The 72,089-nt window shown below is 43.8% G+C and overlaps 1 protein-coding gene and 1 long non-coding RNA gene across 4 annotated transcripts; one reads left to right on the top strand and one right to left on the bottom strand.

Moving 5' to 3' along the window:
• Positions 1 to 42,369: 42,369 nt before the first annotated feature.
• On the bottom strand, positions 42,370 to 46,375 carry LOC311130725. Its single transcript, XR_014613383.1, has 3 exons — positions 46,294 to 46,375; positions 43,154 to 43,248; positions 42,370 to 42,432 (listed from the first exon to the last, which is right to left on the bottom strand). It is a non-coding gene; the product is annotated as an uncharacterized lncRNA (long non-coding RNA).
• Positions 46,376 to 48,044: 1,669 nt separating this feature from the next.
• LOC311131285 (arrestin domain-containing protein 2-like) lies at positions 48,045 to 55,927 on the top strand. 3 transcript variants are annotated; one of them, XM_084164178.1, is made up of 8 exons: positions 48,045 to 48,254; positions 48,383 to 48,684; positions 52,871 to 52,940; positions 53,102 to 53,352; positions 53,464 to 53,720; positions 53,908 to 54,070; positions 54,200 to 54,354; positions 54,470 to 55,927. In XM_084164178.1, exons 2-8 carry the CDS (start codon positions 48,426 to 48,428, stop codon positions 54,521 to 54,523), a joined length of 1,209 nt encoding a protein of 402 aa, XP_084020304.1. In that variant the 5' UTR covers positions 48,045 to 48,254; positions 48,383 to 48,425; the 3' UTR covers positions 54,524 to 55,927. The 3 variants fall into 3 exon arrangements, with proteins under 3 accessions (XP_084020304.1, XP_084020302.1, XP_084020303.1); XM_084164176.1 differs by having other exon boundaries at positions 48,045 to 48,684; XM_084164177.1 differs by lacking the exons at positions 48,045 to 48,254; positions 48,383 to 48,684 and adding an exon at positions 48,693 to 52,298.
• The last annotated feature ends 16,162 nt before the right edge of the window (positions 55,928 to 72,089 follow it).

Genomic DNA, 72,089 nt, shown 5'->3' with positions numbered 1-72,089 from the left:
CTGTGATGTCATTCTCACATTTGTGGATTAGTGAAATAGGTGAGGCTATCTACTCCTATTTTTGTCACAGTGTTGCAGATCAGGGGCAAACATTGGTTTTGGATGAACCTTTATGCAGGGTGTGTTCAGGGTCGGCCCCAGGCATAAGCGACATAAGTGGTCGCTTAGGGCCCCCGAGGTCTCAATTTACTATTGAGAGTAAGAATAGTAGAATACACCAGGTGCAGTTTCCAGTGGCTATTATAGCATCTCAATTTTGGTGGGAAAACTCAACCAATTTTTTTAGATGCATGCCAGCAAAGACACTACACAATGTTTTATTATTTTATTAGGCCTATGTGGTCTAAAAAGGAAGGAAAATACAATCACGAGGATCCACTTTTATAGACGACGCAAACAAAACAACGCTTGCAATATCAACTGGAATTACATGGGTCTCTTACTGAACTTTTTGTTGAAAACAATTATTTGAATGGGAAGAGACTGGCAAACATGGTTACAGACCCAACAACAATATATAGTATCCCCTCCTCGTGAAGAAAAGCACATGAGCTAATTATAATACACAAATTAAGCAAAACAATGAAATCATTCTAACATTGCCGAAAATGATGAATAAGATACTAATGAGATAGACTTACAGTGAGGGAAAAAAGTATTTGATCCCCTGCTGATTTTGTACGTTTGCCCACTGACAAAGACATGATCAGTCTATAATTTTAATGGTAGGTTTATTTGAACAGTGAGAGACAGAATAACAACAAAATAATCCAGAAAAACGCATGTCAAAAATGTTATAAATTGATTTGCATTTTAATGAGGGAAATAAGTATTTGACCCCCTCTCAATCAGAAGGATTTCTGACTCCCAGGTGTCTTTTATACAGGTAACGAGCTGAGATTAGGAGCACACTCTTAAAGGGAGTGCTCCTAATCTCAGTTTGTTACTTGTATAAAAGACACCTGTCCACAGAAGCAATCAATCAATCAGATTCCAAACTCTCCACCATGGCCAAGACCAAAGAGCTCTCCAAGGATGTCAGGGACAAGATTGTAGACCTACACAAGGCTGGAATGGGCTACAAGACCATCGGCAAGCAGCTTGGTGAGAAGGTGACAACAGTTGGTGCGATTATTCGCAAATGGAAGAAACACAAAATAACTGTCAATCTCCCTCGGCCTGGGGCTCCATGTAAGATCTCACCTCGTGTAGTTGCAATGATCATGAGAACGGTGAGGAATCAGCCCAGAACTACACGGGAGGATCTTGTCAATGATCTCAAGGCAGCTGGGACCATAGTCACCAAGAAAACAATTGGTAACACACTACGCCGTAAAGGACTGAAATCCTGCAGCGCCCGCAAGGTCTCCCTGCTCAGGAAAGCACATATACAGGCCCGTCTGAAGTTTGCCAATGAACATCTGAATGATTCAGAGGAGAACTGGGTGAAAGTGTTGTGGTCAGATGGGACCAAAATCGAGCTCTTTGGCATCAACTCAACTCGCCGTGTTTGGAGGAGGAGGAATGCTGCCTATGACCCCAAGAACACCATCCCCACCGTCAAACATGGAGGTGGAAACATTATGCTTTGGGGGTGTTTCTCTGCTAAGGGGACAGGACAACTTCACTGCATCAAAGCGACGATGGACGGAGCCATGTACCGTCAAATCTTGGGTGAGAACCTCCTTCCCTCAGCCAGGGCATTGAAAATGGGTCGTGGATGGGTATTCCAGCATGACAATGACCCAAAACACACGGCCAAGGTAACAAAGGAGTGGCTCAAGAAGAAGCACATTAACGTCCTGGAGTGGCCTAGCCAGTCTCCAGACCTTAATCCCATAGAAAATCTGTGGAGGGAGCTGAAGGTTCGAGTTGCCAAACGTCAGGCTCGAAACCTTAATGACTTGGAGAAGATCTGCAAAGAGGAGTGGGACAAAATCCCTCCTGAGATGTGTGCAAACCTGGTGGCCAACTACAAGAAACGTCTGACCTCTGTGATTGCCAACAAGGGTTTTGCCACCAAGTACTAAGTCATGTTTTGCAGAGGGGTCAAATACTTATTTCCCTCATTAAAATGCAAATCAATTTATAACATTTTTGACATGCGTTTTTCTGGATTTTGTTGTTGTTATTCTGTCTCTCACTGTTAAAATAAACCTACCATTAAAAATTATAGACTTGATCATGTCTTTGTCAGTGGGCAAACGTACAAAATCAGCAGGGGATCAAATACTTTTTTCCCTCACTGTATATAAGCAATATAACAACTGAGATATACAAACTATGGCATAAGGGAACGATGAGCGGATAAGAGGCAAGCTGTAATTTCAATTAAGACATTAATATATAACTATTTGTTCAGCACTTTTGAAATGTACAGCGACAGAATTCAGAACATGGGCCGTTCTTACAGTATTCTCCCTGTACACCGAGTCAGAACCGTAGGATAAATAACGGGGGCATATAAGCAGACAATGAAAACTCTTACAATATTCGACGATGACATTTCTCTAAAACAGGCTATAGGCTACATGTGCACCACCAAGTCAGAACAGTAGGCTAAATTATGAGGGGTAAAGGGACCAAATTATTATGGTGAGGCACATGGGTTACTAACAGCTTACTACACAACATACACTTAGTTTTACTTTCTTAGATACTGTATCTCCCTGGCATATTACATAATTTATGCAGCAGTATACAAGACATATTTTTGGACTCACTGTTGTTGTGCTGTGCTCACTTGAACGTGGTGGGTGGTCCTTCTTTTGGGCAAACTTTGTTATCAAACTTTGTCATCAAAGTCTGTCATTCTCTGGATTTATGGTGCTTTCAAGACAACTGGGAACTCGGAAAAAAAAACAAGGTAGAATCATGACGTCAGTGATCTTCAGGTCGCAGCTCTAGAAAGAGGCCCGAGTTCCCGACTTGGAATTCCGAGTTGGATGACCGTTCAAAGCGTATTTTCCCTGTCCGAGGTCGTTTTTTTCAGAGGTCCCTGTTGTCTTGAACGCACTGAAATCTGAGATTTCCCAGTTCCCGAGTCTCCAGTTGTTTTGAATGAGGCAGAATTGATGCTGGATTGACAGCATGGCCAATGTATTCAACCTTTTCTGGCCCTGTCATGAGCCTCTCACTCCACCGGGTTACCACCTTAATTTTCTTCCACTCTGCTCACCACTCTCTCTACTCAGCCTAACTAGCTCCACCTGTCCCTGCTCTGCTCTGCTCTAATTACTCTGCCAGCTGCGCTGCATTACCCACTACCTCTCCCAGTATTTAAGGCCCTGTCTTTCAGCTCTCCGGTGTCAGATCGTCTGCAAAGCTCACACCCGGAACCTGTTTGCTCGCGCTTCTGGCTCACCCTGGTTTTGTGACCCCGGACCTGCCTGATTTTTGGATACTCTTCTGCCCCAGGAGATCCAGACCTGCTTCTGCCATAACGACTCCTGACTACTCTTCAATCCCGGTAACTCTGACCAGCCTTCTGCCTTGCTACTACGTATTTTGGATTTCCCTTGAACTGTACTGCTGCCTTGTTTCATTCCGCCCTGTTGTGTCTGTGTCTCCCCCCCCCAGGACTTCTGGACCACCCACCACCGGCTTCATAGGACGCATCGCTGCCACTGGGGGGGGCACAGACCCAGCACATTGGACGGGATCCCTGTTACCCCTGGAGCCTTCATTCACTCCCTACTTCCCTTTTCCCTTAAGTTTTAATAAACTTTCTGGTGTGACGCAATTGTGGTCCTCTGGTCGTCTGTCTGAACCGTGACAGTACGATCTGACCATTATGGACTCAGCGCACACTTTCCCCGACATGGAAACCGATGAGCATGAGCAGCAGTTCCAGCAGCAGCAACAACAACTCGCCATGATCATTCAACTCCTCACCAACCTTACCCCAGCCAGTCTGCCCACCAGCCCTGCCCCCGAGTTACCTGCCCCGGTCATTGCAGCCGCTGCTCCGGAACCCAAGATTGGAAACCCCGAGCGGTTCAACGGCGATTCAACCCAGGTCCGGCCATTCCTGACTAGCTGCCGACTTCAGTTCTCCTTGCAGCCAAGGACCTTCGCCACGGAGGGGGCTAAAGTTGGGTATGCCATCACTCACCTGACGGGCCGAGCTCGACTCTGGGGAACAGCAGAGTTCGAACGTCAAACCCCCGCATGTGCAACCTTCGACCTGTTTGCTGAGGAGATGCTGAAGGTGTTTGACCTGGATTCACCAACCGCAGAGGCGTCTCGTGAACTGTTCAGTATTCGACAAGGCAGACGTACAGTCGCAGACCATTCCATCGACTTCCGAACCCTGGCTAGACGAAGTTCTTGGAACACACCATCGTTGGTGGACGCGTTCTTCCATAGTTTGGCTGACTATATCAAGGACGAGTTGGTCTCCCATGAACTGCCTTCCACTCTTGATGAAGCCATCGCACTGACTGTCAGGATCGACAGAAGGATACAGACCCGTCGTCGTGAGAGGGGGCGCCAAGGTCCACCTACTACCGGCATTCGGAGAGATCCGACTGGGCTCCTGTCATCTACTGCCACTCACCCAGGTCAGCTTGATCAGTCTGAGCCTATGGAGATTGGGCGAGCCTCTCTCACTCCTGCAGAGCGCCAGCGCCGCTTCACCTCAAACCTCTGCCTCTATTGTGGAGGTGATGGACATCGTGTGGTAACCTGCCCTTTAAAGGGCCGAAGCTCACCGGGCATAGGGGGAGTCCGGTTGAGTTCAATGACCATCCAGTCCTCCGACCGCAAACCCCTGCTGCAAGTTCACCTCCGCCTCTCTGACTCAACTCACACCCTGGCTGCTCTGGTGGATTCTGGCGCCGAAGCCAACATAATGGACATCAAGCTGGCACGCCAACTGGGACTGGAGAACCTCCGTTTGACACCTCCTATTCCTGCCCGGGCACTGGACGGACACTTACTCAGATCGGTCACTCATGTCACGGCCCCGGTCTCGATGGGTCTGTCCGGAAACCATCAAGAAACTATCCAGTTTCACCTGCTCCCCTCTCCAGGCCAACCCCTCATCCTGGGTTACCCATGGCTCCGCCGGCACAACCCTCAGCTCGACTGGGTGACCGGGGTGATCAGGGAGTGGGGAGAGGACTGCCACCGAACCTGCCTGCTTGCTGCCGCACTACCCCCTCGGCCAGTACCTACTAACTCCGCTCCTGACCTCTCCAATGTCCCAGAATGCTACCATGGTCTCAGAGAGGTGTTTAACAAAGCAAGAGCCACATCTCTGCCCCCTCACCGACCGTACGACTGTGCCATCGACCTCCTCCCTGGAACAGCCCCTCCAAAGGGTCGTCTTTATTCGTTGTCTGCTCCTGAAAGAAAGTCCATGGAGGACTACATCAATGGCTCTCTGTCCGCAGGATTAATCCGTTCATCTTCATCTCCTGCTGGTGCTGGCTTCTTCTTTGTGGGGAAGAAGGACGGATCTCTTCGCCCCTGCATCGACTACAGGGGACTCAACGACATCACAGTGAAAAACCGTTACCCTCTGCCTCTGCTCACCTCTGCTTTTGAGTTGCTCCAGGGAGCCACTGTTTTTACCAAGTTGGATCTCAGAAACGCTTACCACCTAGTGCGGATCCGGGAGGGAGATGAATGGAAAACCGCATTCAATACACCAACAGGCCACTACGAGTATCTGGTTATGCCTTTTGGCCTCACCAATGCTCCTGCTGTGTTCCAGGCTCTAGTGAATGATGTACTGCGGGACATGTTAAACAAGTTTGTCTTCGTTTACCTGGATGACATCTTAATCTACTCCAGAAACCTGTCTGAACACACCCGCCATGTCCAGCAAGTCCTTCATCGTCTTCTGGAGAATTCCCTCTACGCCAAGGCAGAGAAATGTGAGTTTCACGTCAAGACAGTGGCCTTCCTGGGGTACATAGTGGCAGAGGGAAGTATCCAAATGGATCCTGCCAAAGTATCAGCAGTCACTTCATGGCCAGTTCCGGAGAACAGAAAGAAGCTGCAACAGTTTCTGGGGTTTGCTAACTTCTATAGAAAGTTTATCCGGAACTACAGTACCGTTGCTGCCCCTCTCACTGCTCTAACCAGCACCAAGCAACCCTTCACCTGGACCCCAGCAGCCGACAAAGCCTTCAGTACCCTCAAGGTGAGGTTCACCTCCGCTCCCATCCTCCAGATGCCTGATGTGGACCGGCAATTCATTGTGGAGGTGGACGCCTCGGATGTGGGAGTTGGTGCTGTGATTTCTCAGTGGGCTGCGGAGGATAGGAAGCTCCATCCCTGTGCCTTTTTCTCACGTCGGTTGTCCCCCTCTGAGTGCAATTACGACATAGGGAACCGTGAGCTGCTGGCTGTGAAGCTTGCCTTGGAGGAGTGGCGTCACTGGCTGGAGGGGTCCACCATTCCATTTCTCGTTTGGACCGATCATAAGAACTTGGAGTACATCCGCACGGCCAAACGGTTGAACTCCAGGCAGTCCCGCTGGGCCCTGTTCTTCACCAGGTTTAATTTCACTCTGTCATACCGGCCTGGATCACGCAACACCAAGCCAGACGCCCTCTCCCGTCAATTCCAGAAGGATGACACCCCCTCCAAGGACCCTGTGTCGATTCTGCCAAGTCCCTGCATCGTTGCAGCTCTGACCTGGGCTGTTGAGGAACAGGTGCTGGAGGCTCTCCGTAACCAGCCAGGTCCCAGCACTTGCCCAGCTGACCGCCTTTTTGTCCCCGAAGACCTGAGGTCCCAGGTCGTTCAGTGGGGACATGACTCCCGCCTAGCTTGTCACCCTGGCTCCACCCGCACTTACAACCTGCTCGCCCAGAGGTTCTGGTGGCCCTCTCTGAGAAAGGATGTACGGGAATTCGTCCAAGCCTGCCCCATCTGCAACCAACACAAGTCGTCCTGCCAGCCCCCAGCCGGATTGCTGCAGCCCCTGCCTGTGCCCAGACGTCCCTGGTCTCACATCGCCCTTGACTTTGTCACGGGGCTGCCCCCTTCAAGTGGCATGACCGTCATTCTCACCATAGTTGACCGTTTCAGCAAGATGGCACACTTCATTCCCCTCCCCAAGCTCCCAACCGCCAAGGAGACCGCCCAGGTGGTCCTGGAACACGTCTTCCGGATCCACGGACTGCCAAAGGATGTAGTTTCTGACCGTGGTCCACAATTCTCCTCCGCTTTTTGGAAGGAGTTCTGTCACCTGCTGGGAGCCACAGTCAGTCTGACTTCCGGATTCCATCCCCAATCCAATGGGCAGTCAGAGCGGGCTAATCAGGAGCTCGAGAAGGCACTGCGATGCATGACTTCACGCAACCCCCACTCCTGGTCGCAGCAATTGACATGGGTGGAGTACGCACACAATTCTCTGACCTGCTCTGCCATCGGTATGTCCCCTTTCCAATGTGTTTATGGATACCAGCCTCCTCTATTTGCCAGCCAGGAAGAGGAGGTTACTTGCCCATCTGCACTTGCTTTTGCCCGTCGATGTCGCCGCACCTGGTCACAAGCCCGAGCCACACTCCTCAGATCCGTTGCCAGCTACACTACCGGGGCCAACCGTCGGAGAATTCCTGCTCCCACCTACCATGTTGGTCAAAGGGTGTGGTTGTCATCGAAGAACCTGCCACTCAGGGTGGAGTCGCAGAAGCTGGCACCTCGGTTCATTGGCCCATTCCCTATCATAAGAGTGATTAGCCCAACTGCTGTCCGGCTCCAACTGCCTAATTCCCTGAGGGTGCACCCCACTTTCCATGTGTCTAAGATTAAGCCCATCCATGAGAGTCCGCTGGTCCCTGCTGCGCCTTGTCCTCCTCCTCCACGGCTCGTCGATGGTGGTCTGGTTTACACCGTCCGCCGCCTGCTTCGGTCCAGACGGAGGGGTAGGGGTCTCCAGTACCTCATTGACTGGGAGGGCTATGGACCTGAGGAAAGGACCTGGGTGCCAGCTAGTCGGATTGTGGATAGGACTCTCATCACCGCTTTCCACCAACGGCATCCTGATCAACCTGCAATCCGTAGGGGCCGCCCCAGAGGGGTCCCTAACCGTCCTGCCCGCTCGGCTTCCTGTCCTGTGCCTGATCCTGTCTCGGGACCTGTCCCATCTCCCGACCACGGCCCTCCGGCTTCCTCCGAGGATGAGGACGTTCACTCGGACCGTTCGGAGGAGTTCTAGCCCTCCTCCGGCTCCCCTCCTCCCGCCCGGCGTGGTGTTGCTCTTGGGACTTCTGGGGCCGTCCCTTGGGGGGGGGGTTCTGTCATGAGCCTCTCACTCCACCGGGTTACCACCTTAATTTTCTTCCACTCTGCTCACCACTCTCTCTACTCAGCCTAACTAGCTCCACCTGTCCCTGCTCTGCTCTGCTCTAATTACTCTGCCAGCTGCGCTGCATTACCCACTACCTCTCCCAGTATTTAAGGCCCTGTCTTTCAGCTCTCCGGTGTCAGATCGTCTGCAAAGCTCACACCCGGAACCTGTTTGCTCGCGCTTCTGGCTCACCCTGGTTTTGTGACCCCGGACCTGCCTGATTTTTGGATACTCTTCTGCCCCAGGAGATCCAGACCTGCTTCTGCCATAACGACTCCTGACTACTCTTCAATCCCGGTAACTCTGACCAGCCTTCTGCCTTGCTACTACGTATTTTGGATTTCCCTTGAACTGTACTGCTGCCTTGTTTCATTCCGCCCTGTTGTGTCTGTGTCTCCCCCCCCCAGGACTTCTGGACCACCCACCACCGGCTTCATAGGACGCATCGCTGCCACTGGGGGGGGCACAGACCCAGCACATTGGACGGGATCCCTGTTACCCCTGGAGCCTTCATTCACTCCCTACTTCCCTTTTCCCTTAAGTTTTAATAAACTTTCTGGTGTGACGCAATTGTGGTCCTCTGGTCGTCTGTCTGAACCGTGACAGGCCCATGGTGTTGCGTGTGAATGTTTATATTTTTAAGCTTGGAAAAGAGACCCTTTCAGACAGATGTTTTAAATCATTAAAGCCAGACTTGGACCACACACCCTCTCCACCGAATAGCAGGCAGGGGAAGCAAAATAGTGACTGCTTTGCGGTGCTTGCAGTTCGCCATTGATTCCTTCCAAACCACTCATTGTTGAATTTGCGATTTCCAACTTGTTGTGTAATGTTTATGTCCAATGGCCGATGAGCACCAATACATTTTATCTATAATTTCTCTACATATGACAAGGATTGAAAAGGATTTGCCAGTAGATTGTCAACGTCATTCATGATGATGATTGCTTGTCTAGCTTGCTAGCTAAGATTGTGAAAGTATGATGTTGACATGATCAGTCCAATCAAAGCTACAGAAGATATAATGTGATTTGACATCATTTTATCTGTGGCCAATGACCTTGAGCCTTCTTGGACGGGTACTTCTAATGTGGTCCTCTGTAGCTCAATTGTTAGAGCATGGCGCCTGTAACGCCAGGGTAGTGGGTTCGATCCCTGGGACCACCCATATGTAAAAATGTATGCACACATGACTGTAAGTCGCTTTGGATAAAAGCGTCTGCTAAATGGCTTATTATTATTATTAAATCTATGGCAGCACCCAAGGGGGCTTGAACTGCCTAGTGACAGAATACTGAGCCAATCAAGGCGCAACTAGAGAAGATTACCAATGCCTACGCTCTGTATTTTTGCTGGCTGCCCCTCCACCATAGAAAGCACTGAGCTAGGCTGAAACACCTGCATTTTAACATACTGTATATATATTATTTTTTTTGCTAAAAAGGTTGGGCTCAAAACAGGTGGGGCAAAGGTCGTGGCAAAATGTGTAGAATTGCAGGAAATTTGCTTTAAAACAGCAAACAATTCTCTCAGCTCCATGGGGACATTTGTAGAATTGCAGGAAATAATGAGAATTCATGTAAATATAACAGCTTTGAAAACATAGCTTGTCCAAAGAAGAGGTCTCTTGGCACAACTTATGCCGGGTATGGGGTAGATTGAGCAGAATAGCGTAGAATTGCATGAAATTTGTTATAAAATTGCAAAATGTTCTCTCCCATGGCAAAATGTGTAGAATTGCAGGAAATGTTCTTAAAAGCATACATTTTTCTCTCTGCCGAAATTGACTTTAAAACAAAACAAAATCTCTCCGCCATCAAGAGAGGGGCCTCTAAAATGTTTTGCCGCGAGGTGGGGGGCCCATCAACCAAATCTGACTGTACATTTAAAACAGTAGCTGTTTTTTTATGTGTAGGGGGAAGTGGGGTGTGTTGAGCAATTTTTTACATTCAGCATCACTAGTCAAGGGATGTAACAAATATATCTACATATATTTCAGGATGTTGTGTATCCCTGGAAATAATCAGCTTGTCCAAAGAAGTGGTCTCTTGCCTGCCAAAATTCACATCACCTTCAAAATAATTACTGTTATTTTATTGTGTTACTATTTCCTTTTTTAACTTTGTGTTGTTGGGAAAGGGCTCGTAAGCATTTCACGGTAAAGTCTACACCTGTTGAATTCGGCGCATGTGACAAATAAAATGTGATTTTGATTTGATTTGACTCCATCATCTTGTAGTTAGAAAACGTGCCACGTTTTCCTGTTATAATAGCAAATGCGTGTCCAAAATAATAATAGTCAATGCTTTTAAGCATGTTTTGATATGTTTAATGTATCAACCTTCCATTGACCCAGTCCAGTCAATGTGAAGGAACATTTGAAGGCCAATGCTGGGGATTACTCTAAAAACAAATGGACATAATGGCTGATGCATTTCGTGAAGCCAAGTCAGGAGTGCATGCCAAGGTTATTCATTAATACTCCGTTGGTCAATCATATAACATACCGCACTGTTAACCCTATGGATTTGATTAATTATTATCTATTTTAACTTCTCTCTCTCAGACTGAATTGAGTACAGACAGCTATTGTTGAGATAATTTATTCATACAGTATATTCTATTGCAAAACAAATTGCAGGATTGGATATGTTTTCTTTTAGATTGCAATTTTGAGCAAATGTATGCAACAGATGTAGCCCACAGATAGAATGCTGTATTGTTTAGCTTCCGAATGTGCTTCAACGCTTCAGTGTCCTCATGCTCCTGCTTGGCTAACTCCGACAGAGGATGATGGCCCAACCAATGGCTTTTTCTTCTCTGAGGTGGAACCCAAATCCTCCCATTATTCATCCACAGGCCAGATTTGTATCAGTGGCTTCCTGGGCTTTTAGGCTTATTAAAGAGATTCTCTGTTACCTTTGTATAGTTTTTAGCCAGTAGTTCTGAAAGTAGCACTCACGGGCCAAAAGTGGTCCCTGAGAATTCCATACAATGTCACATATGTGCTGATATGCGCACCATGTCACTGTTATCCTTCTCGCTCTGCTGTGTGTGCATCTTGCTAGCTGACAATCAAATGGCGAGGGGCTGCAGCTCATTGGCTAGAACTCGAATTGCTAGGGGGCTTGCCCACTTGGGGAAAATGTAGGGAAAATGGCGCAGTGGAAGCAGGGAGAAGGCGTTTTATAATAATAATAATAATAATAATAATGTTTTGTAATAGTGTTGAATAACAACAGTGTTGACAGTGCTGAATAAAAACAGACATGAACTCAAACATAAAAACAGCATCTCTTTGCTGTATTCTTTGACAGTCTCTCGCTGGTCATGGTTTTAAAAGTTATGAAATCTCACGTAGGCTAGTATCAAACTTTGCTGTGGCCGGGGTCGTGGAAGCTGTAGGCACGGTGATTTGAGCTATCCGATTGGCCAGCACAGTAGGCACACTGGATTTAGCCACAGATCTCCCGGTCCGCCGGGTAAGCAGAGTTAGTTTTTTCAGATAAATTAAATGGTTAAAAAATGGTAACACTTTGTCTACCTGGTGCGCAGGGCTTCTGAATCAAGTGCACCTACTGCCAACAGATAAAAAATAAAAAAGTGCAAGCCTTCATCGTCGGCTTTTCTACAGAAATGTTTGAAGATCGACTAGGAATGCCTTGAAGATCGACCAGTCGTTCGTGATCGACCAGTTGGTGACCACTGTGTTAGACAGTTATTCTGCTCATCAATTATGTTGTGTTACAGCCTGAATACCTCATAATGTCAAAGTGTTGAAACATTTATAAAAATTGTAAAGCTGAAATGTCTTGAGTCAATAAGTATTCAACCCCTTTATTTAGGCAAGCCTAAATAGGTTCAGGAGTAAAAATTGGCTTAACAAGTTGCATAATAAGTTGCATGGACTCACTCTCTATGCAATAATAATGTTTTACATGATTTTTGAATGACTACCTCATCTCTGTACCCCACACATACAATTGTCTGTTATGTCCCTTAGTCGAGCAGTTAATTTCAAACACAGATTCAACCACAAAGACCATGGAGGTTTTCCAATGCCTCACAAAGCAGGGAACCTATTGGTAGATGGGTAAACATTTTAAAAAGTAGACATTGAATATCCCTTTGAGCATGGCAAAGTTTTTAATTACACTTTGTATGGTGTATCAATACACCCAGTCACTACAAAGATACAGGCGTCCTACCTAACATGATTTCACCATTAGGCCAATGGTGACTTTAAAACAGTTACAGAGTTTAATGGCTGTGATAGGAAAAACTGAGGATGGATCAACAACATTGTAGTTACTCCACAATACTAACCTAATTGACAGAGTGAAAAGAAGGAATGCTTTGTGTTTGCAACAAGGCACTAAAGTAATACTACAAAGAATGTGGCAAAGCAATTCACTTTTTGTCCTGAATATAAACTGTTATGTTTGGGGCAAATCCAATGCAACACATTACCTAGTACCGTTCCCCATATTTTCAAGCATAGTGGGGGCTGCATCATGTTATGGGTATGCTTGTAATCGTTAAGGACTGGTGAGTTTTTCAGGATAAAAAAGAAATGGAATGGAGCTAAGCACATGCAAAATCCTAGAGGAAAACCTGGTTCAGTCTGCTTTCCACCAGACACTGGGAGATGAATTCACCTTTCAGCAGGACAATAACCTAAAACACTGGAGTTGCTTACCAAGAAGACAGTGAATGTTCCTGAGTGGCCGAGTCACAGTTTAACTTAAATCTACTTAAAAATCTATGGCACGACCTGAAAATGGTTGTCTAGCAATGATCAACAACCAATTTGTCAGAGCTTGAAGAATAAAAAAATAAAAATAGGCAAATGTTGCACAATACAGGTGTGGAAAGCTCTTAGAGACTTACCCAGAAAGATAGCTGTAATCGCTGTCAAAGGTGCTTCTACAAAGTATTGATTCAGGGGTGTGAATACTTATGTAAATGAGATATTTCTGTATTACATTTTCAATACATTTAAAACAATTCTAAAAACATGTTTTCACCTAGCCATTATGGGGTATTGTTTGTATTTTAAATCTATTTTGAATTCAGGCTGTAACACAACAAAATAATAGAATAAGTCAAGGGGTATAAATACTTTCTGAAGGCACTGCTTTTTTTTTTTTACAGGATCAGCTATAAAACCATAGCTCTCGTATTATTTTCGCTTTCATACATACAGTTGTTTTGCAACATCTATTGTTTTGTTGCTTTTTTTGTGTGTGTTATAAATATCTCTATTTCATTTAGACCCCTTTCTGTGTTTGCAAACATTGCCGCACCGAGGGCGATGCGAGCAAGTTGGTGGCAGAACACGGGTGAGTTCTTATAGAACGCCAGCAAAAAAAGACTCTATTTACATGTTGCTTATGAGTGCATTTTTTTACATTGACATTTTAGTCATTTAGCAGACGCTTATCCAGAGCGACTTACAGTTAGTGAGTGCATACATTTTTCATACTACTTTGGGATTATAATTGGATTTTAAGGCTCATATGAATGTCCTGTTTAATACAATGTTTGTGTCATCATCACAAATCAACTGTATTATACTTTAAAAACACTTTAACCAATAAAATGTCTCTTTGGCTAACTTTTGCTACAGCCTATGTCAATGAGCATTAGCATTCTAGCTAACAACTGCTGCATCCAAAATAGTTATTTTGCAAAGATCACAACCAAATATAATCTTAGTGACTGTTTAAGCAAGAATGAAAACATAATTGTAAGCGTATGAGAACCCTAAAACCGTAAATCTAGGCTATGTTGAATGGGCGCAGATGGCGATGGCTTTCTTACTGCAGCAAAGTCGTGCGCATCTGTACGTGACGTCAGTGTGTCGTGTACTGGAAAGGCGTCTAATCAAAAGGCTTGAGATTTGTTATATATATATATATATATATAATATATATTTTGCTAGTGTTTGGGATCAAAAGAGGTGATCAACACCAATACAATACATCACATTTACATTTCATAATACAAAAAGGATTGAGAATTGATTTTAAAGAATTAAAAAAACAAGAATCTCCCATTGTTCACCCCTTCCACGTTTAATTTCAATGGTTCTTCTCCCTTTTAGTTCCATTTGAACTTGCCTCCCGGTCGTTTATTAAAGTATTATGATCACCAAATGACCGTACACCCTACGCATAAAAGTTCCACCACAGATGTTCCATTATACTCAAAGCCTACGTTTTATAGTACCATGACATGTGCAGGAATGATATGATGCGGAAGAGCACATGTTTTATGGGGGTGAAAACATAGGTTGATGCTAGGCGTAATCATACTGTAATTACATGTAGGTCCTTGTTGTCCTGCATTTACTTTTTTGCATTTCCCATGTCTTTTCCAAGGTACAGCCCATGCCTTTCTCCAATTTCCTACCTAGGATGTAAAATTGACTCTGGGGCATGTCCTTGCTGATGTCAACATTCTGAACAGAGTGCCCCATGGTGGTGGTGGGGTTATGGTATGGGCAGGCATAAGCTACAGACAACAAACACAACTACATTTTATCGATGGCAATTTGAATGCACAGAGATACCGTGACGAGATCCTGAGGCCCATTGTCGTGCCATTCATCCGCCGCCATCACCTCATGTTTCAGCATTATAATGCATGGCCCCATGTCGCAAGGATCTGTACACAATTCCTGGAAGCTGAAAATGTCCCAGTTCTTCCATGACCTGCATACTCACCAGCCATGTTACCTATTGAGCATGTTTGGGATGCTCTGGATCGACGTGTATGACAGCGTGTTCCAGTTCCCGCCAATATCCAGCAACTTCGCACAGCCATTGAAGAGGAGTGGGACAACATTCCACAGGCCACAATCAACAGCTTTTTTTAAAGGTTTCTGTGACCAACAGATGCATATCTGTATTCCCAGTCATGTGAAATCTGACTGATTTACTTACAGTGGGGAAAAAAAGTATTTAGTCAACCACCAATTGTGCAAGTTCTCCCACTTAAAAAGATGAGAGAGGCCTGTAATTTTCATCATAGGTACACGTCAACTATGACAGACAAATTGAGGAAAAAAAATCCAGAAAATCATATTGTAGGATTTTTTATGAATTTATTTGCAAATTATGGTGGAAAATAAGTATTTGGTCACCTACAAACAAGTAAGATTTCTGGCCCCCACAGACCTGGAACTTCTTCTTTAAGAGGCTCCTCTGTCCTCCACTCGTTACCTGTATTAATGGCACCTGTTTGAACTTGTTATCAGTATAAAAGACACTTGTCCACAACCTCAAACAGTCACACTCCAAACTCCACTATGGCCAAGACCAAAGAGCTGTCAAAGGACACCAGAAACAAAATTGTAGACCTGCACCAGGCTGGGAAGACTGAATCTGCAATAGGTAAGCAGCTTGGTTTGAAGAAATCAACTGTGGGAGCAATTATTAGGAAATGGAAGACATATAATCTCCCTCGATCTGGGGCTCCACGCAAGATCTCACCCCGTGGGGTCAAAATGATCACAAGAACGGTGAGCAAAAATCCCAGAACCACACGGGGGGACCTAGTGAATGACCTGCAGAGAGCTGGGACCAAAGTAACAAAGCCTACCATCAGTAACACACTACGCCGCCAGGGACTCAAATCCTGCAGTGCCAGACGTGTCCCCCTGCTTAAGCCAGAACATGTCCAGGCCCGTCTGAAGTTTGCTAGAGTGCATTTGGATGATCCAGAAGAGGATTGGGAGAATGTCATATGGTCAGATGAAACCAAAATATAACTTTTTGGTAAAAACTCAACTCGTCGTGTTTGGAGGACAAAGAATGCTGAGTTGCATCCAAAGAACACCATACCTACTGTGAAGCATGGGGGTGGAAACATCATGCTTTGGGGCTGTTTTTCTGCAAAGGGACCAGGACGACTGATCCGTGTAAAGGAAAGAATGAATGGGGCCATGTATCGTGAGATTTTGAGTGAAAACCTCCTTCCATCAGCAAGGGCATTGAAGATGAAACGTGGCTGGGTCTTTCAGCATGACAATGATCCCAAACACACCGCCCGGGCAACGAAGGAGTGGCTTCATAAGAAGCATTTCAAGGTCCTGGAGTGGCCTAGCCAGTCTCCAGATCTCAACCCCATAGAAAATCTTTGGAGGGAGTTGAAAGTCCGTGTTGCCCAGTGACAGCCCCAAAACATCACTGCTCTAGAGGAGATCTGCATGGAGGAATGGGCCAAAATACCAGCAACAGTGTGTGAAAACCTTGTGAAGACTTACAGAAAACGTTTGACCTGTGTCATTTCCAACAAAGGGTATATAACAAAGTATTGAGAAACTTTTGTTATTGACCAAATACTTATTTTCCACCATCATTTGCAAATAAATTCATAAAAAATCCTACAATGTGATTTTCTGGATTTTTTTCCCTCATTTTGTCTGTCATAGTTGACGTGTACCTATGATGAAAATTACAGGCCTCTCTCATCTTTTTAAGTGGGAGAACTTGCACAATTGGTGGCTGACTAAATACTTTTTTTCCCCACTGTATATGAACTGTAACTCAGTAAAATCTTTAAAATTGTTGCATGTTGTGTTTATATTTATATATTGCCAGCAGCATTCCACCCTGCATCCCAATGCTGGCTTGCCTCTGAAGCTAAGCAGGGTTGGTCCCTGGATGGGAGACCAGATGCTGCTGGAAGTGGTGTTGGAGGGCCAGTAGGAGGCAATATCTAAATGCCCCAGGGCAGTGTTTGGGGACATCGCACTGTGTAAGGTGCCGTCTTTCAGATGGGATGTTAACCGGGTGTTCTGACTCTCTGTGGTCACTAAAGATTCCATGGCACTTATCATAAGAGTAGGGGTGTTATCCCCGGTGTCCTGGCTAAATTCCCAATCTGTCCCTCATACCATCATGGCTACCTAATCATCCCCAGCTTCCAATTGGCTCATTCATGCCCCCTCCTCTCCCCTGTAACTATTCCCCAGGTCGTTGCTGTAAATGAGATTGTGTTCTCAGTCAATTTACCAGGTAAAATTAGGGAATAAATACATATTTTTGTTCAGTGTAAATGCACTTTAATACTCTACATTATCATTAATTGGTACAGAAGTTCCTGTGCCATTGGAATTGAAAACCAATACTGCTGAGAGCAACGACAGCAGTTTCTAGTCAATTATGGTTATGTAAACGAACACTAGAGGACAGTATTGTTAATGCAAATTTTTCCCTCATGCTTTGAGGGTCAAACTGATGTTTCTTCAGGCTTATTATGTGCACATTTCACTTTATGTTCCCTAGGCACACACACAGCATGATGTGTAATGTGTCATCTTTTTCAGATGCTGCACAGAAATGTGTTGCAGTTTTCAGTGCTTAAACAATTCAGATATCTGAGAATACCTCATCAGTGTTGGGGAGTAGTCAACTACATGTAGTTCAACTAGTAATTTAACTACACTTTGCAGTAGCTTGGTGGTAGTTGAACTAAATTCAAATCTTGGTAGTGTATATTAAGTTTTTGTCATGTAGTGGTGTAGCTAACTACTGAAACTACACAACTTTTTTTGGCAAAAATAAAATTCAATATGGGTGAAGTAGCATCAGACCTGCCTAATTCTCACTTGAAACACTTTTGTGTGTGCCTAATATTCACTTTTTGTGTTTAATAGGCTAAATTACACATTCTGTTAACATCTGATTCCAGAGTGATCTGTTCTTGCAATTTTTCGTCTGGCATTTTAGATTTACACTACCATTCAGAAGTTTGGGGTCACTTCAAAATGTCCTTGTTTTCGAAAGAAAAGCAATTTTTTTGTCCATTAAAATAACATCAAATTGATCAGAAATATAGTGTAGACATTGTAAATGGCTATTGTAGCTGGAAACGGCTGATTTCTAATAGAATATCTACATAGGCGTACAGAGGCCCATTATCAGCAACCATCAGTCCTGTGTTCCAATGGCACGTTGTGTTTATAATTTAAAAGGCTAATTGATCATTAGAAAACCGTTTTGCAATTATGTTAGCACAGCTGAAAACTGTTGTGCTGATTAAAGAAGCAAAAAAACTGGCCTTCTTGAGACTAGTTGAGTATCTGGAGCGTCAGCAATTGTGGGTTCGATTACAGGCTCAAGGTGGCCAGAAACAAATAACTTTCTTCTGAAACTCGTCAGTCTATTCTTGTTCTGGAATGAAGGCTATTCCATGCGAGGAATGTTGTACTACTCCCTTCACAGAACAGCGCAAACTGGACAACTGAGCAAGAGGACAATACATTACAGTGTCTAGTTTGAGAAACAAACACCTCACAGGTCCTCAACTGGCAGCTTCATTAAATAGTACCCACAAAACACCAGTCTCAACGTCAACAGTGAAGAGGCGACTCTGGGATGCTGACCTTCTAGGCAGAGTTTCAAAGAAAAAGCCATATCTCAGACTGGCCAATAAAAAGAAAAGATTAAGATGGGCAAAAGAACACAGACACTGGACAGAGGAAGATTGGAAAAAAGTGTTATGGACAGACAAATTGAAGTTTGAGGTGTTCGGATCAGAAAGAAGAACATTTGTGAGACACAGACCAAATGAAAAGATGCTGGAGGAGTGCTTGATGCCATCTGTCAAGCATGGTGGAGGCAATGTGATGGTCTGGGGGTGCTTTGGTGGTGGTAAAGTGGGAGATTTGTACAGGGTAAAAGGGATATTGAAGAAGGAAGGTTATCACTCCATTTTGCAACGCCATGCCATACCCTGTAGACGGCACTTGATTGGAACCAATTTCCTCCTACAACAGGACAATGACCCAAAGCACAGCTCCAAACTATGCAATAACTATTTAGGGAAGAAGCAGTCAGCTGGTATTCTGTCTATAATGGAGTGGCCAGCACAGTCACCGGATCTCAACCCTATTGAGCTGTTGTGGGAGCAGCTTGACCGTATGGTATGTAAGAAGTGCCCATCAAGCCAATCCAACTTGTGGGAGGTGCTTCAGGAAGCATGGGGTGAAATCTCTTCAGATTACCTCAACAAATTGACAACTAGAATGCCAAAGGTCTGCAAGGCTGTAATTGCTGCAAATGGAGGATTCTTTGACGAAAGCAAAGTTTGAAGGACACAATTATTATTTCAATTAGAAATCATTATTTCTAACCTTGTCAATGACTACATTTCTTATTCATTTTGCTATATTTCCTATTCAAACTCATTTCATGTATGTTTTCATGGAAAACAAGGACATTTCTAAGTGACCCCAAACTTTTGAACGGTATGTAGGTAACAACACATCTGCCACGCTGATCCTCAACACGGGGGCCCCTCAGGGGTGCGTGCTCAGTCCCCTCCTGTACTCCCTGTTCACCCATGACTGCATGGCCAGGCACGACTCCAACACCTTCATTAAGTTTGCCGACGACAACAGTGGTAGGCCTGATCACCGACAACAATGAGACAGCCTATAGGGAAGGAGGTCAGAGACCTGGCCTTGTGGTGCCAGGATAACAACCTCTCCCTCAACGTGATCAAGACAAAGGAGATGATTGTGGATTACAGGAAAAAAAAGAGGACTGAGCACGCCCCCATTCTCATCGACGGGGCTGTAGTGGAACAGGTTGAGAGCTTCAAGTTCCTTGCTGTCCACATCACCAACAAACTATCATGGTCCAAACACACCAAGACAGTCGTGAAGAGGGCACGACAAAGCCTATTCCCCCTCAGGAGACTGAAAAGATTTGACATGGGTCCTCAGATCCTCATAAAGTTATACAGCTGCACTATCGAGAGCATCCTGACTGGTTGTATCACCGCCTGGTATGGCAACTGCTCGGCATCCGACCGCAAGGCACTACAGAGGGTAGTGCGTATGGCTCAGTACATCACTGGGGCCAAGCTTCCTGCCATCCAGGACCTCTATACCAGGCGGTGTTAGAGGAAGGCCCTCAAAATGGTCAAAGACTCCAGCCACCCTAGTCATAGACTGTTCTCTCTGCTACCGCACGGCAAGCGGTACCGGAGCGCCAAGTCTAGGTCCAAAAGGCTTCTCAACAGCTTCTACCCCCAAGCCATAAGACTCCTGAACAGCTAATCATGGCTAACCGGACAATTTGCACTGCCCCCCCACCCCCACCCCGTCCCCCTTTTTTACTCTGCTGCTACTCTGTTTATTATTTATGCATAGTCACTTTAACTCTACCCACATGTACATATTACCTCAATTACCTCGACTAGCCGGTGCCCCCGCACATTGACTCTGCACCGGTACCCCCCTGTATATAGCCTCCCTACTGTTATTTTATTTTACTGCTGCTCTTTAGTTATTTGCTTTTATTTTTATTGTTTTTGCTTAACACTTTTTTTTATTTGTTTTACTTTGCATTGTTGGTTAAGGGCTTGTAAGTAAGCATTTCACTGTAATGTCTACACCTGTTTGTCAGTAGGTGCTGTAGGTGGGTGTGGTGTGGAATCAGGCGCAGGACGCAGAAGATAAGTCCAACAAAGACTTTTAGTAGAGCACACACAAAAACACAATCCAACAGCCCGGAGGCGAGAAAATGCGCACACAGGCGTAAACAAAAGGGCGCACTAAACATGTGCGAAAATCCTCTCCTAAAATACAAAGGAGGCAAGCTACAAATAGCGCACCGAAAAGGGTAGCGCACCAACACGACATAGGAAACAATCACACACAACACCTGACAAACACAACGAGAACTTATAGGACACTAATGACACTAAACGACAACAGGTGTACAATTCCAGACAAGACCAAACAAACATAGAAACATACAACGGTGGCAGCTAGTATTCCGGAGACGACGAAGCCTGCCCGAGCAAGGAAGAGAGGCAGCCTCGGCCGAAACCGTGACAGTACCCCCCCCCCCCTTGACGCGCGGCTCCAGACGTGCGCCGACTCCGGCCTCGGGGACGACCAGGAGGACGCGGAGCAGGGCGCGTCGGGTGACTACGATGGAATTCCGTCAGGAGAGACGGGTCCAAAATGTCTCCCCTCGGCACCCAGCACCGTTCCTCCGGGCCGTACCCCTCCCACTCCACCAGATATTGGAGACCCCCCATCCAACGTCTCGAATCCAAGATGGACCGCACGGAGTACGCCGGTGCCCCCTCGATGTCCAATGGGGGCGGAGGAGTCTCCCTGATCTCATTTTCTTGGAGTGGGCCAGCTACCACCGGCCTGAGAAGAGACACATGGAACGAGGGGTTAATACTTTTATACTCAACAGGTAGTTGTAATCTGTAACACACCTCGTTCAATCTTCTCAGGACTTTAAATGGCCCCACAAACCGCCGACCCAGTTTCCGACAGGGCAGGCGGAGGGGCAGGTTTCTGGTAGAGAGCCAGACTCGATCACCAGGTGCGTACACCGGTCCCTCACTGCGGTGGAGATCGGCACTCGCCTTTTGACGACGGAGGGCCCGCTGCAGGTGGACGTGTGCAGCGTTCCACGTCTCCTCCGAGCGCCGCACCCACTCATCCACCGCAGGAGCCTCGATCTGGCTCTGCTGCCAAGGTGCCAGAACCGGCTGGTAACCTAACACACATTGGAAAGGTGTTAGGTTAGTGGAGGAATGGCGTAGGGAATTCTGGGCCATTTCTGCCCAGGGAACGTACCGTGCCCACTCCTCCGGCCGGTCCTGGCAGTATGATCTAAGAAACCTACCTACATCCTGGTTCACACGTTCCACCTGCCCATTACTCTCCGGATGGTAACCCGAGGTGAGGCTCACCGAGACCCCCAACCGCTCCATAAAGGCTCTCCAGACTCTGGAGGTAAATTGGGGACCTCGATCAGACACAATATCCTCGGGTACCCCGTAGTGCCGGAAAACATGGGTGAATAGCGCTTCGGCGGTCTGTAGGGCCGTAGGAAGGCCCGGCATAGGGAGCAAACGACAGGCCTTAGAGAACCGGTCCACAACGACCAGTATAGTAGTATTCCCCTGTGAGGGAGGAAGGTCAGTGATGAAATCCACCGAGAGGTGAGACCATGGTCGTTGTGGAACGGGCAGGGGTAGTAACTTACCCCTAGGCAGATGTCTATGCGCCTTACACTGGGCGCACACCGAGCAGGAGGAGACATAAACCCTCACATCCCTCGCCAACGTGGGCCACCAGTACTTAGCACTAAGGCAGTGCACTGTCCGGCCGATACCAGGATGTCCAGAGGAGGGTGACGTGTGAGCCCAATAGATCAATCGATCCCGAACCTCGAGCGGAACGTACTTCCGACCCTCCGGGCATTGAGGTGGACTAGGGTCGGTGCGCAGCGCCCGCTCGAGTTCAGCATCGACCTCCCACACTACCGGTGCCACCAGACAAGACTCCGGCAGTATAGGAGTGGGCTCCACGGACCTCTCCTCCGTGTCATACCGCCGAGACAGCGCGTCTGCCTTACCGTTCTGTGACCCAGGGATGTATGTGATCTTAAATATGAACCGGGTCAAAAACATATTCCACCGCGCCTGGCGAGGGTTTAGTCTCCTAGCTGCCCGGATGTACTCCAGGTTACGGTGGTCCGTCAAAATGAGGAAAGGGTGTTGAGCCCCCTCAAGCCAGTGCCTCCACACCTTTAGGGCCTGTACCACGGCTAACAGCTCCCTGTCCCCTACGTCATAGTTTCGCTCCGCCGGACTGAGCTTCTTGGAATAAAAATTACAGGGGCGGAGTTTAGGTGGCGTGCCGGACCGTTGCGAAAGCACGGCTCCTATACCGGCCTCTGACGCGTCCACCTCTACCTGAAATGGTAAAGAGGGATCCGGATGCGCCAGCACCGGAGCCGAGGTAAACAGGTCCTTCAGCCTCCCAAACGCCCTGTCCGCCTCGGCTGACCACTGCAGACGCACCGGACCCCCCTTCAAAAGAGACGTTATGGGAGCTGCCACCTGTCCAAAACCCCGGATAAACCTCCGGTAGTAATTCGCAAACCCCAAAAACTGCTGCACCTCCTTCACAGTGGTTGGCGTTTGCCAATTACGCAAGGCTGACACCCGGTCTACCTCCATCTTCACCCCTGACGCAGACAACTGATACCCCAAAAAGGAGACCGACTCCTGGAAAAACAGACACTTCTCTGCCTTGACATACAGGTCGTGCTCCAACAGCCTCCGCAACACTCGGCGCACCAGTGCCACATGCTCAACTCGGGTAGACGAGTACACGAGAATGTCATCTATGTACACGACCACCCCCTGCCCCTGCATGTCCCTGAAGATCTCATCCACGAATGATTGGAAAACTGAAGGAGCGTTCATCAACCCGTATGGCATGACAAGATACTCGTAATGGCCCGAGGTGGTACTAAAGGCTGTCTTCCATTCATCGCCCCCCCTAATGCGCACCAAGTTGTACGCGCTCCTGAGATCTAATTTAGTGAAGAAATGCGCCCTGTGCAATGACTCCGTCATGGTCGCAATCAGCGGGAGTGGATAACTGTACTTCACCGTGATCTGATTGAGACCACGGTAATCAATGCACGGGCGTAACCCACCATCCTTTTTCTTCACAAAAAAGAAACTCGAGGACGCAGGGGGCCGTATGTATCCTTGTCTCAGAGATTCGTCTATGTAAGTCTCCATAGCTCTCTTCTCCTCCTGAGACAGAGGATACACATGGCTCCGTGGGAGCGCAGCTCCTGCCTGGAGGTCTATCGCACAATCTCCCTGCCTATGGGGAGGCAACTGCGTCGCCCTCGACTTACTGAACACAATAGCCAAATCCCCATACTCAGGGGGAACGTGCAATGTGGGCACCTGGTTTGGACTCTCCACCGAGGTAGCCCCTACGGAAACGCCTAAACATCGACCCACACACTGGGCAGACCACTCCATCAGAGCCCTCTCCTGCCACGAAATAGACGGGTTATGGGTACTCAACCAGGGCATGCCCAGCACCACCGGATACGCAGGCGAGTCGATCAGAAATAGCTGGATCATCTCCTGATGACCCCCCTGCGCACACATCCTAAGTGGCGCCGTGACCTCCCTGATCAAGCCCGATCCCAACGGACGGCTATCTAGGGCATGAACGGGGAAGGGGACGTCAACAGGGAGAAGGGGAATCCCTAAGGCTAAACAAAATTTCTTATCAACAAAACTCCCAGCCGCGCCTGAATCTACCAGCGCCTTATGCTGGGAATGAGGTGCTACCTGTGGAAAACGCACAGGTATACAGAAGTGCGCAACAGAGAGCTCTGGGTGAGTGGGGCGCCTACTCACCTGGAAGGACTCCCCAGTGCGGGGCCTGTCGTCTTCTCCCCTAGGAGGCCATCCCCAGCACCTAGCCGCGGTGTGTCCTCCCCGACCACAGTTGGTGCAGGAGATGGACCCCCTCGTACTCCGACCCCTCCTCTCTCTAGCGCCAGCGCCCCCGAGCTCCATGGGGCTCGGCTCGGAGACGCTGGAGGGTGAAATGGACGGACCTCCCTCGGGACGTCCGCGGGTAGCCAGCAGGGTGTCCAGCCTGATGGACATGTCGACTAACTGGTCGAAAGAGAGGCTGGTGTCCCGACAGGCCAGCTCCCGACGGACGTCCTCACGTAGACTACAGCGGTAGTGATCGATGAGGGCCCGCTCATTCCACCCTGCATCCGCCGCTAGAGTACGGAATTCCAACGCGAACTCCTGGGCACTCCTCTTCCCCTGCCGGAGGCAGAACAGACGCTCCCCCGCCGCTTTCCCCTCTGGTGGATGGTCAAACACCGCACTGAAGCGGCGGGAGAACTCAGCGTAAGTGATGGTGGTAGCGTCTATCCTCCTCCACTCGGCGTTGGCCCATTCTAACGCCTTGCCGGAAAGGCAGGAGATAAGGGCGGACACGCTCTCGTGTCCCGAGGGCGCCGGGTGCACGGTGGCCAGGTAAAGCTCCACCTGGAGAAGGAAGCCCTGACACCCGGCAGCGGTCCCATCGTAGGCCCTCGGGAGCGAGAGTCGAACTCCTCTGGGTTCCGGAGCGGGAATGGGCTGACTTGCTGATGGTGATGGTAGGGACGATGGCGTTGGGGGTGTTCCTCGGGTCTCCCAGCGTTGGAGCGTGTTGATCACATTCTGCAGGGCGGTCCCGATCCGCAGGATCTGGTCATTCTGCTCCCGAACCCGATCCTCCAACGTCTCCTGTGCTGCTGCGGCTCCTGCTGATTCCATTCAAAAGGTGTGTGATTCTGTCAGTAGGTGCTGTAGGTGGGTGTGGTGTGGAATCAGGCGCAGGACGCAGAAGATAAGTCCAACAAAGACTTTTAGTAGAGCACACACAAAAACACAATCCAACAGCCCGGAGGCGAGAAAATGCGCACACAGGCGTAAACAAAAGGGCGCACTAAACATGTGCGAAAATCCTCTCCTAAAATACAAAGGAGGCAAGCTACAAATAGCGCACCGAAAAGGGTAGCGCACCAACACGACATAGGAAACAATCACACACAACACCTGACAAACACAACGAGAACTTATAGGACACTAATGACACTAAATGACAACAGGTGTACAATTCCAGACAAGACCAAACGAACATAGAAACATACAACGGTGGCAGCTAGTATTCCGGAGACGACGAACGCCGAAGCCTGCCCGAGCAAGGAAGAGAGGCAGCCTCGGCCGAAACCGTGACACTGTTGTATTCGGCGCATGTGGCAAATAAAATTTGATTTGATTTGATTTAGTGTAGATATGAGAATTTTTCACAAAGTAGTTTGGATGTAGTGAACTACTTTTTTAAAAGTACATTTAGTTAAGTAAACTATATTTTTCTTTAGTGTAGCTTAACTTCCTCCAGTGTGAAGTAATTTGTAGTTTAGTAGACTATACTTTGAGCAGCTTCCCCAACACTGTACCACAGGAAGTTGGTGGCACCTTAATTGGGGAGGACGGGCTCGTGGTAATGGCTGGAGTGGAATCAGTAGAATGGTATCAAATACATCAAACACATGGTTTGATGCCAATCCATTAGCTCCATTCCAGCCATTATTATGAGCCGTTCTCCCCTCAGCAGCCTCCACTTCTACCTAATACGTTCTCAAAGAACCGGTTGACACCAAGACACTGGTTAATGTACACACATAAGCTCTTTGTCAATCAATCAATCAATCAGTGAAATGTATTTTATAAAGCCCCTTTTACATCAGCAGTTGTCACAAAGTGCTTTACATATACCCAGCCTAAAACCCCAAAGAGCAAGCAATGCAGAGGCAAAAGCACATTGATTGATTGATTGATTGACAAGCTCTTTGCCCCTTTTGTGTGCAAGCATCAACAAGTTGTTCTTATCTTGGTGTCTTTTAATCATCTCTCTCTCTCTCTCTCCCTCTGCCAGCAACCTGGTCTCAGAGCATTTCGTATTATTCTGTATTTAAAGCAGAGACACTATTTAGTATGATATGTTACATTTCGTATGGTATGTATTAATTGTGGATGTCCATCACCCATTTCATATGATATGTAAAAAATTACAATTCGTATTATATGTTATGATTTTGCAAAATGTACAATACGTTATGAATTTGTACAAAATGTACAACATGTTACGGATTGGCAAAACGTATATGTTACGAATTCTAGCTAGGTGGCTGTTAGCTAGCTCGCTAACGTTAGCTAGGCTAGGGGTTAGGGTTAAGTTTAGGAGTTAGGTTAAAGCAGGGTTCTTCAATTCCGGTCCTGGAGGGCCGAAACACTTCTGTTTTTTATTTCTACCTGGTAGTTAATTGCACTCACCTGGTGTCCCAGGTCTGAATTAGCCCCTGATTAGAAGGAGAGGATGAAAAACAGAGGTGTCTCGGCCCTCCAGGACAGGAATTGAAGAACTCTGGGTTAAAGGGTTAAGGTTATGGTTAGGTGAAGGGTTAGCTAAAAGGGATAAGGTTAGGGTTAGGGGAAGGGTTAGCTAACATGATAAGAGTAGCTAAAAAGTAGTAAGTAGTTGAAAAGTTTCTAATTAGCTAAAATGCCAAAGTTGTCTGTGATGACATTCGAACTTGGCTAGAAGTTTTTGTTATACGCCTACCCATCCACCCCAACCAACCAACCACCCTTCTTTTGTTTTTGCCTTAAGTAACCATCTGTCTTATGTAATCATACCAAACGTAACATATCATACTAAATGGAGTGTTTCAGATTTACATACAGAATAATACGAAATGCTCTGAGACCAGGTTGCCGTCTGTAGATTAAATTCAGCCACATCACCTCTCCCTACAATGAGCAACACTTCAGCATGACCCATAAGAAGGCTTTTGGGCCCAAGCCTCTCTCCAGGACCTGCCTGGACAAACCACATAGACCCACATTAGCCTAGTGCATTTACTCTACATTGAGTGTACAAAACATTAGAAAAACCTTCTCTTTCCATGACATAGACTGACCAGGCGAATCCAGGTGAAAGCTATGATCCCTTATTGACTTCACTTGTTAAATCCACTTCAATCAGTTTTGATGAAGGGGAGGACACAGGTTAAATAAGGGTTTTTAAGCCTTGAGACGAATTGGACATGGATTGTGCATGTGTCATTCAGATGGGGAATGTGCAAGACTAAATATTTAAGTGCCTTTGAACGGGGTATGGTAGTAGGTGCCAGGCGCACCGGTTTGAGTGTGTCAAGGACATCCAGCCAAATTGACACAATTGTGGGAAGCATTGGAGTCAACATGGGCCAGCATCCCTGTGGAACGCTTTCGAAACCTTGTAGAGTCCATGCCCCGACGAACTGAGGCTGTTCTGAGGACAAAAGGGGGTGCAACTCAATATTAGGAAAGTGTTCCTAATGTTTTGTACACTCAGTGTATATCATCTTGTGACATTTTGGGGATTTGCAAGGAAAAAGGTCCGGCACAAAACAATAACGTTTTTTTAAAAGCAAATAGGCCTACTCCTCTTGAAATGTATGCTTTATTCAATGCTTTGTTTGTTTATTGAGCAAATGCCCTGGTGATATGGAGCAACTGCTTGCCTCTTTTGGCAAAACTTGTACACTTGACTGTCTACACATGATCAAATAAATGTGGAAATAAAAGCCCATGAGGCACAATTTGGTAACCTTGTCCCAAATCGATCATACCATACACTTCTTATGCATAACAATGACCATAGGAGTTGGTTATACACTGTATTTAGGTCTGGAACCAGGTTAAGCTTTGGTGTGTTGGCTGTCACATCAACCCCAGTGACTTGCATGCCTAGAGAGGAAGAGTGCAAGAAGCCTGATAATCTCACTGACATGAGAAGATAAAAACCTTGACCCAGAAGTTTGCGGACCGTGCAGGTCGAGTGTGAAACATCGAAGCAGTATGTCAGACTAACCTTAGCAGTTAGGCAGTTTAAACACAAACCAGGGCCTCTGGATAATGTAGAGCAATGCTACACATTGCTGCACGCTTTTGCATTGGTAGGCCTACTCACCTTTCTACTTTGTTACATTGAAAACTTCGGCCGTTGGTAATGGTAACTGCATTTATAAAACATTGTAAGACTTGTCATGAGCATGTATGACACCCTTATACCTATATTATACCTGTGTTACCGAGGTTAGTTTCGGTTAGTGTCCGTTTGGCCAATGACAGGTTAAGTTCTAGGATTTACTCCCTTTTTTGTAACGAGTGATTAACTATGATCTGTGTAAAAACAAATAGGATAATGACGAAACAGCAACATAACCTTAAAACCAAGCTGCTGATTGCCATGTTTTGGGAGCTGCTTTGTTTAGCTAAACAGTGAGTTTGAGGGTAGACGTAAATATGTGAAACCTGATTTCACCCACATGAAAGGGCAATGACCCAGTTATTATGAGGAAACATAGCCCAAGGTCATTATTTCATCAACACATTTCAAATGTCTTTTTGAAGGTGGACATTCATTTAGAAACGTTTTGCACTAGTCAGACAAGTAACAGGTGGTGTTCTATAGGTATACACTATATTAGGTCATCCAGGGCCGGCCCTAGCCTTTTAGTGGCCCCCCTCTTGATGACGGAGAGAACATTTTTTGTTTTACAGCTAATTTCCTGCAATTCTACCCATTTAGCGATGGGTTGGAGAGCAATTCTACACATTTTACTAAGACTTATGGCATATTAATGATATCTGAGTGAGATTGACCAACAAAATCAATGGGGGCCCCCTGGAGGTCAGGGCCCTGGGCACATGTCCTGCGTGCCCGGTTGGTATTCGGCCATGATTACTACATGTTTAGATAGCTGGCTAGACTAATTTACCAATCTAAATATTGTCACCTGACATGGCTAATTGCGTGACTGTCAGTCACTGACATAACAAGAAAAAAACTGCTGATGCACAACCAAATTTCGAAATTGCACCTTGTGTATTCTAAAATGTCCAGAAACGATTTGTCCAGCCTTCCCAAAAGAGTGGAGGCTGTTATAGCAGCAAAGGGGGGACCAACTCCATATTAATGCCCATGGTTTTGGTCATGTAGCATATGTTTTCTATACCTTAGACCGCTGCACCACTCGGGAGGCCCCATTAATATGTATTAATTGTCAATAATCCATATACAGTGCCTTGCAAAAGTATTCATCCCCCTTGGCGTTTTTTCCTTTTTGTTGCATTACAACTTGTAATTTAAATAGATTTTTATTTGGATTTCATGTAATGGACATACACAAAATAGTCCAAATTGGTGAAGTGAAATGAAACAAATAACTTGGTTCAAAAAATTCAATAAGGGATCATAGCTTTCACCTGGTCAGTCTATGTCATGGAAAAAGCAGGTATTCTTAATGTTTTGTACAGTCAGTGTATACCTATGACAATCTGAACTCCACTGGAATATCTCATCAACTGCATTAGCTATTTGCACCCACACACTTTATATTGTATACTTTTTAACTTAAATGATTTACTATTCTTGTGTATTATGTGTATGTACTACAATTAGACGATGTGTAAGTTGTTCTGTCCAAATTCTGACTGTATATTTTGTCTCTATTGTATACACTGTAGCACCATTTCACCAGGTCAAATTTCTGATACATGTGCCTTGCAAAAGTATTCATCCCCCTTGGCGTTTTTCCTATTTTGTTGCATTACAACCTGTAATTTAAATGGATTTTTATTTGGATTTCATGTAATGGACATACATAAAATAGTCCATATTGGTGAAGTGAAATGAAAAAAATAACTTGGTTCAAAAAATTGCAAAAAATAAATAATGGAAAAGTGGTGCGTGCATATGTATTCACCCCCTTTGCTATGAAGCCCCTAAATAAGATCTGGTGCAACCAATTACCTTCAGAAGTCACATAATTAGTTAAATAAAGTCCACCTGTGTGCAATCTAAGTGTCACATGATCTGTCACATGATCTCAGTATATACAGTTTGAAGTCGGAAGTTTACATACACCTAGGTTGGAGTCATTAAAACTAGTTTTTTAACCACTCCACACATTTTTTGTTAACAAACTACAGTTTTGGCAAGTTATTTTTCCAACAATTGTTTACAGACAGATTATTTCACTTATAACTCACTGTATCACAATTCCAGTGGGTCAGAACTTGACTGTGCCTTTAAACAGCTTGGAAAATTCCAAAAAAAGATGTCATGGATTTAGAAGCTTCTGATAGGCTATTTGACATCATTTGAGTCAATTGGAGGTGTACCTGTGGATGTATTTCAAGGCCTACCTTCAAACTCAGTGCCTCTTTGCTTGACATCATGGGAAAATCAAAAGAAATCAGCCAAGACCTCAGAAAAAAAATTGTAGACCTCCACAAGTCTGGTTCATCCTTGGGAGCAATTTCCAAACGCCTGAAGGTACCACGTTCATCTGTACAAACAATAGAACGCAAGTATAAACACCATGGGACCACGCAGCCGTCATACCGCTCAGGAAGGAGACGCATTCTATCTCCTAGAGATGAACATACTTTGGTGTGAAAAGTGAAAATCAATCCCAGAACAACAGCAAAGGACCTTGTGAAGATGCTGGAGGAAACAGGTACAAAAGTATCTATATCCACAGTAAAACGAGTCCTATATCGACATAACCTGAAAGGCCGCTCAGCAAGGAAGAAGCCACTGCTCCAAAATCGGCATAAAAAAGCCAGACTACGGTTTGCAACTGCACATGGGGACAAAGATTGTACTTTTTGGAGAAATGTCCTCTGGTCTGATGAAACAAAAATAGAACTGTTTGGCCATAATGACCATCGTTATGTTTGGAGGAAAAAGGGGGTAACTTGCAAGCCGAAGAACACCATCCCAACCGTGAAGCACGGGGGTTGCAGCATCATGCTGTGGGGTGCTTTGCTGCAGGAGGGACTGGTGCACTTCACAAAATAGATGGCATCATGAGGAAGGAAAATTATGTGGATATATTGAAGCAACATCTCAAGACATCAGTCAGGAAGTTAAAGCTTGGTCGCAAATGGGTCTTCCAAATGGACAATGACCCCAAGCATACTTCCAAAGTGGTGCAAAATGGCTTAAAGACAACAAAGTCAAGGTATTGGAGTGGCCATCACAAAGCCCTGGGCAGAACTGAAAAAGCGTGTGCGAGCAAGGAGGCCTACAAACCTGATTCAGTTACACCAGCTCTGTCAGGAGGAATGGGCTTAATTCACCCAACTTATTGTGGGAAGCTTGTGGAAGGCTACCCGAAACGTTTGACCCAAGTTAAACTATTTAAAGGCAATGCTACCAAATACTAATTGAGTGAATACTAATTCTGACCCACTGGGAATGTGATGAAAGAAATAAAAGCTGAAATAAATAATTCTCTCTACTATTATTCTGACATTTCACATTATTCAAATAAAGTGGTGATCCTAACTGACCTAAGACAGGGAATTTTTACTAGGATTACATGTCAGTAATTGTGAAAAACTGAGTTTTAATGTATTTGGCTAAGGTGTATGTAAACTTCCGACTTCACCTGTATACACCTGTTCTGAAAGGCCCCAGAGTCTGCAACACCACTTAGCAAGGGGAACCACCAAGCAAGCCGCACCATGAAGACCAAACGCTCTTCAAACAGGTCAGGGACAAAGTTGTGGAGAAGTACAGATCAGGGTTGGGTTATAAAGAAATATCTGAAACTTTGAACATCCCACAGAGCACAATTAAATCCATTATTAAAAAATTGAAAGAATATGGCACCCCAACAAACCTGCCAAGAGAGGGCCACCCACCAAAACTCACGGACCTTGCAAGGAGGGCATTAATCAGAGAGGCAACAAAGAGACCAAAGATAACCCTGTAAAGCTCCACAGCGGAGATTGGAGTATCTGTCCATAGGAGTACTTTAAGCCATACACTCCACAGAGCTGGGCTTTACGGAAGAGTGGCCAGAAAAAAGCCATTGCTTAAAGAAAAAAATAAGCAAACACGTTTGATGTTTGCCAAAAGGCATGTGGGAGACTCCCCAAACATATGGAAGAAGGTACTCTGGTCAGATGAGACTAAAATTGAGCTTTTTGGTCATCAAGGAAAACGCTTTGTCTGGCGCAAACCCAACACCTCTCATCACCCCGAGAACACCATCCCCACAGGGATGTTTTTCATCGGCAGGGACTGAGAAACTGGTCAGAATTTAAGGAATGATGGATGGCGCTAAATACAGGGAAATTCTTGAGGGAGACCTGTTTCAGACTTCCAGAGATTTGAGACTGGGACGGAGGTTCACCTTCCAGCAGAAAAATCACCCTAAGCATACTGCTAAAGCAACACTCGAGTGGTTTAAGGGGAAACATTTAAATGTCTTGGAATGGCCTAGTCAAAGCCCAGACCTTAATCCAATTGAGAATCTGTGGTATGACTTAAAGATTGCTGTACACCAGCGGACCCCATCCAACTTGAAGGAGCTGGAGCAGTTTTGCCTTGAAGAATGGGCAACAATCCCAGTGGCTAGATGTGCCAAGCTTATAGAGACATACCCCAAGAGACTTGCAGCTGTAATTGCTGCAAAAGGTGGCTCTACAAAGTATTGACTTTGGTGGGTGAATAGTTTTGCACGCTCAAGTTCTGTTTTTTTTTTGTCTTATTTCTTGCTTGTTTCACAATAAAAAATATTTTGCATCTTCAAAGTGGTAGGCATGTTGTGTAAATCAAATGATACAAACCTCCCAAAAATCCATTTAAATTCCAGGTTGTTAGGCAACAAAATAGGAAAAATGCCAAGGGAGGTGAATACTTTCGCAAGCCACTGTAAGGTATAGAAAACATATACTACATTACCAAAATCATGGGCATTAACATGGAGTTGCTCCCCACTTTGCTGCTATAACAGCCTCCACTCTTCTGGGAAGGCTTTCCACTAGATGTTGGAACATTGCTGTGGGGACTTGTTTCCATTCAGCCACAAGAGCATTAGTGAGGTCAGGCACTGATGTTGGGTGATTAGACCTGGCTCACAGTCAGCGTTCCAATTCATCCCAAAGGTGTTCGATGGGGTTGAGGTCAGGGCTCTGTGCAGGCCATTCAAGTTCTTCCACACCGAACTTGACAAACCATTTCTGGATGTACCTCGCTTTGTGCACGGGGGCATTCTCATGCTGAAACAGGAAAGGACCTTCCCCAAACTGTTGCCACAAAGTTGGAAGTACTGAACTGTCTAGAATGTCATTGTATGCTGTAGCATTAAGATTTCCCTTCACTGGAACTAAGGGGCCTAGCCCATTATTCCTCCTCCACCAAACTTTACAGTTGGAACTATGCATTGGGGCAGGTGGCGTTCCCCTGGCGTCCGCCAAACCCAGATTAGTCCGTCGGACTGCCAGATGGTGAAGCGTGATTCATCATTCCAGAGAACGCGTTTCCACTGCTCCAGAGTACAATGGCGGTGAGCTTTACACGACTCCAGCCGACGCTTGGCATTGTGCATGGTAATCTTAGGCTTGTGTGCGGCTGCTTGCCCAGGAAACACATTTCATGAAGCTCCCGAAGAACAATTATTGTGCTGACGTTGCTTCCAGAGGCAGTTAACTCGGTAGTAAGTGTTGCAACCGAGGACAGCCGATTTTTAAGCGCTGCGTGCTTCAGTACTCGGCGGTCCCGTTCAGTGAGCTTGTGTGGCTTACCACTTCGCGACTGAGCCGTTGTTGCTCCTAGATGTTTCCACTTCACAATAACAGCACCGGGGCAGCTATAGCAGTGCAGAAATGTATCGAACTGACTTGTCGGAAAGGTGGCATCCTATAACGAGCTCACTGAGCTCTTCAGTAAGGCCCATCTTCTTAGACTGCTTTAACACAGCAATAGCCAACACGTAGTCAGCAATCTAGCTAGCTAACACCTGTTATCCAACTAAGTCACTAATGGTAGTTATCCAGACGACTCCCTTGCCAGACCCAAGATTGGCTAGTTTCAGCATTTCAAGTTAGCTATTTATTCTTAATAATATCCCTTATAAATGCCTAATGAGCTTGCTGACCCATAGGCTGTCTGACCCATAGGCTGTATGACCCATATTCCAAGATCTGAGGCTGTAATACTAGCTTTCTCTCCATTGTTTTTTTAGCCTACATTAAATTGTATTTCAAAACATTAGCTTATTAGACACCTGTCAGTCCTACTATGTGTGTCAAATACAATAGTCAAAAGTATTATAGCAATGTATTATATAAAAACTACTACATTTCCAGTCTTGGCACTACGATAGAGGGGTGATTAGGCTTACTGGCATCACCTTCCTGCCCAATGCCTACCTCTTCCCCTAAAAAATGTAATCTGATATCTCCATGAGTTGTGTATTCAGTACATTTGTCTTTTGTATTTAACCCTTTGTCTTACAAGTTATCTATACCGCACATAATATGAACAATTACCATTCATTGAAAGCCCAATAACTTATTTGAAAGTGGATGGGTACAAGTGATTTATCATCACAAACCTGAGGCTTCTGACTGCACCATCATGAAGGCTCAAGTCAAGCCATTGTGGAGGGTGACGGAGAAATCACATCAGACATGGGCGGCTGTACAAAGAGTCCTGGAGGTCAAGTGTCCTTTCAATTGGGCACAAGACAACAGCACTCTGAACGACTGGCTACAGAACAAGAGAGGGCATCTGGCAAGTGCAACTTCTTTAAGGGAGAACCACTCCTTCGACACTCAGGTTGGTAAACATTTACACTGAATTATATAGCAATTATAAGGGAAATGCATATCAACACAGTTCATATTTGACCTAAATGTTGTCTGACATTAAAAAGTTCATAGGAGCATAGACTGCTAAGTGCAAAGTCAGTTTTCACTATGTTTTGTTCAACACAGGTGCAGATGTTTGTAAAGCAAGATATGCTGATTTCATCACGTGGACCCCCAAACGATGTATAATTGTCTGTGTCCCGTGAGATAATGACTTCCTCACCAAGGCTCTGGACACAATAAGCCGATTCTGGGCCAAGTATATCTACACCAAGATGGTTGGCACAGCCCATAGACAAGGTACAAACTCTAAGTTATGATATAGGTCTACTGCATATTTATTTTATATACTGTAACTGATAGAATAAGAGAATGGGAATAAATTAAGAAAACCAAGACCATGGGCTGGATTCAATCCGTATCGTGGATTGAATCCAGCTCGTTTGAAATTTAAAGGCCATGTTCCCTCTTTCGCGGAGACTGCATTCACGTTGAACGCTGCATATGTCGGCTCAATCGGAAATTACCTTTGCATTTTAATACGGATCTTCCGCGATACTTCCGCGATACGGATTGAATACAGCCCTATATCAGGTTACATGCTGGCTGTAAAACACAACAACAACCAAAAACAATTGACGGTGATGCATTTCCTTCTTAGGAGACAGACTCCAGTCTACAGACAGTCCAGGGTGGAATACAGTGCAGAGAGGAAGAATGAGAATCTGGTACATGCAGAAAAGTTAGGAATACAGTAGTTCAGTCAAAGGACTCAACCCTGAATCATGTAATCGTATCAGTGTTATAAAAATGTAGTGATTCAAAAGTACTTAAAAGTGAATAATGTAATCATATCAAACAGTATTATAATGAACTGATTCAAAGCACTAACGGCAATCATGTAGGCTAAACAGATAAAACAGTATTATAAAATAGACTGATTCAAATAGATCAATTAATTGGATTTAGATTGGCATTTCAGGATCCATTTTAGGCATCACTTTGGCAGTCACATTCATTTGTATTCTTGTAAACAACTTTTACATTTTAGTAATTTAGCAGACGCTCTTATCCCAGAGCGACTTACAGTTAGTGAGTGCATACATTTTCATACTGGCCCCCCGTGGGAAACGAACCCACAACCCTGGCGTTGCAAGCGCCATGCTCTACCAACTGAGCTACAGGGGACTACTTTTGCCACGTGCGCTGCCTATGAAAGACTTTCTCATATCCCATTTCTCTCCTGTTCTATTGGTTTTCATATGTGACTCATTTCAGGAAACTAGGCGTATGTCGCGTGCCACTACTTCACAGGAGAGCCATTTGAACATAAACTTCAGTTTTTGGCAGAAATGCCTTCTGGAACATGTGAACTTTCATGTGCCTTAATAACAAACTTGTTTGCCATCTGTAAATACGATTACAATTGTTAAATTAGGAGCCTAGTTGGTTTAGCCATGGAAAAAGACAGGAACCTTCCCGCTAGCCATGATTGGCTGAGATAATGGGTGGGCTGGACATGCCGAGAGATGAGTTTGGATTGGTCTGCCATGTAGCATGCTTCTGTCTATAACATGAGCTGGTCAGTATGTGTAGGTAATCCTTTCTAATGCAGCTTTTTTTAAAGATATCTCATAGTAGAACTGCAAAAGTGTTGCTCTCCACTTTCTGGAGGACCAAGTTTTGAAATCAGTGGAATTAGAGTATGATAGCTAAGGAGATGGAGAAAATTCTGGCGTTTGATTGCAAATATGCAGAGGGAGTCGAAAAGAGAACACACAGAAAAACTAAGTATAAAACACCTGTCTCCGGATTAAATCATCAAACTAAGGGCAACCATGGCATCCGAGACAGAGAGGGAGAAGCGTCCATCCATGCATATGGGTAAGATAGTCTAGCTAGCTACATTTTCAGATATTACACGTTTCTAATTTTGTCAGAAAGTAGTTTTCATTTCAAGTTAAAGCGTACTGTTAGCTAGCTAACGTTAGCTGGCTGGCTCGTTAGCTAACATTACATGTATGATCTGTGTAGTAATATTATTCGTATCTTAGAGCCATTTATAGCCTAATGTTAGCTAGCTAGCTAACATTGAACCTGGTTGGTTAGCTACCTGCAGATTCATGCAGGGTAGTAACGTTAGGAGTTGGAATTATGCTTCATTGTTTAGCTACCTAGCTACATGTCTAAACAAAAGACTAGGGCTCTGGATAACATAAAAACAACTTAACCAGCTCTGCTAGGGCGAGTAAAATGGTCAGAGTGAGCTGTTCTCTCATTTATGTCTGGAAGTATCTAGCTTGGGTGCTTGATTGCTGTTGTTAGGTCTGAATGCTTGGATCAACCCTATTCCTCGGCCAGAGCGTCCAGTGTGCGCTCTGAACACTCAGAGAGCGAAACGCTCTGAATTTACGAACGGACAATCTGACAACGCTCTGAGTTTACGAACGCCCAGAGTGCACTCTGGCACTCCAGATTGAATTTATGAACACACCCGGCGGCAGGTAGCTTAGTGGTTAAGAGCGTTGTGCCAGTAACCGAAAGGTCGCTGGTTCTAATCACCGAGCCGACTAGGTGAAAAATCTGTCGATGTGCAAGGCACTTAACCCTAATTGCTCCTGTAAGTCGCTCTGGATAAGAGCGTCTGCTAAATGACTAAAATGTATAAACCAGCCTTTAGTCTTGAAATCTTTGGTTGTTTAGTACATGGCCTCACATGTGAATCCTTAAAGAGATGGGTGGGGCTAAGGCTTATGGGCTTATGGGGGTGTGAACAATACTATCAGACATGTTCACCATAGCAGCACATACGTGTAGTATGTTGTCAACCATCGTCTCTTCTCGCTTGTCAACCTCATCCCTAAGGGTCTTCAAGAAGCAAAGTGGATGTGGCCCATCGAGGATATGGAATCTTCCCTTCAGGACACCGATCACCCTCTCTATAGAATCAGAATCACCTTTAATCGCCAAGTACAGTGGCTTGCGAGAGTATTCACCCCCCTTGGCATTTTTCCTATTTTGTTGCCTTACAACCTGGAATTAAAATAGATTTTTGGGGGGTTTGTATCATTTGATTTACAGAACATGCCTATATTTTCTATTGTGAAACAAACAAGAAATAAGACAAAAAAACTGAAAACTTGAGCGTGCATAACTATTCACCCCCCCAAAGTCAATACTTTGTAGAGCCACCTTTTGCAGCAATTACAGCTGCAAGTCTCTTGGGGTATGTCTCTATAAGCTTGGCACATCTAGCCACTGGGATTTTTGCCCATTCTTCAAGGCCAAACAGCTCTAGCTCCTTCAAGTTGGATGGGTTCTGCTGGTGTAAAGCAATCTTTAAGTCATACCACAGATTCTCAATTGGATTGAGGTCTGTGCTTTGACTAGGCCATTCCAAGACATTTAAATGTTTCCCCTTAAACTACTCGAGTGTTGCTTTAGCAGTATGCTTAGGGTCATTGTCCTGCTGGAAGGTTAACCTCCTTCCCAGTCTCAAATCTCTGGAAGACTGAAGCAGGTCTCCCTCAAGAAATTCCCTGTATTTAGCGCCATCCATCATTCCTTCAATTCTCACCAGTTTCCCAGTCCCTGCCGATGAAAAACATCCCCACAGCATGATGCTGCCACCACCATGCTGATGGTGATGAGAGGTGTTGGGTTTGCACCAGACAAAGCGTTTTCCTTGATGGCCAAAAAGCTCAATTTTAGTCTCATTTGACCAGAGTACCTTCTTCCATATGTTTGGGGAGTCTCCCACATGCCTTTTGGCGAACACCAAACGTGTTTGCTTATTCTTTTCTTTAAGCAATGGCTTTTTTCTGGCCACTCTTCCGTAAAGCCCAGCTCTGTGGAGTGTACGGCTTAAAGTGGTCCTATGGACAGATACTCCAATCTCCGCTGTGGAGTTTTGCAGCTCTTTCAAGTTTATCTTTGGTCTCTTTGTTGCCTCTCTGATTAATGCCCTCCTTGCCTGGTCCGTGAGTTTTGGTGGGCGGCCCTTTCTTGTCAGGTTTGTTGGGGTGCCATATTCTTTAAAAAACATGTATAATGGATTTAATGGTGCTCCATGGGATGTTCAGTTTCTGATATTTTTGTATAACCCAACCCTGATCTGTACTTCTCCACAACTTTGTCCCTGACCTGTTTGGAGAGCTCCTTGGTCTTCATGGTGCCCCTTGCTTAGTGGTGTTGCAGAGTCTGGGGCCTTTCAGAACAGATGTATACAGTGAGGGAAAAAAGTATTTGATCCCCTGCTGATTTTGTACGTTTGCCCACTGACAAAGACATGATCAGTCTATAATTTTAATGGTAGGTTTATTTGAACAGTGAGAGACAGAATAACAACCAAAAAATCCAGAAAAACGCATGTCAAAAATGTTTTAAATTGATTTGCATTTTAATGAGGGAAATAAGTATTTGACCCCCTCTCAATCAGAAAGATTTCTGGCTCCTAAGTGTCTTTTATTAAGGTAACGAGCTGAGATTAGGAGCACACTCTTAAAGGGAGTGCTCCTAATCTCAGCTTGTTACCTGTATAAAAGACACCTGTCCACAGAAGCAATCAATCAATCAGATTCCAAACTCTCCGCCATGGCCAAGACCAAAGAGCTCTCCAAGGATGTCAGGGACAAGATTGTGGACCTATACAATGCTGGAATGGGCTACAAGACCATTGCCAAGCAGCTTGGTGAGAAGGTGACAACAGTTGGTGCGATTATTCGCAAATGGAAGAAACACAAAAGAACTGTCAATCTCCCTCGGCCTGGGGCTCCATGCAAGATCTCACCTCGTGGAGTTGCAATGATCATGAGAACGGTGAGGAATCAGCCCAGAACTACACGGGAGGATCTTGTCAATGATCTCAAGGCAGCTGGAACCATAGTCACCAAGAAAACAATTGGTAACACACTACGCTGTGAAGGACTGAAATCCTGCAGCGCCCGCAAGGTCCCCCTGCTCAAGAAAGCACATATACAGGCCCGTCTGAAGTTTGCCAATGTACATCTGAATGATTCAGAGGAGAACTGGGTGAAAGTGTTGTGGTCAGATGAGACCAAAATCGAGCTCTTTGGCATCAACTCAACTCGCCGTGTTTGGAGGAGGAGGAATGCTGCCTATGACCGCAAGAACACCATCCCCACCGTCAAACATGGAGGTGGAAACATTATGCTTTGGGGGTGTTTTTCTGCTAAGGGGACAGGACAACTTCACTGCATCAAAGGGACGATGGACGGGGCCATGTACCGTCAAATCTTGGGTGAGAAACTCCTTCCCTCAGCCAGGACATTGAAAATGGGTCGTGGATGGGTATTCCAGCATGACAATGACCCAAAACATACGGCCAAGGCAACAAAGGAGTGGCTCAAGAAGAAGCACATTAAGGTCCTGGAGTGGCCTAGCCAGTCTCCAGACCTTAATCCCATAGAAAATCTGTGGAGGGAGCTGAAGGTTCGAGTTGCCAAACGTCAGGCTCGAAACCTTAATGACTTGGAGAAGATCTGCAAAGAGGAGTGGGACAAAATCCCTCCTGAGATGTGTGCAAACCTGGTGGCCAACTACAAGAAACGTCTGACCTCTGTGATTGCCAACAAGGGTTTTGCCACCAAGTACTAAGTCATGTTTTGCAGAGGGGTCAAATACTTATTTCAATCATTAAAATGCAAATCAATTTATAACATTTTTGACATGCGTTTTTCTGGATTTTTTTGTTGTTATTCTGTCTCTCACTGTTCAAATAAACCTACCATTAAAATTATAGACTGATCATGTCTTTATCAGTGGGCAAACATACAAAATCAGCAGGGGATCAAATACTTTTTTCCCTCACTGTATATACTGAGATCATGTGACACTTAGATTTCACACAGGTGGACTTTATTTAACTAATTATGTGATAGCAAAGGGGGTGAATACATATGCACGCACCACTTTTCTGTTATTTATTTTTTTGAATTTTTTTAACCAAGTAATTTTTTTCATTTCACTTCACCAATTTGGACTATTTTGTGTATGTTCATTACATGAAATCCAAATAAAAATCAATTTAAATTACAGGTTGTAATGCAACAAAATAGGAAAAACGCCAAGGGGGATGAATACTTTTGCAAGGCACTGTAAATTTGACCTGGTGAAATGGTGCTACAGTGAATACAATAGAGACAAAATATACAGACAGAATTTGGACAGAACAACTTAAACATCGTCTAATTGTAGTACATACACATAATACACAAGAATAGTAAATCATTTAAGTTAAAAAGTATACAATATAAAGTGTGTGGGTGCAAATAGCTAATGCAGTTGATGAGATATTCCAGTGGAGTTCAGATTGTCATAGGTATACACTGACTGTACAAAACATTAAGAATACCTGCTTTTTCCATGACATAGACTGACCAGGTGAATCCAGGTGAAAGCTATGATCCCTTATTGATGTCACTTGTTAAATCCACTTCAATCAGTGTGGATGAAGGGGAGGAGACAGGTTAAGTGCCTTTGAACGGGGTATGATAGTACGTGCCAAGCACACCGGTTTGTGTCAAGAACTGCAACGCTGCTGGGTTTTTCACGCTCAAGTTTCCCGTGTGTATCAAGAATGGTCCACCACCCAAAGGACATCTAGCCAACTTGTCACAACTGTGGGAGGCATTGGAGTCAACATGGGCCAGCATGTCGACACCTTGTAGAGTCCATGCAACTCAATATTAGGAAGTTGTTCTTACACTCAGTGTATGTACAGTATAGGGATAATGCAGAGATGGAGAGCGTGTCATGCAAACGTACATATGTTGCAGCATTGTTTACAGTGTTTGAGTGTGTGTGTTTGAGTGTGCGTGTGTGTGTGTGTGTGTGTGTGTGTGTGTGTGTGTGTGTGTGTGTGTGCGTGTGCGTGTGTGTGTGTTACTGATTAATATGAATTAGTAGATGTCCAAGTGAAATTCAATTATATTATTGAATGAAAAGCATACCAATATGAATCCGAAAATTGGATTTGACTCTTCATTCTTCCACCTCTTTCGGTCATCCAAGATCTGAAATCACAACAAAAGATCAGAAATAACATTTTTTCTTTACCAGAATCATATACAGTCTGGGTGCCAGATCTGTTTACGCTGTTTTGCCAACTCCTTTGGTCAGTTGACAGAACAGCTTAAAGAGTCCAGCCACCCAGGCATAGCCTACATACAGTGGTGGAAAAAGTACCCAATTGTCATACATGAGTAAAAGTAAAGATACCTTAATAGAAAATGACTCAAGTAAAAGTGAAAGTCTACTTGAGTAAAAGTCTAAAAGTATTTGGTTTTAAATATACTTAAGTATCAAAAGTAAATGTAGTTGCGAAAATATACTTAAGTATCAAAAGTAAAAGTACAAATAATTTCAAATTCCTTATAAAACCAGGGGCACACTCCAACACTCAGACATAATTTACAAACGAAGCATGCGTGTTTAGTGAGTCTGCCAGATCAGAGGCAGTAGGGATGACCATGGATGTTCTCTTGATAAATGCGTGAATTGGACCCTTTTCCTGTTCTGCTAAGCATTCAAAATGTAACGAGTACTTCTGGGTGTCAGGGAAATGTATAGAGGAAAAAGTAAATTATTTTCTTTAGGAATGTAGTGAAGTAAAAGTAAAAGTTGTCAAAAACATAAACAGTAAAGTAAAGTACAGATACCCAAAGAAACTACTTAAGTAGTACTTGAAAGTATTTTTACATAAGTACTTTACACCACTGCCTACATAATACATACCTGATCGCGTACAGTATGTGATACTGCCAGCAGGACTACAAGCTATGAAATACTTCACAGTTGTCCATTTGTTGTAGTTTGAGTACAGTTGTGCCCTGAAAAATGAATAATCATAGGCAATGTTAGAAGTGGGATGAATGATAGCAGACCCTAGAACAGCAGGCACATGTGCAGAGATAGAGCTAATGCAATCGTCACATCACACAGTTTCTACCTTATAACTCTCATTAGACAAAAGAACAATGAAAGAAAATGTGTTTGTCTGAAATTACATTCTATTTTTACATTGTGCTCGGCTTTTGACCAAAGCCCATTGAGAAGCAGTAGGTCTAATAATTACACCTCAAGCTCTCACTAATTTAGACCCAAGACAAGGTGGGGAGCTCCGACCCAATTCCTGCTATTTACCCCGTGTACACAACAGGCCAACACAACACATTTCACTATCTCTTAGATAGGTAACGTAAGCTAGCTAATGTACTTTCAGGATGGCTTTCACTCCACCCTTCTCGTTTATAACCAATTACAATGTTAGACTCAATTATTTATATATACACCATTGGTCGGACTTGAGATAGCTAACGTTAGCTGCAAGATACCCTCTTCGCTCGCGACCTGTACATGTCTCGAACCGCACAGTCTGATAACGTTACTTCTAACTAGAGTTGACTGAAAGCATACGGTAAAAAACCGAGGTAAAGACAGTTTCAGGTTGGATATTCACCAGATATTCGCCCTTTCAAACCTCAATAGCTTTCAAACCACTTGAGCCACAGACTACAAAAAATTGCACACAGCATTGCACAGGTCTTATTTTCACGATCTGGACATTAATTCGCTTTCCAAAGCTAATGAACATGTGGAAATGTGAGCAGCATTCCGTATTCCTAGTTGAATTAGTTAGGGAGCGTAAACAAAGTACAAAGTCATTTGGAGAAAAAGAGAGTATATGCTACTTTTGTTATTCTCCTGTAAATGGTTCAGTGCCTATAATTTAGGCTGTATGTAGAAATGGGCCATAAAGGAAATTACCTCTACTAGATTATGCTGATAAGGAAAACAGCATACAGTTTTGGCCTGTGTATTAATTTGCCTATAACTAATCAGAATTTCATTACGTTTACATAAAAAAGAGAATACTTCAATATGAGAAGATCCTGCCATGGAAAAGATGACTGGGTGGACATAAAGTGGAAAGGAGGGGAAATAACTCACACCATGCAGCAGGACACCTTCAGCTGCGGGGTCTTTGTAATGCAGGTTTGATAGTTATATTTTCAATAATTAAATGGTTAGCTGTTATGTGACAATTAGGTCAAAAACTCTATTTTCTTTTTTGGTGTAGATGGCCAAGGAAGTTGCACAGAACTTCCCCAACATCCCCTCCCAAATGGATATAGAACCTTCACAAAAACACATGGAGCAATTGTGAAAAGAAATGGCTGAGGATATACTAAAAATGTCTGGTATGTAATGAAATTTCATTCAAAGTAAATGTCAATTCTTTATTTTTATGTAGTTGTTTGGGACAACCATATGTTCAGTTCATGCCTATGATTTCAGAGTTCAACAAAGCCAACGACGTCTTCATGTGTGCCACTGATAAAGACCTGGATGTGGCCCAAAGACTGACTGGGTTAGTAACTTTATTTAACATGTTTATTAATCTTTTGACAACAGTGACGGCATGTAAGACCATTTATGATATAACACAATGGATGGCTAATTCGTCATACTGCATTGATATTTGATATTATTTATAACGTGTTACGCTTTGTTCTGTTTTAGATGTAATGTTTTGCATGCCAACGGTGGTTCCATGTGCTGTGCCTAGGGATGAATACAAAAGAGTTCAACAGTGAAGAACACAAACTAGAAGTGCGGTCTTTGATGTTGAAAATATATGCTATACCCCATCCACACTGAAGAGGCTCGGAAATTTACATCAACCAGGGATAAAGAGAAAGTTAACACTGAAATGTTTTTTACTTATTTGAAGTAAAGTGTCTGTTGACATGTTGGAAAAGATTAAAGGTCTACAATCTCTGTTTAATTTGTCATTATTCCATTTTAATGAATTGATTATATGGCCACCATTATTGTGGTTACATGTTCAGTATATGTATTTCCCAGCAAACCCACTGCATCCTACCTTACTGGCCGTGCAGTTCACTCTCCATCCCTGCTTTGGACAATTAATAACATGACTCTTGTACTTTGCCCTTTTCCTTTATGGTTGATATTAACGATGAAAGGAGATTTCTCTTTCTCTCTCCTATTGTGTACCACTGTTAAATACTGTTGCAAAATAAAGACTTAAGGAAAGGGAAAATAAGTACTCAGAACTACCAATTATTATAGATAAACATGAAAGAAAAGGGTAAACACAACACTGGACTGAACCCCCTAATTGTCAAACTAATATGGGTATATTTCCACTGCACACTTCTTAGGTGTGTAATTGACATGACCAAGGAGCTATTGAAATGCAATACTATGAAAAATGTACATAACACCGCGTGAGATTACAGTACACAAACAAGAGTGTGCAATATATAAGGCTAGTCCTTGGACATACTGAAGTTTGTTTTAGGTCAGTAGGTCACATGACCAGAGAGCTATTGAAATTCGAAACAATGAAAAACAGAAAAATTCATGTAAAATCACCTGAGATGAAAATGGACAAACAAAAGGGTGTGCAATATATAGGGCTAGTCAGTGGATATTCTGAAAGTAGTTTGAGGGTTGTAAGTCACATGAATTTGAAAGTTTGAAAAATGTATGTAAAATCGTGTGAGATGAAAATGGACAAACAGAAGGGTGTGCAATATATAAGGCTTGTCAGTGGATGTTCTGAAAGTAGTTTGAGAGTTGTAGGTCACATGACCAAGGAGCTATTGAAATTAGAAACATTGAAAAACATTGAAAATTAATGTAAAATCGCGTGAGATGAAAATGAACAAACAAAAGGTTGTGCTACATATAAGGCTACTCAGTGGATATTATGAAAGTAGTTTGAGGGTGTAGGTCATTGGAGCTATTGAATAAAAAAAAATGTCTACAAATAATTTAAAACACCAATCAACAGCGCAATACACATCTACACCCTGTCTAATGTAAACAACAATGCATTTTCTTACCTGTTATGAAATGTTTACTACACACGTAGTGTGTGTGACGAAGCCGGGTCCCACATGCTACCTAGAGGGCATCCTCACGTTTGATGGACTAGACTGCAGGGTTTCCCAGGACCGAGTTTGGGAAACCCTGGACTAGAGCACAGCACTCTTCTGTGAGACTCTGTTTTGGGATACGGTAGAGCGAAAAACCAGAGGTCTGGGTTTTTCCTCTTATTAGAGGTACACCCCGTGACACAACAACTTTTGGGCATGTTCTCGTTATTTGACAGCTTCAAAAGTACCGCTGAAAGAAGCCAACTTTGAATGTCGGTATCTGGGATGAGCCGGGACGTGCCACCCAAACGAGGGGCGTGGCTTTGCCTGTTCTAATTTATGACGTAAAGCGGACGCTTAGTATGCCTGTATCCAATGACGTGTATGTCTATGACTGTATCAGTATTTATAATAATAATTCACCATCAGTTTAATTTCAGTCTTGGTATAACAACACTTTGCATGTGGAAACCCATAATTGACCTCTAATATTGAAATGAGGTGTGTAAAGTAAGCTTTCTGGTCCTGTGTTTTGTGCATGTGAATCCGATAGCCCTGATTATTTAACCATTTTAGGGAATGCACAATTACTATCCGATAGAATATGGGAAAATATTCCAATTTTTACACTATATTTTCATCAATAAATATATACCTGAACCTATTAAATATATTTTATTTTATTTATTCCATGCATTATATCTTATCTTATTGATGTATACCCAAAATGCTGAGAATCATGAAAACTTTAGACACCGAAATTAGTGCACTCATGTAGCCGGGAGGGAGGGGACAGTAATCTTTGTCAGTGATGCCAATTTAGCAATTTTGTTGCTAGATTTAGCAACTTTTCAGACTACCCTGGCAACTTATTTTTCAAACAGCACCTAGCAACTAATTTAGCTACTTAAAAAATGTATTTGGAACTTTTAGCAACTTTTGAAAAGTGACTAAAACGCTAAAATGCACGCATTTTCCCTCTAAATGACACAAAAACGATTTTCTCTGTCACACACTCAGTCACAACCTGCCTGGCAGCAAAAGTGCATTGTGAGTGACGTCAGCAGCAGGCGCTCAGCTCGTGCACAGGCAGCAGCAGGCCAGCCAAGCAGCACAACAACCTGGAGAGAGCTGGAGAGAGATGCCTAGCGCACACATCATTATTTGAGTTAAATTGCTTGTTCAATAAGATAGCATATATCCCTTGTTATTAGCTTGTACCTATAATTGTTGATCAGTTAGGTAGCATGTTAACTAACTACCAGTACACTGCTTAAAACTATAATTGTTCAGAATGTGTAGGTTTACTAGATAATAAGAAAATAAATCAAATGTAATTGTTCAATAATGTGTAATATGTAATTGTTCAGTAATTCAATGTGTTGTGTTTAAAAATAAAAATATCTGATCATATAAAATGTGTTGTGTTTATATTACTTTTACAAATAAAAATATGTGATAATAAACAAATAAATCTAAACTAACAAATGTCAAATCATATTTGTCTCTGAGATGACCAGTCAATTTGAGTAACGTTACTGCGTATTTTACGTAATGACGCATGTTTTACGTTATTACATATTGACGTCATCACGCAATGACATCACAACGTCATTTAGTAACTTTTAGCAACTAATCGACCTGCCTCTAGCAACTTCCCCTGAAAATTAGTTGGCAACACTGATCTCTGTAGCGAATCATCTCGTAAACCAATGAACTTTCAGGCATTGAAAAGAGTGGTCGCTTTCTGGCCACGCTCGCCTATTGACGGCGTGACTCGCATGTGCTTTATTCTAATTGGTGTATGTTAAAGAAACCCGTCGTACTTGAGCGTAGAAATTCTGTGGTAGAAAAATTCTAAACAAACAATATAAATATTACAGTGAATAACAGTGGAGAACTCAAATCCACAATCCCATTTTTTGAAGGTAGGTTTGGTTTGTGTTCTTTGACAGACCTTTGATCTACTGGTGTGAAATATTTAATTAAAAAACTGTGAAATTTAGTATAGGCAGGTCCGTGTGCATATGGATAATTCCTATTTATTTTCCATCAGGTATTTGTGTCACAGGCTATATTTTATTGTGGTAAAATTTAGAATGACTTTCAAGACTATTAAACGTTTTAAACTGAAGTTGGACGAGCCGGACAATGCTGTGTATGCCAGCGGCGAGATAGTGTCCGGACAGGTCGTTTTAGAGCTCAACAGGGAGACGAAAGTGCACTCCATGAAGGTCCTTGGAAGAGGGGTTGCCACTGCCCACTGGCTTGAGAATCACAGTGTTGGCATGAATGCAGTTTACAACGACTACACCTCCAAGATCACCTACTTTAGGAAGAAGCAACATCTCATTCGAGGTAATTTTTCTGCATTCCTGGGAAATCACACTGGTTATTTGTCAACGAATTTTTATATTTCTCAACAATGTTAAAATGTTCAAAAGTATTAGCATCTATTGATTTCCTATTAATGCAATTATCCAAATGAAAATTCTAATTTTGAGCCCATGAATTGAACTAATTAATTGCATGGTAAAAACATGAATCTGTAAAAGTAGTGCACCTTGGATTTGACCAAGCCTACTGTAGGACACAGTGAAGATGGAAACACTAAAGACACAGGCCCTATTTATGGTTATAAAACATAAAACACAAATCTATTAGAACAATTCTTAGAGGCACAGTAGAATAACACAAGACTGGAAAATAGTTGACAGCATGAACTTAATATTTAAAAATCTGATTTGTGTGAATGAATCTCATGTGTAGCAGCAACATACTTATGGGGATTGGATCTAGGCCATCAGACTGGCAGGTAAATAAATGCAGGACTGGTGGAGTTAATGTTTCACTAGAAAGTCAGCTGTCATGCATGGCTTGCCTTGACTATCCAAACCAGATGCGTATTTTAGGACAATTGCTAGAGAAATTAGGCGAATAGGCCAACCAGGGTCATTGTATCAACAAAACTTACAGCCTGGTATGAAGTATAAGTCATTTGGGTCACACTTTACATTGTATTGATACCTTGGAGTTATTTGCATCACTGCAATTGTTTGTCCTTGAGTGAGCTTTTGTAATTGCATTGTATGTACATGCTAACTTGTACTTTCCTGCTGACCTCTTGACAGGCCGCCTTCTCAAAAGAGGGTTCTAACCTCAATGAGTCTTTCCTGGTTAAATAAAGGTTAAATGAAATGAAAGTGGATTTAGCTAGTGTTATAACATGTAACTACACAATAACTACCATGTACAGCTGAGTAATTGCATGGTTACATAGAGTTAAAATAGCAAAGGTGCAACTTAATATAAAAGTATTGGCCAGTTTTTATATGTGGATAGGCTAATTATGATACATTTCCCCGAGAATAACTGGAAATTATTTATTGGATGGTGTTCAAAAATGAATTTACATATCATACTCAGTGCTTGACTTGGACTAAAATAGATGCCAGTACTCATTTTGTGTGCCGGGAATTATTTATATTTAGGTGCAGGAACTCCACAATACTTTTGAGTTAATATTCTGTAAGAGGTGCAGGAACTCAAGCAGTGAAAAATTGAGGTGCCGGGTATTGAACTCCGGTGAGCTCCTGCCAAGTCAAGCACTGATCATACTGATAAACGTTGACGTATTTTGATTTAATCAAGTCAGGTATCTCACAGAACTTCATATTTTCCTTCACAGATCCAAAGTAAATGTCTACATTTTTGTTTGATTGTAGATTATTGTAGGTTTAATCAGGAAAGGAGCATGGCCATTTACTTTCTGAGTCTTGCTCTTGGGTTTTTGACACTTTCTCTTTCAATATGACTGTTAGACTGTGAATAGTGGTTTTGGAATGTATAAACTAAAGTGAAAGAAAGAGGAAGTGGAGAAGCCCAAGAAGAGGCAGAGGCAAAGACAGCTGCTCGCCTGAAAAGGTGTGGGGGTTTAAAAAAATGCTGCCTCTGTCTCTCAGGCAACAGGGAAAAAACATGTTGGAGCAGCTAGAGAAACAGCCTCTACAGAAATACACCCCAACAGTCCTTTGTTATTTGCCTCAAGTGTGCCTAATAATTGCTAAATGGCTGGGACTTAAGGGTTCAGACGTTTATCAAATTAATATTTAATCATGGTAAGTCAGTTGGAAAATAGCTTATGAAGTGCAGTGCTATTTAATTATAAAAGCAATGTGAGCATTCCTTTTTATGGTTAGGTCATTTATAATATTCAATGCACTAATAAAGCTTTCCGGAGCAAACATATTCTGTGGACAGCTTATCTCATTTCATATAAATATAGCCTTTTTCCTGTGGTCAGATAGAATTGCAGAATAGTTTGACTCCCTTCATGACATTAGTTAGGTTGATCTGGTTTTGAAACATTTCATGTTGGAACTGATACTGCAACTGTCTTTGGTCGTCTGATAAATGTGTAATGATGCCGTCCGTGTTCATTGCAATAAACTAGGCTGTGTTTTTCATGTCTTTTTTGTGTGAATACACTCTGGCTTAAGTCCTACTGTTTGTGTGCCTTAAGCCAGACCCCGAACACGTAGCTATAGCCTTCTGTACAAAACTTGGCACTATACCAAGATAGGTCTTAGTTTTTTAGTTTTGAATATCATCTGTGTTCTGAACACAAATATGTACACGGTATTAACTTTGTTAGAGTGTGATGAGTCTGCATACCATTAATTATTTGATACAATGTGGCTGTATAAGTCCAAAATCATACTTCATGCAGGCATGCACGCATACATGTTTTTATCTCATCGGCCCAGCAATTATAGGAAGTCTACGGTCAGAGCTCACTGAAGTTGATTACACTTTTTAAATTCTCATATAGCCACAAGGAGGCGTTTGGTATCATAACGTTGCACAGTACCGGTACTGTACAATCTGTATTCCATGACTAAGCCCAGCTGTTGCATGTGTCACGTTCACACCACAAGGAGGCAGTATATAACCCACTCACACACTTTCAGGAAACAAAGAAGTAAACAACTTTGTTTTTTGGGACAACATTTTACCCCTGATTTTGCAATCTAGAGGGCCTGTAACGAAATGTTCTTTAAGATATGATCAATGTATTTGTATTGCAAGCAGATGTACTTAAATTTACTTTTCATGTTTATGCACATTTCCTTTATCATTATTACTTTTTCTTGAAGTGGTAGCCTATATGAAATTGTTAAAAAACTGTTTCATGATCATTCATACAGGGCTTTACAGACTTTTCTAATCATCATCATGTTTGCTCTCTAAGAAAATCAATTTTGCAAGCTGTGCATGTTCCGTTTCTTGGAACTAATGCATAGACCACATGTACAGAATGTAAAAAATGGACATGAGCAAAAGCTAAAATAAATACCTTTGCGCAATAGTACAATGTTTTTGTCTAAGAACCTGTAACCATCAATCACCAAGCACTGTTTTCTCTGTTCGCTCGAGCACTCCACACCCAGGGAAGATGTTTATTAGCCTGCTACAATCTATGCATGGTGCCTTACATAATACATTCGGAGATCCCGCCCCCTTTCACATCAAGCAAAAAGGAGCTGTGGCTGCCTCTACTGCAGCAGTTTTGTTTTGTACGTGTAGCGACTAGGATGTCAAGAGACAACTGAAATATTCTACGTATTTTTGACAACTTGAACAAGGGCGCAAGAACATTTTAGGAGAAGTGTTCTCTTCGGAATTAACAAGCCTCAAGATGATTTTCGGCAAATTGAAAAAGTTTTACATCGTGTTTGACTCTCCAGAAATCGACTCTCCCCCCGTCTTCAGCAGTGGGGACGTGGTGTCTGGAAAGGTTGTTTTGGACCTTGCAGGGGAAAGTAAAGTGGAGTCGTTGAAGTTGCACGCCGAAGGTTTTGCTAAAGTGCATTGGACCGAGTCTCGTTCGGCTGGGTCTAGTACTGCTTATACTCAAAACTACAGCGACGAAGTGGAATATCTCAACCGAAGAGAAGTGCTTCTGCAAGCAGGTAGTCATTCACTCTTTCTCGGTGAATGTGTGTGTGTGGGGGGGGGTTCTCATGGGAAAGTATTTTGTTATAACTTTTTAGCTTTGAATTATTCTGTAATTTTTTTAAAGGTTCAAGTGTTCTCAATGCAAATTAGATCGAGGTTAGTTTCACTCTAAAAGCAATAACTCAAAAAGTGTACTCTGTCTTAATGCAGCCATAAATAATATAAGATAGAACATAATAACCCACAAATCAAGGGACTGCAAATACCCATTCAAGAGTACCAGGTTTGACAAAAATCTGTTCTCAGGACAATGAGAAGGAACCATCCCTAGCAAGCAGTATAGAGAGAGGCATGTGATGTGTACCACCTAAAATAAATATTGGATAAATATGGTGCTCTTGTTTGAGGAGAAAAGGGAAACTTCAGTTGCAGTTCATTGTAATGATAATGGAACTCTGTGATTTATCCAATATTTATTTTAGGTAGTACATAGCTTTGGAAAGCAAAAGGCCTTCTTTCAGTAATCAATTAATGGATCAGAAGTTGTTTCAAATCATTAATGCATGTTTTATTCATTTATCTTCAGATAATGGCGAGCTCACCCTCCTCCCTGCTGGAAGACATGAATTTCCATTTAGTTTCCAGTTGCCTGATGAGTAAGTATCCCTTTCTGGAATGAATGGGTTCGGTTAGGAATTACCATTCAGTAATGCACTGTAAGCAAATGTTGATTGCATTTGATTTGGGCCTATGATATCATCACATTTTATTAAAGAACAAATAAGGTCTAATCAATCGGTGTGTTTTGCTCCAACAGGACACTGGTGACATCTTTCGAAGGCAAGCATGGCAGCATCCGCTACTGGGTGAAAGTGAAGCTGCATAGGCCCTGGGCTACAGTCAGGAAGATCAAGAAGGAGTTCACTGTCATTGAGCCCATTGACATCAACACACCAGCCTTATTGGCCCCCCAAGCTGGCAGTAAAGACAAGATGGCACGGGTCTGGTACCACAACTTTGGACAGGTGTCAATAACGGCCAAGATCGATCGCAAAGGTTACACGCCAGGTAAGAACCAACCATACCTTTTAACCCTAGTGGCCTGAACTAAACAAATAGTCATAACTATTTTTAACTAAACCAAATGTCATCTCACAGCCTCTATTCTCCATCTTCCAGGTGAGGTGATTCCTGTCTTTGCTGAGTTTGACAATGCCACCTCACGCTCTGTGGTGCCCAAGGCTTACATCACACAGACGCAGACGTTCATCGCCCGGGGCACCATAAAGCAGAAGCGGGCGGTGGTGGCCACGCTTAGTGGCGACGTGGTGGGCGCCCAGCGCAGGGAGACCTGGCACGGCCGCGCCATCAAGATCCCACCCGTCGGGCCATCCATCCTGCAGTGCCGCATCATCAAAGTGGAATACATGCTCAGGGTGAGTTCACTCCCTAGACAGAGAATGAAAAGCACTTAATTCACATTTATTAGGTTTTCCTTGTTGAGTATATGTGTCTTATTGATAATGAAAGCTAAGTAGAGATCAGTTGTTAGTGGTTTTACCCCTACTGATGAGTCCATGTTACTGTAGTTCTAAAAGCTTTCTCCCCACTCCACCATTTTAGGTGTGTGTGGATGTTCCTGGGACCTCTAAGTTGTGCCTAGAGCTGCCCCTGGTGATGGGCACGATCCCCCTGCATCCATTCGGCAGCCGCACCTCCAGCGTCAGCAGCCAGTACAGTGTCAACCTGGAATGGCTCCGCATGGCCATCCCCGAGCAGCCTGAGCGTAAGTGTCTGTTTTATTGTAAACAAGACTTAGCATGTTCCCCAAAGCTCAATACCAAACCCCCTAAAAATCTCCAACCTTAGGGAAAATGGGTGACTTAACTGTACCATCTTTTCCTCCCCCACACAGCTCCTCCTGATTACAGCTCTGTGGTGACTGCTGAGGAGGCTGAGCAGAACACTACGGCCCACTGTCCTGAGGAGGACCTCAGTGGGATCATGGAGCACCCACTTAGGGCCTTTGTCCAGGAGTTCCGCTTCCGACCCCCTCCGGTGTACTGCGAGGTGAGCTAGCACCCCTTAGAATAGGGCTGAATTTCTTTGATTAACTGACCTCCCTACACGTCTATGACCCAATGTGCCTTATTGAAACGTATACCTTTGTGTTTTGCGCCCGCAGGTCGACCCAAACCCTCAGCCCCTCAACATGAGACGTCGCTGCATGACGTGTTGAACCAACCACTTGAGTGTCACGTGATGACCCGACTTAATAAAGCAAAGAGATTTGTCTTCTCCTGGATTACTCTCCGAAACTGGCTACCCGGTCCCAAGATATGGCCTCTGTTGTTGGTAGGGACTAAGAGTACCACCGAGAGGTTGGAAGAGGAGATGGAGGCGACAGAACCTGCTTGTGGAGGAAGCCCTTTTTAAAAAGAAAGATGGACATGTTACATTGAGCAAGAAAAGGAAATAACTTCTCCCATGGTTCCTGTCCTCCCAAGTGATTCTGGCTCTGGATGAGGAAACAGAGCCCCTCCCGCCAATCAATGATTCCCACACAATAAATGTTTTGTGTTTTACGGAGTTTGTGAAAATATTGGGGGAGGATCACTTTGTCTTTGTGAGGGGGAGAGTTGGAGTTGCAGATGATACCTAAGCCTTAAAAAATGCTATGTGATATGTGCAGCTTACATCAGCACATTAAGAAATAATCAGCTCACTTGGTGTTGAGGCATCTGTAATACCCAACTCCCCCTTGCCTGGTAACATATAGCCTAGATGTCAAAACCTGCTTTATGTATTATGACTCAATCATGATGTTCCCATGACTATTTCTACTGTTAGTCAAGTAAATTAGATTTAAGTAAGCACTTATCTGAGAAGTCATGGTTTGGTGAAGAGGAGTAGAGTCAGTAGGTTTAGATATTAAGCTGATGTACACAGGTAATACTATGCAAAAGGGAATGCCTGCAATATCTGCAAATGAACTGAATTGATTGCATGAGAGATTCCGATGCAGCAGCTATCCTCTGTATGGAGCTGTTTAACGTATTCTGAATGTTAATATGACAGTAATGGATGAAAAAACAGTGGATTTCTTTGCATGTGGATTAATTGGTGTTGCGTAAAAGCTAGTTCTCTAGCACAAACCTGTGCATAATGTCTTCTCAGAAAATAGAGACTAGGACTGATTTGTTATGACCCTTCTCAACAATGATAAGAGGAAGAAAAGTGTGAGTGTGTTTTGAAGCTGCTGCAGGTTTTAGAAGCAGCTAAGGAGGAAATATCTGAGCCATGTGGTTTGTGCATTTGATTCAACCCAGATGCCTGTGCCTTGATATTTTTTTGTTTGAACAGTCTATAAATGTCTGCAGAACGTTTGTTCAGCGTTGCATTAAGCCTTAAGTTGGAGATGACACTTTGAAGTGTACTAAAGAACATTCCAATAAATTACTGAGGACCTCATTTCCAAATAGTGGAGAGAATGGTGGCTTCAGGTTAGCAACGCAGCTTTGGTGTCGTGCGCAGTGCAGCACACACCTTAAACTGAATGTATTTGATACAAATGCCATTGTTGATTCACAGAACTTGCCAAAGTTTTTGTAATTCTTGTTTCTAATAAAAACACTGAAATAGAGTTTGTGTTCTGTCAACTCTTTTCTTAATTTGCCTCATTCTATTTCCCAGAAAGTTTCATTGGTTAGAATTGACTAGAGGTTCAATGCAACTTGTTCTCCTCAAATAGATGATTGAGTGCCATCTCAAAGAAGAGGATCTTACCTGCGTATTAAAACGTAGTTTTCAAAACCTTCTTGTTGACATGCTTAAGAAACATGACTGGGAATTCTGGTCAAAAGTAATTGTCACGTCAGTCTGGAGACTGTGGTCATAGTCAACACCAAACTTGACGGTTTCACTTTTTTTAAACATCCTCACATTTGAACCATAATGGGAATTGAATTTCTTTGACCAAACTTAAAGGTTCAGGTAACCTGAAACCTCTTATGAAAAAAATATTGTTATGGTGCATTATACTGTCTTGTTTTGGAACATCATGTTAGCAGTTTGAATATGTGCCCAGGCAGCACTGCCCGTGCACGGGCATGGTTCATTTGAAGAACACTTCTCTTACTCAGAGGCAGCAGGCCTTGAAAACGATAATTACAGTCTGTGAAGTGGTAGTGGGTGTGTATTTTTACATTGTACAGTTACATAATTTTGCTTTCCCGGCTATTCCTGCAGCCTTTGTCATATGTTGGGGTCTTACAATTGTTTTAATACATACAAGAACAGGATGAAAGGATAGCAGTGGCCTGCTACAGAGTTTCTGACTTCTGATTTCTTGTCATTTGTTGTCTCATCAAAACTCCATCTGTGACTGGTTTATGTGACCAAACCTTCAATATCTTGTGTGAGGTGGCTATGTGGTAGATGCATTATAAGCTCCTTCACTGGAAACATAACATATATGGCCTTGTAGGCCTACTATCTGCAGTGAAAGAGGAAACTGAATACCAAGGTGGTATTATTGATTTGACAAGCCATCAAGGATAACAAATTCATACAAAACTGTCAGTTTCAAAACCTGACCAAAATGGACGTTTCCATCTCTCACCAAACCTATTGGGGCAGGCCCTAGCTGGTGGCAGTTGTGAGTTGGTGGCTTGGCACACAAGGCAAAACATTTGATATATGTTGTCTTGACAAATTGCAATAGGCGCTTATGGCACATACCATAAACAAACAGGGCATTGACTCTTTCTCTTACTTGGTGTCTGTCTGCCAAGTGTGTCAAGAGAAGAGAGGGGGATTCTCCCATTGAAATTATGCTATGGTCTGCTGCTAGGCAAATTCCTCATGGAGCAATTAGAAGTAGAGCTTGGGATTCGGAACGTCGGCAGCACACAGGACTGCCTTGTGTGTCTTCATCTCAGCTAATCCTCACACAATAATGGGATCTGCAATGACTGTTTAACAGAACAAAGAGGAATAGGGGAATGTACAGCAGGAGTCTTTCATTTCCCATTAAGGGAATATGTTTGGGCTTACTGTAAAGACTGACTCTTCTTCTCGTCACTGTCCTGGGGTTTTTCTATTGCGTCTGTCGGAGTGTGTTTTCTCTACTGTTATATTGGTTAGTCATCGTGTAGTGGCAGCCTGACAACATTCTGTGTGGGTACATATTGCTTAAATTATCATGTGGATTTCACGTATTAACTGCCAGAGATAGAGTCCAGATTTTGTAAACAACCAGCCAGCAAGCCCAACGTCTTGGCTGATTATGCACAGCAGACACAGACAGACAAACAAACCCAACCTCATGGTCAAGGTTTTGGTCCAAATAAACAACACCTTTCAGGCATCTAATGTAGCATTGTGTTGGTACACTGTAGCGTAAAAACAAAGTAACAATGTGTTATTGCTTTCCCTGCCCTCTGTCTCTATCTGCTCTAAACGAGAGACAGGAAGCCAACATGGCCAATCAGGAAATGTAGCAGAGTGGCACGTACACATGAGAGGAGATGTCGCCAGGCCAGGTTGTCAAGGTTGCCGGGAGGAAGTTGCTTGCCCTGTTTTGTATATTTAACCTATCATATTCCATGTTGGCTGGCATCCAAGCGATCACAACAACATCTCAGAATTGCAGACTGCCAAGCTGCAAAACATTTGTCTCTGGAAGTTCCAAAGTGGCATTGGAAGACATATCATCGCCATTGTTGTTGTAGTTGTACCTCATTGGGAATGTCGGGCTCTGTGTGCAGATAGAAACGTCCACGGTCGCGAAATGTTTTGTCTCGAGCCAGAGAGCTTGACATTCCTTTCCAATACGGAGTATCTGTATCTGCTTTGTGTGTCTGTGTGTTTGTGTGCATCTCAACATTTGCCTTGCGTGGAACAGAGTAATATGTAACCTACTGGATACAAAGAAGTACTGTGTCTTTAAAAATGAATGACTTTTCTATTTAAAGGGCAGTGGGGCTGTTCAGCGGACATGCCAAGCCCGTATTTTGAAGCAAATTATGTTCTCAATTGTAACCACACACAGGATGACATACAGTGCATTCGGAAAGTATTCAGACTCCTTCACTTTCTCCACATTTTGTTACGTTACAGCCTTATTCTAAAATGGATTAAATATTTTTCCCCCTCATCAATCTACACACAATACCCCATAATGACAAAGCAAAAACAAGTTTAGACATTTTAGCAAATGTATTACAAAATACCTTATTTACAGAAGTATTCAGACCCTTTGCTATGAGACTCGAAATTGAGCTTAGGTGCATGCTGCTTCCATTGATAATCTTTGAGATGTTTCTACAACTTGATTGGAGTCCACCTGTGGTAAATTCAATTGATTGGACATGATTTGGAAAGGCACACACCTGTCTATATTAAGTCCCACAGTTGACAGTGCATGTCAGAGCAAAAACCAAGCCTTGAGGTTGAAGGAATTGTCCGTAGAGCTCAGAGATAGGATTGATTCGAGGCACAGATCTGGGGAAGGGTACCAAAACATTTCTGCAGCATTGAAGGTCCTTAAGAACACAGTGGCCTCCGTCATTCTTAAATGGAAGAAGTTTGGAACCACCAAGACTCTTCCTAGAGCTGGCTGCCCGGCCAAACTGAGCAATTGGGGGAGAAGGGCCTTGGTCAGGGAGGTGAACAAGAACCCGATGGTCACTCTGACAAAGCACCAGAGTTCCTCTGTGGAGATGGGAGAACCTTCCAGAAGGACAACCATCTCTGCAGCACTCCACCAATTAGGCCTTTATGGTAGAGTGGCCAGACGGAAGCCACTCCTCAGTAAAAGGCACATGACAGCCCGCTTGGAGTTTGCCAAAAGGCACCTAAAGGACTCAGACCTTGATTCACTGGTCTGCTGAAACCAAGATTTAACTCTTTGGCCTGCATGCCAAGCATCACATCTGGAGGAAACCTTGCACCATCCCTGGTGGCAGCATCATGCTGTGGGGTTGTTTATCAGCGGCAGGGACTGGGAGACTAGTCAGGATCAAGGGAAAGATTAACGGAGCAAATTACAGAGAGATCGTTGATGAAAACCTGCTCCAGAGCGCTCAGGACATCAGACTGGCGCCGGAGGAGATGGCTGCCGTTTTACGGGCTCTTAACCAATTGTGCTATTGTGTGTGTTTCTTTGTACATAATGTTTCTTCCACTGTCTCTTGTGACCGAAAAGAGCTTCTGGATATCAGGACAGCGATTACTCACCTCATACTGGACAACGTTTTTTCTTTAACGAATCGGACACGAAGGATTTACTTCAGACACCCGACAAGGCCCAAATCCCCGTCATTCGCAGGAGAAAGAGACAGCGATATCGGGGACGTAGGTCGGGGTGCCTTGTAAGGATCCGACGGTGAGTGGGTAATCTTCCTCTACCATCAGTCCTATTAGCCAATGTACAATCATTGGATAACAATATAGACGAGCTACGATCACGAATATCCTACCAACGGGACATTAAAAACTGTAATATCTTATGTTTCACAAGTCGTGGCTGAACGACGACATGGATAACATACAGCTGGCGGGGTTTATGCTGCATCTGCAAGATAGAACAGTCACCTCTGCTAAGACAAGGGGTGGCGGTCTGTGAATACTTGTAAACAACAGCTGGTGCACGAAATCTAATATTAAGGAAGTCTCGAGGTTTTGCTCACCTGAGGTAGAGTATCTCATGATAAGCTGTAGACCACACTATTTACCAAGAGAGTTTTCATCTATATTTTTCGTAGCTTTCTATTTACCACCACAAACCGATGCTGGCACTAAGACCGCACATGAGCTGTATAAGGCCATAAGCAAACAGGAAAACCCTCATCCAGAGGTGGCGCTCCTAGTGGCCGGGGACTTTAATGCAGGGAAACTTAAGTCCGTTTTACCTAATTTCTACCAGCATGTTAAATGTGCAACCAGAGGAAAAAAAACTCTAGACCACCTTTACTCCACACACAGAGACACATACAAAGCTCTCCCTCGCCCTCCATTTGGCAAATCTGACCATAATTCTATCCTTCTGATTCCTGATTACAAGCAAAAACTAAAGTAGGAAGCACCAGGGATTCGGTCAATAAAGAAGTGGTTAGATGACGCAGATGCTAAGCTACAGGACTGTTTTGCTAGCACAGACTGGAATATGTTCCGGTATTCTTCCTATGGCATTGAGGAGTACACCACATCAGTCACTGGCTTCATCAATAAGTGCATCGATGACGTCATCCCCATAGTGACCGTACGTACCCCAACCAGAAGCCATGGATTACAGGCAACATCCGCACTGAGCTAAAGGGTAGAGCTGCCGCTAACCCAGACACTTATAAGAAATCCCGAAATGCCCTCCAACGAACCATCAAACAGGCAAAGCGTCAATACAGGATTAAGATTTAATCATACTACACCTGCTCCGACACTCGTCGGATGTGGCAGGGCTTGCAAACTATTACAGACTACAAACGGAAGCACAGCCGAGAGCTGCCCAGTGACAAGAGCCTACCAGACAAGCTAAATTACTTCTATGCTCGCTTCGAGGCAAGCAACAATGACGCATGCATGAGAGCACCAGCTGTTCCGGACGACTGTGTGATCACGCTCTCCGTAGCCGATGTGAGTAAGACCTTTAAACAGGTCAACATTCACAAGGCCGCAGGGCCAGATGGATTACCAGGACGTGTACTCCGAGCATGCGCTGACCAACTTGCAAGTGTCTTCACTGACATTTTCAACCTGTCCCTGACTGAGTCTGTAATACCAACATGTTTCAAGCAGACCACCATAGTCCTTGTGTCCAATAACACTAATGTAACCTGCCTAAATGACTACAGACCCGTAGCATTCATATCTGTTGCCATGAAGTGCTTTGAAAGGCTGTTCATGGCTCACATCAACACCATTATCCCAGAAACCCTAGACCCACTCCAATTTACATTCCGCCCCAACAGATCCACAGGATGCAATCTCTATTGCACTTCCCACCTGGACAAAAGTAACACCTACGTGAGAATGCTATTAATTGACTACAGCTCAGCGTGCAACACCATAGTGCCCTCAAAGCTCATCACTAAGCTAAGGACCCTGGGACTAAACACCTCCCTCTGCAACTGTATCCTGGACTTCCCGACGGGCCGCCCCCAGGTGGTAAGGGTAGGTAACAACACATTTGCCACGCTGATCCTCAACACCGGGGCCCCTCAGGGGTGCGTGCTTAGTCGCCTCCTGTACTCCCTGTTCACCCATGACTGCATAGCCAGGCATGACTCCAACACCATCATTAAGTTTGCCGACGACACAACAGTGGTAGGCCTGATAACCGACAACGATGAGACAGCCTATAGGGAGGAGGTTAGAGACCTGGCCGTGTGGTGCCAGGACAACAACCTCTCCCTCAACGTGATCACGACAAAGGAGATTATTGTGGACTACAGGAAAAGGAGGACCGAGCACGCCACCATTCTCATCGATGGGGCTGTAGTGGAGCAGGTTGAGAGCGTCAAGTTCCTTGGTGTCCATGTCACCAATAAACTATCACAGTCTAAACACACCAAGACAGTCATGAAGAGGGCACAACAAAGCCTATTCCCCCTCAGGAGAGTGAAAAGATTTGGCATTGGTCCTCAGATCCTCAAAAAGTTCTACAGTTGCACCATCGAGAGCATCCTGACCGGTTGCATCACTTTCTGGTATGGCAACTCCTAGGCCTCCGACCGCAAGGCACTACAGAGGGTGGTGCGTATGGCCCAGTACATCACTGGGGCCAAGCTTCCTGCCATCCAGGACCTCTATACCAGGCGGAATCAGAGGAAGGCCCTGCCACCCTAGTCAAATACTTTTCTCTCTGCCACCGCACGGCAAGCAGTACCGGAGCGCTAAGTCTAGGTCCAAAAGCTTCTTAACAGCTTCTACCCCCAAGCCATAAGACTCCTGAACAGCTAATCAAATGGTTACCCTGAGTATTTGCATTGTCCCCCCCCCCCCCCCCCCCCCCCTCTTTTACGTTGCTGCTACTCTCTGTTTATTATCTATGCATAGTCACTTTAACTCTACCTACATGTACATATTACCTCCATTACCTCGACTAACCTTGACTCTGTACCGTTACCCCCTGTATATAGCCTCGCTACTGTTATTTTACTGTTGCTCTTTAATTATTTGTTAGTTCTTTTTTATTCTGTCAATTTTTTACTTAACACTTATTTTTCTTAAAACTGCATTGTTGGTTAAGGGATTGTAAGTAAGCATTTCACTGTAAGGTCTACACCTGTTGTATTCGGCGCATGTGACAAATAAAATGTGATTTGTTTTGAAAATGTGATTTGATTTGAGGTTCACCTTCTAACAGGACAATGACTCTAAGCACACAGCCAAGACAACGCAGGAGTGGCTTCGGAACAAGTCTCTGAATGTCCTAGAGTGGCCCAGCCAGAGCCCGGACTTGAACCCGATCGAACATCTCTGGAGAGACCTGAAAATAGCTGTGCAGCGATGCTCCCCATCCAACCTGACCGAGCTTGAGAGGATCTGCAGAGAAGAATGGGAGAAAGTCCCCAAATACAGTTGTGCCAAGCTTGTAGCGTCATAGCCAAGAAGACTCGAGGCAGTAATCGCTGCCAAAGGTGCTTCAACAAAGTACTGAGTAAAGGGTCTGAATACTTATGTAAATGTAATATTTCAGTTGTTTTTAAAAATACATTTGCTAACATTTCTAAAAACCTGTTTCTGCTTTGTCATCATGGGGTATTGTGTACAGATTGTTGAAAATAATATAATAATACATTTTATAATAAGGCTGTAAAGTAACAAAATGTTGAGAAGTGCTGACTACTCTGATACTCATGACTGCCACATACTCCCCCTGACCAGGGTTGGGCTCAATACAGAATTCAATTGAGAATGCCTCATGAATTCCAATTCAATTCTTGAATTTAATTTGAATTGAAGTAGTAAACAGGATAAAAAATTGCAATCGAATTTGAATAAAATAAAATATAATTGTATTCAGTGAAATTCATTGAAATTCAAATGGCTTATCTATTCTATATTAGGTGTAGTCTATACAAATATACATCTTGTACATAAAACATAAAACATGTCGTTATAAAGATGCATATAAAATATTGTTGAAACAATTGATTTTCAGGACGAACTCTTAAAATGAATGATCGAAGAAAACAAAACCTGTATGCGAATACTCTAAGTTATTAATCACTTAACTTTTGTTCAATATGGCGAAAATGCTACATTTCCCAGAATGCATTAGTTTAAGCCTAAAGTTGAGGCCTTCAAAAATAAGCCAAACAAATGAAATGGTTGGTGGAAATATAATTGGCTATTCTAAGCTCTAAGGTTGAAAGAGTATATGAACATTGTTTCCAGAGAAAAGTGATATATTCTTTGGTATCTGAAAGTGACCTGTCAGATTCAATGAAACTCTCATGTTCTATGACTGAGTGGAATTTCTTGGAATTGCACTGAATTAAATTCTACTTCTTGTCACTCAAACTCAAATTCAAATTCCACATCCTGTGGGGGGGTTGGGTTGGGAGGGGGATTAGCTTGAGGGCGAACCCTGCCCCAAAAAGGGCTTCATGGAAATCAATGTAACTTCAGAGAAGGGCTAGTCCAAAGCAGTTCATTATAGCTGCAGTGCTGTGGTGTTCTGTGCCCAACTCTTTGAACTGTCCCCTAGAATATTATCTGGGGGTACAGCAAAACAACATTCAGGACCACCTTTAGGACCCTTGTTTATGCCAATATTTGCTCTCTTCCCTTGGCGTATTTTGAAGGGGTCATCTCTCCCCCAACAGATGCCAGCTTGTTGTTTATTGCCCTTGCTATCTGTCTTCCATTGTTTCCTGTGACTACGGTGCTCTTTGTTCACAGCTCTACATGACACTGAAAGGTCCACAAACAGCCTCCAAACAGAATGATGATGTCAGATGATGAATTCTAATTTCTAACAGCAGCTGAAGAATATAGGTGCCAGTCAGCTGCACCAAATTGGCATTCTCAGGGCATTCTAACATTTTAGCCTACTATATATTACATACTACGTAATGTATCAGCTATTGTAAGATGGTCTTGCATTGCTTATTTCAATAATGAAATATATAATTGTAAGCCTATTCTGAGTCAATGTATCTTAGCCATATACAGTGCATTTTGAAAGTATTCAGACCCCTTGAAGTTTTCCACATTATGTTACATTACAGCCTTATTCTAAACTTAATTAAATATTTTTCCCCCCTCATCAATCTACACACAATACCCCATAATGACAAAGCAAAAACAGGTTTTTAGAAATTTTTGCAAAAAAACTGATATTTACATAAGTATTCAGACCCTTTACCCAGTACTTTGTTGAAGCACCTTTGGCAGCGATTAAAGCCTTGAGTCTTCTTGGGTATGACGCTACAAGCTTGGCACACCTGTATTTGGGGAGTTTCTCCCATTCTTCAATGCAGATCCTCTCAAGCTCTCTCAGGTTGCACAGCTATTTTCTGGTCTCTCCAGAGATGCTTGATCGGGTTAAAGTCCGGGCTCTGGCTGGGCCACTCAAGGAAATTCAGAGACTTGTCCCGTAGCCTCTCCTGCGTTGTCTTGGCTGTGTGCTTAGGGTCGTTGTCTTGTTGGAAGGTGAACCTTCCCCCCAGTCTGAGGTCCTGAGCGCTCTGGCGCAGGTTTTCATCAAGGATGTCCCTGCCGCTGAAAAACATCCCCACAGCATGATGCTACCAACACCATGCTTCACCATAGGGATGGTGCCAGGTTTCCTCCAGATGTGACGCTTGGCATTCAGGCCAAAGAGTTGAATCTTGGTTTCATCAGACCAGAGAATCTTGTTTCTCATGGTCTGAGAGTCTTTAGGTGCCTTTTGGCAAACTCCAAGCGGGCTGTCATGTGCCTTTTACTGAGGAGTGGCTTCCGTCTGGCCACTCTACCATAAAGGCCTGATTGGTGAAGTGCTGCAGAGATGGTTGTCCTTCTGGAAGGTTCTCCCATCTCCACAGAGGAACTCTGGAGCTCTGTCAGAGTGAATATCGGGTTCTTGGTCACCTCCCTGACCAAGGCCCTTTTCCCCTGATTGCTCAGTTTGGCCAGGCGGCCAGCTCTAGGAAGAGTCTTGGTGGTTCCTAACTTCTTCCATTTAAGAATGATTGAGGCAACTGTGTTTTTGGGGACCTTCAATGCTGCAGAATTTTTTTGGAATCCTGTCTCTGAGCTCTACGGACAATTCCTTCGACCTCATGGCTCGGTTTTTGCTCTGACATGCACTGTCAACTGTGGGACCTTATATAGACAGGTGTGTGCCTTTCCAAATCATGTCCAATGAATTGAATTTACCACATGTGGACTCCAATGAAGTTGTAGAAACATCTCAAGGATGAGCAATGGAAACAGGATGCACCTGAGCTCAATTTCAAGTCTCAGAGCAAAGGGTCTGTATACTTATGTACAGTGGGGAGAACAAGTATTTGATACACTGCCGATTTTGCAGGTTTTCCTATTTACAAAGCATGTAGAGGTCTGTAATTTTTTATCATAGGTACACTTCAACTGTGAGAGGCGGAATCTAAAACAAAAATCCAGAAAATCACATTGTATGATTACAACAACTGTTGGCGCAATTATTAGAAAATGGAAGAAGTTCAAGATGACGGTCAATCACCCTCGGTCTGGGGCTCCATGCAAGATCTCACCTCCTGGGGCATCAATGATCATGAGGAAGGTGAGGGATCAGCCCAGAACTACACGGCAGGACCTGGTCAATGACCTGAAGAGAGCTGGGACCACAGTCAAAAAAAAAAACATTAGTAACACACTACGCCGTCATGGATTAAAATCCTGCAGCGCACGCAAGGTCCCCCTGCTCAAGCCAGCGCATGTCCAGGCCCATCTGAAGTTTGCCAATGACCATCTGGATGATCCAGAGGAGGAATGGGAGAAGGTCATGTGGTCTGATGAGACAAAAATAGAGCTTTTTGGTCTAAACTCCACTCACCGTGTTTGGAGGAAGAAGAAGGATGAGTACAACCCCAAAACACCATCCCAACCGTGAAGCATGGAGGTGGAAACATCATTCTTTGGGGATGCTTTTCTGTAAAGGGGACAAGACGACTGCACCGTATTGAGGGGAGGATGAATGGGGCCATGTATCGCGAGATCTTGGCCAACAACCTCCTTCCCTCAGTAAGAGCATTAAAGATGGGTCATGGCTGGGTCTTCCAGCATGACAACGACCCGAAACACACAGCCAGGGCAACTAAGGAGTGGCTCCGTAAGAAGCATCTCAAGGTCCTGGAGTGGCCTAGCCAGTCTCCAGACCTGAACCCAATAGAAAATCTTTGGAGGGGGCTGAAAGTCCGTATTGCCCAGCGACAGCCCCGAAACCTGAAGGATCTGGAGAAGGTCTGTATGGAGGAGTGGGCCAAAATCCCTGCTGCAGTGTGTACAAACCTGGTCAAGACCTACAGGAAACGTATGATCTCTGTAATTGCAAACAAAGGTTTCTGTACCAAATATTAAGTTCTGCTTTTCTGATGTATCAAATACTTATGTCATGCAATAAAATGCAAATTAATTACTTAAAAATCATACAACGTGATTTTCTGGATTTTTTTTTTAGATTCCGTCTCTCACAGTTGAAGTGTACCTATGATAAAAAATTACAGACCTCTACATGCTTTGTAAGTAGGAAAACCTGCAAAATCGGCAGTGTATCAAATACTTGTTCTCCCCACTGTAAATGTGATATTTCAGTTGTTTATTTGTAATACATTTGCTAAAATTTCTAAAAACCTGTTTTTACTTTGTCATTATGGGGTTATGTTATTTTGCCTCGGGCTGCCCGCACGCCAGGTCTAGAGGGGAACTGCAAAGCTCAATACATAATGTGACGAACACATGAAAGGAGTGCAGAGAGGAATGTATTTTCTTCGGATGAAAGTAAGATTAGCACATAGTTTTCTCACGCTGGAAAATGAAAACAATGGCGGGTAAGCTGATGAGACAAGTTAGTTTTGACTTAAATGTATTGCTCAATGGACATGCTTTCCAGGGAAAAGGAACACCATGTTCCATGAAAACAAGCCAGATGAAACCCAGTCGACAACATCAACACGTCATACTCGTGATTCTTATCCTATTGTGTACTGTACCATAACATATGCTGAAATGTTATGTTGTTCAAATGTAAGTGAAGGGATTATAATGAGATAACAGGCCATTCAAAAGTAGTCCTGCGGCTTTGAATACATCCTTTGACATTTGTTCTCAATTGCTGCATGTTCACATTGGCCCACCATACATAGAATACAACCAATTACATCGAATTGAGCAAATTCACATCATAAATATCTGTAGGGTCAAGCTTCCACCCAAGCAAATATAGGCCTAAAGAATGATCAGTAGATAATATCCATTCAATCAAATATATTAAATGATCAGAGTTACTATAATATAAAGTTTTGTGTCAGTGAATAAACATGCTAATGACACAAACAGCCTAATTGTTCTCTCACTATTGTGTCGGACTGGAACCAGATGTAATCTGATCCCTCTGGCTGGCAGTGGCTGCTCTCCTGTGTAACAGGAGCCTTGTTTTGTGCCGGCCTCTGAATAAAGGATTCCACCATCTCAGGATTCCAACAGATGTTAGACCTGCACACTCAACCAGAGTTACAGTGGGGGGGAAAAGTATTTAGTCAGCCACCAATTGTGCAAGTTCTCCCACTTAAAAAGATGAGAGAGGCCTGTAATTTTCATCCTAGGTACACGTCAACTATGACAGACAAAATGAGAAAATAAAATCCAGAAAATCACATTGTAGGATTTTTAATGATTTTATTTGCAAATTATGGTGGAAAATAAGTATTTGGTCAATAACTAAAGTTTCTCAATACCCTTTGTTGGCAATGACACAGGTCAAACGTTTTCTGTAAGTCTTCACAAGGTTTTCACACACTGTTGCTGGTATTTTGGCCCATTCCTCCATGCAGATCTCCTCTAGAGCAGTGATGTTTTGGGGCTGTCGCTGGGCAACACGGACTTTCAACTCCCTCCAAAGATTTTCTATGGGGTTGAGATCTGGAGACTGGCTAGGCCACTCCAGGACTTTGAAATGCTTCTTACGAAGCCACTCCTTCGTTGCCCGGGCGGTGTGTTTGGGATCATTGTCATGTTGAAAGACCCAGCCACGTTTCATCTTCAATGCCCTTGCTGATGGAAGGAGGTTTTCACTCAAAATCTCACGATACATGGCCCCATTCATTCTTTCCTTTACACGGATCAGTCGTCCTGGTCCCTTTGCAGAAAAACAGCCCCAAAGCATGATGTTTCCACCCCCATGCAGTAGGTATGGTGTTCTTTGGATGCAACTCAGCATTCTTTGTCCTCCAAACACGACGAGTTGAGTTTTTACCCAAAAGTTATATTTTGGTTTCATCTGACCATATGACATTCTCCCAATCCTCTTCTGGATCATCCAAATGCACTCTAGCAAACTTCAGACGGGCCTGGACATGTACTGGCTTAAGCAGGGGGACACGTCTGGCACTGCAGGATTTGAGTCCCTGGCGGCGTAGTGTGTTACTGATGGTAGGATTTGTTACTTTGGTCCCAGCTCTCTGCAGGTCATTCACTAGGTCCCCCCCGTGTGGTTCTGGGATTTTTGCTCACCGTTCTTGTGATCATTTTGACCCCACGGGGTGAGATCTTGCGTGGAGCCTCAGATCGAGGGAGATTATCAGTGGTCTTGTATGTCTTCCATTTCCTAATAATTGCTCCCACAGTTGATTTCTTCAAACCAAGCTGCTTACCTATTGCAGATTCAGTCTTCCCAGCCTGGTGCAGGTCTACTATTTTGTTTCTGGTGTCCTTTGACAGAGTTTGGAGTGTGACTGTTTGAGGTTGTGGACAGGTGTCTTTTATACTGATAACAAGTTCAAACAGGTGCCATTAATACAGGTAACGAGTGGAGGACAGAGGAGCCTCTTAAAGAAGAAGTTACAGGTCTGTGAGAGCCAGAAATCTTGCTTGTTTGTAGGTGACCAAATACTTATTTTCCACCATAATTTGCAAATAAATTCATTAAAAATCCTACAATGTGATTTTCTGGAATTTTTTTCCTCAATTTGTCTGTCATAGTTGACGTGTACCTAAGATGAAAATTACAGGCCTCTCTCATCTTTTTAAGTGGGAGAACTTGCACAATTGGTGGCTGACTAAATACTTTTTTCCCCCACTGTATATCAGTGGAGGCTACTTTAGGCCATTTATGTAAACGCACTGGTATTCATTTACAATTTCATCATCAACAACATCAAAAGCCTCTTGGCATTCAAATTGGTTTAATTTGACTATCAACAAAGGTTTTAAGGCCTATCTGGACTATGTCTTGTTTTTTGTGGGGTGTGGTGTTATTTCTCTCTGAGTTATATTACTATATGGTATTACTAGGCCACAGTGGCGATTTTAGCATGTAATTCTTGGTGGGGCAAACCCCAAAACATTTTTTTATGCATGCCAGCAAAGCCACTACACAACACTAAACAATATATTAATTGCACTTACAAACGGTGCCCACAAACTGTTGGGGCCTATATAAAGCTGTCCCAACAGCAGAGCTTTCTTTTCAGCACCATGGAGTGAATCCTTACCACCGCTACACCTAGCAATCAGCGGAGCCTTGTCTGGCAGCGAAACAGTTCATTCAGCCTCATTTACTGCCTTAAAAAAAAAACATAGCTGATATGGCTGACTTGCTTAAACAAATGTGGTTTCTTCTGACAATTGAGATGTACAAACTATGGCATAAGGGAATGACGAGCGGATAAGAGGCAATCTGTAATTTCAATTAAGACATTAATTAGCGAGCTAGGACGGACGTGGTCAATATAACTATTTGTTCAGCACTTTTGAAATGTACAGGGACAGAATTCAGAACATGGGCCATTCTTACAGTATTCTCCCTGTACACCAAGTAGGATAAATAAAGGGGGCATGTAAGCAGACAATGAAAGCTCTTACAATATTCAATGATTACATTTCTCTAAAACAGGCTATAGGCTATATGTGCACCACCAAATCAGAACAGTAGGCTAAGTTATCAGGAGGAAAGGGACCAAATTGTTAGGTTGAGGCACATGGGCTACTAACAGCTTACAACATACACTTAGTATTACTTTCTTAGCCACAGTATAGATATCTCCCTGGCATATTACATCATTTATGCAGCAGCATACAAAACATTTTTGGACTTACCTTGTTGTGTTATGCTCCCTTGAACAGGAAGGTGGCACGGCGGTCCTTCTTGTGGACACATTTTGTAATCAAACTTTGTCATCAAATCTGTCATTCTCTGGATTTATGGTGCTTTCAAAACAACTAGGAATTTGGAGAAAAAAAAACAAGGTTGAATCATGATGTCAGTGATCTTCAGGTTGGAGCTCTAGAAAGAGGCCTGAGTTCGCAACTTGGAATTCCAAGTTGGATGACCGTTCAAAACTTATTTTCCCAGTCAGAGCTCATTTTTTTCAGAGTTCCCAGTTGTCTTGAAAGCTCATGGCTCATGGCATGTGAATGTTTATCCTTTTAAGCATGGAAAACCCTTAAACCCAGACTTGGACCACACACCCTCTCCACTGAATATCAGGCTAGTGATTGTGTTGCAAAGCTTGCAGTTAGCCACTGTTTCCTTCCAAACCACCCATTGTTGAATTTGTGATTTTCAACTTGTTGTGTAATGTTTTATCTATATTTTATCTTCATATGACAAGGATCGAAAAGGATTTGCACTGCGCCCGGCCCACCACAGGAGTCACTAGTGCGCAATGGGACAAGAACATCCTTGCCGGCCAAACCCTCCCCTAACCTGGAACGACGCTGGGCCAATTGTGCTCTGCCCCATGGGTCTCCCGGTCGCGGCCGGCCGCGACAGAGCCTGGACTCGAACCAGGATCTCTAGTGGCACAGCTAGCACTGCGATGCAGTGCCTTAGACCATTGCGCCACTCGGAAGGCCCGCCAGTTGATTGTCGACTTGATTCATGATGATGACTGCTTTCTAGCTTGCTAGCTAAGATTTTGAAAGTATGATGTTGACATGATCAGTCCAATCAAAGCTACGGTAGATATAACGTGATTTGACGTAATTTCTATCTGTGGCCAATGACCTTGAGCCTTCTTGGATGGGCACTTCTAATGTAAATATATGGCAGCACCCAAGGGGCTTGAATCTTCTAGCTCTCCCCGTATATTTTGCGGTGACCTAGTGTCCCCATGTGTGACAGAACACTGAGCCAATCACGGCGCAACTAGAGAACATTACCAACCCTTACACCACCGAAAGCACTGAGCTAGGCTGAAACACCTGCATTTTGGAGGTGCTTTACTCAAGAAATCAAAAAAGAGACCGTGTTTGTATGCCCCACCTGCCCTGAATGACGGGTTGCCACTGTTAGGCCATAAGAAATGGGATACTTGCCAAAACCCCAGTGTTGTAAAGAGTTTCATCAGAGTTTCATTTTCAGCCTTCTGTTTCCTTATTTTTTTTGGGGGGGGGGATTCTTTTCATTCAGCTCAATGCTATTTTTTTTATTTTACATGAAACAATCAATTACAGGCATTCCAATTCAGTCCGAATTGGACTGGTCTGTCTGTCACAAGTTGTTTCTGTGCTGTTATTTTTAGTGTTACAATTTGGTGGTGCTAGTAGAATTAGGGAAAGGGGGATACCTAGTCAGTTGTACAACTGAATGCATTCAACTGAAATGTGTCTTCCCA

The sequence above is a fragment of the Coregonus lavaretus genome (assembly GCF_964263955.1).
Source record: "Coregonus lavaretus genome assembly, chromosome: 6".
Lineage (NCBI taxonomy): Eukaryota > Metazoa > Chordata > Actinopteri > Salmoniformes > Salmonidae > Coregonus > Coregonus lavaretus.
Note: the sequence above shows the minus strand (reverse complement) of the source record. Positions and strands in the feature narration are given on the sequence as shown.

What these genes read in the sequence shown, in the direction of transcription:
- LOC311131285 (XM_084164176.1), top strand. Translation starts at nt 48,354, where the DNA reads ATGGATAATTCCTATTTATTTTCCATCAGGTATTTGTGTCACAGGCTA. An exon ending in CATCCCCGAGCAGCCTGAGC is followed by an intron (nt 54,071 to 54,199) that starts GTAAGTGTCTGT and finishes TCCCCCACACAG; the next exon opens with CTCCTCCTGATTACAGCTCT. An exon ending in CCCCTCCGGTGTACTGCGAG is followed by an intron (nt 54,355 to 54,469) that starts GTGAGCTAGCAC and finishes TTGCGCCCGCAG; the next exon opens with GTCGACCCAAACCCTCAGCC.